We start from the raw sequence: 71,633 nt of genomic DNA, 5'->3' as shown, positions 1-71,633 counted from the left end.
AGGGGATAAGCCTCCATGCATCTATTGAAACAACGTGACCCAGGTTTTCAATGTTCCACCCACAGACACAGAGTTTGTTCTACAGCAAAATTGTGTAGTTTGATAATCCGGCCACAGCCACATCTGGACCATCTCTGTTTGTCATTTATGGACAGCTGATGCTAGCAATCAGCACTGGATTTACATGAAAAATGAAAGCCACACTGGGGTTGGTGGCCTCCCATGTGGTTACCACTTGACCTTTCTTTTCTCTTCTTTCTCCTGACTTTATTTTTTTTTCAGTAAAAGATTGGGACAATTTTTTTTTTTCACTTGAAACTTTTATTATATAAAACTCCTGCTTCTGCCCTCCCTAAATTGCCTTTGGAAAAATGGTGGCTGACCTCTGCACATTACTCACACAGCATTTACTGAACGCCATGTGCTGGGCGTCATGAGGCAAAATTACAGTGACCGTAGGAGGGGGATCCAACGTCAGGGGCCACTCCCCAGGGTCACACACTTGGCTTCACCTCCCCTTTCAAGAGTTAGTGGGAGAAAGATTCCGAGCGGGTCATTGCAGACCAGTTATGCTTTGTAGAGCAGCTAAGAGAAAGCAGAAATGTTTGATCTGAATGATGTTTTCAAAGACTCACAGATTTCCTTTTATTCCCTTCTGGCCTTGGATTCAAGTGCTCTGAAAAACCAACTCACTTGGCCATGAGTGCCACTACTAACTTTTTATTTTGGTGGGAGGATAGGGACTTTTTATTCCTCTTTTTAAAAAATTTATTTTAAAAAATGGTGGTAAAATACACATAAAGTATATATACCATTGTATCTATTTTGAAGTGCACAGTTCAGTGGCATTAAGTAAATTCATGTTACTGTGCGACCATCACCACCATCCATCTCTGGAACTTCTTTTCATCTTGTAAAACTGAAACTCTGTTCCCATTAAACACTAACTCCCCATCACTCCTCCCCAGTCCCTGTCACTAGAAATTCAGTGGCTCTAAGTTCTTCATATAAATAGAACCACGCAGTATTTTGTCTTTTTGTTATTGGTTTATTTCACTAGCAGAAAATCTTCACGTTAAATTCATCATGTGGCAGGTATCAGAATTTCTTTCCATTTTAAGGCAGAATAATACACCATGTCTAGATAGACCACATTTATTTATCCACTAATTCATCCATGCCCATTGAGTTTGCTTTCACATTTTGGCTACTGTGAACAGTGCTACGATGAACTTGGATGTGCAAATATTCCTTCAAGATCCTGCTTTCAATTATTTTGTGTGTTTTTTTCTTTTTTTATAGTAGCCGTTCTACTGGATGTGATTTGATATCTAATGGCTTTGATCTGCATTTCCTTAATGATTAGTGTTGTGAGGATTTTTACGGACTATTGATCATTATATTGAACACTGACATTTCTTTGAAGAAATGTCTGAGTTCTTTGCCATGTTTGGATATCTTTTGTTGTTGAGGTTAGGATTCTGTATATAATTTAAATATTAATCCTTTATCAGATGGAAGATTTGCAAGTATTTCTCTTATTATGTGTTGCTTTTTTACTCTGTTGATAGTGTCCTTTGATGCAAAAAGTTTTTGATTTTGATGAAATTCAAATTGTCTTTTTTCTTATGTTGCATGTGATTTTAATGTCATATCCAAGAAGTCATTGGCAAACTCATTGTCATGAAGCTTTCCCCTGCATTTTCTTGTAATAGTTTTATAACTTTAGCTCTTATGTTCAGGTTTTTGAACAATATTCAGTTAATTTTTGTATATCATGTTGTGTATGGGTCCAATTTTATTCCTTGGGCTCTCCAGTTTTCCCAGAAATATTTGTTGGAAGACTGTCTTTCCCCCACTGAATGGTCTAGGCACCCTCATTGAACACCATTTGCAGATATACGCAAGGTTTTGAGGGGGTTTGCTGTGAGTAACGTTTACTGTGTTTATGCATTGTTTGAATTTACCATGTTCTTAGAACACCTGTGTGACCTTAGTTCCTGTCTAGATGTTCCAGTAGGTTAAAAATTTTGTGAGAATGGTGTACAGATATTCTCATTATTTTGTTCTTGGTATTGCCTAGTGGCTTTCTTTTTTATTCATCGGGATTTACCTAATCAATGTACTTGGGTGCACCTATTGACCTAAGTGACCTGGTGAGGAGGTCTCCATCGATCTCTGTTTGAAACTTGCTTCTCTGGGCATGTCGTAGCAGACCATGGTGCTCGAGCAATTTTGTCTGGCAGCCTCCCCCTTTAGCCAGTGAGCCCTTGGTGCTTCCCCATCCATTGTTCTCTTCTCAAGAAGTATGTTGAGCAAATCGATGAGCTGGTAGATCAATGGCTGCTGGGAATATGAGAGTGACCACTGGTGTCTGGGTCTGTACCCCCATATTGTCAGTGGGGGGGCAGTGGCCTAGTGGGGTTCTCTTTTCAGATTCTATTTCTGGATCTTTTTCCTTTTTCCAGATCTAAACTATGGGTCATGCCAGGTTTCAGTCTCCAGATGTTTTCTCTCTTTGTAAAAAAAAAAAGTTTTTTAATTTGATTTAGAAAATGAACTCTAACAGGGTGACATTGATCAACGAGAGTACTTAGATTTCAGGTAGACTTATCTATAGCGTTTGAACTGTTGATTATGTTGTGTGCCCACCCAGATGTCTTCTCAAGTCACACTTACTTCCACAGGGAGTGTGTCTGCAGGGCTCCGTCTGCCGCCAACTCCCAGATTCAAACCTCCAGACCCAACCTCTCCTTTGTAAAACATGACCTTGGTTAAGTTGCTGAGCCTTTTTGAACCTTAGTTTCCTCATCTGTAAAACAGGGATGAAATGACCTTTCTTGTTGCCGTGTATGGTGGATACTTGTGTCATCATGTGGCTCCGTGCAGGTGCCCAGGAAGTGGTAAGATTTAGTTTTAGTTTCTCTTATTAAGGTTCAGCCACATAGAGAGCTTCCAAGATCACTTCTATTATGAGACATTCTTTAATAAAGTACATTGGGGAAGCAAACTGAAAGCAAGAATTAATATACAGTAGATTCCAGCATCTCCTGGCTCTTCTTGAAATCTGCATGCAGGTCAGGCAGCTCAGAGGCACCTCTAGTCATCTCAACATGTGAAGTGTGTGTACTGTTTGTACTGTTTCTTGTTAATCTGTTTTTTCTGAAGAGCTTTTATTTGTCATTGCCTTTTGTCTTCAACTGATTCAGAGTGGTGATTTCACAGATACAACAATTATTTCAAGCTGCAAATGTTTGTGGTGTTGAGAGATGGATGGCTTGCTGAGAGGTGGTGGGTAACCTCGCCCTTGCTTGGTGTCTGTCGGGTGGGCTGCCAGAGGTGGGCAGGGCAACACCACTGAGAACAGTGCCTCCAGCAGTGTGAAGAGAGGCAGGTGGGGGCCCCTCGATGGGTTATGGATGAGATCAGCTTCCAAGAATTACTCTTTTCTCTTTTTCACTTCCAAGACTTTGCCACGAGAAACATACTTTGAGTTTGAAGTAGAGATGAGGGTTGGAATAAGAGAAACTAGTTGAAGTCTAGAGGAAAAGTCTTTGGAATAGGATCTTCTAATTTTGGGAATCTGGAGGTTGCCCACCTTCTAGTTTAAGGTGCTGAAAGGGTACAAAGGCTTCTTTTCACTCAGACAGAACTTCATTATATGTTTCGAATCACTTCCATATCCATCCCCTTACCAAACTTCAGCCCAAATCCTAGAAGGCATTTTGAGGTTTTTTTCCAACACTTTTTTTTCTGCCTCCCAGATTCAATATGTTACAAAAGCTAGTTGGCTCTGCCCCCTAAAGTATTTTGTGAATCTGATATGACCATAATTCTTTATTCCTACCATAATGATCCCAGATTAAGCCACCACCATCTTCTGCTTGATGAATACAAACATCCCAACTGGTCTTCCTGTTTCTACCGTCTGTCCCTATAGTCTACATGTTGCTAGAGAACCCAGGGGGCAGAGCTGAGAGCCACAGAGAATTGTTCTTAGACCACAAATGCTAATGGAACTTATCCTGCTGGATGTTTAACTTGTTTGGGGGTCAGTGACCCCTTCATTTCTTACCATTTCTTCCTTTTGGAATTGCAATGTCTGTTCCATACCTGTCTCACATTGCATCCTGGAAGCAGATACCTTGTTTCCCAATGTACTGGTCCACAGATGGGCAGTAATTTTGCCCCAGGATGGATCATACCCAGCATCTCACCCATACCTGATTTAGACAATTTAGATGATGGGATTTAACACTTTCGAATGGGACAGGGGTCCCCAAACTTTTTACACAGGGGGCCAGTTCATTGTCCCTCAGACCGTTGGAGGGCCGGACTATAAAAAAAACTATGAACAAATCACTATGCACACTGCACATATCTTATTTTAAAGTAAAAAACAAAACGGGAACAAATATAATATTTAAAATAAAAAACAAGTAAATTTAAATCAAGAAACTGACCAGTATTTCAATGGGAACTATGGGCCTGCTTTTGGCTAATGAGATGGTCAATGTGCTCCTTTCATTAACCACCAATGAAAGAGGTGCCCCTTCCGGAAGTGCAGCGGGGGCCGGATAAATGGCCTCAGGGGGCCGCATGTGGCCCGCGGGCCGTAGTTTGGGGACCCCTGGAATGGAAGATACTTCGATGAGATTTGGGACATAGATTTGATGCTATAATGGGTTGAGATTTGGGGGGATTTGGGTTGGGGTGAGTGTGTTTTGCACGTGGAATAGACAAGAGTTTGGAAGAACCAGAGGCTAGACTATAGTGAGTTGAACTGTGACCCTTCCCAAAAGATATCTTCACATGAAACTTTGTGATCTTATTTAGAAAAAGGATTTTTGCAGATGTAATTAAATTAGGAGAATAATCATTCTGAATTCGGGTGGAACTTAAATCCAATGACAAGTGTCTTTATAAAAGAACAGGAGAGGACAGGGAGGAGAAGGCACTGAGACTAGAGTTATGTTCTTCCATCTATGGAGCCACCAGGAGCTGGAAGAAGCCAAGGATTCTCCCCTAGAGCTTTTGGAGCCAACACAGCCCCACTGACACCTTGACTTCAGACTTTTGTAACTCTGTTGCTTTATGCCGCCGACTTGGTGGTGTTATAGCAGACACAGAAACTAGGGCCCTATCTTTCAGCCGTCTTGCCCTTCCTCCCGTCTGACAAACGCCAAGCTCGACTCCACCCTGCTGGGTCTTCGCACCCACCGTTTTCTCTGCCTGGATCTCCCTTCCCCTGGGTGTATACATATCTGACTCCGGGTCAGCTCCTGGTGGAGACAGGCACACAGTTCCCCAAGGCTGGGGGACTCCAGCCTTTCCCCCTGGAGGTGGGGCTCTGCTCCTGTCTCCCTTTAGGGTAAAACCCGCAATACCAGAGCGCACCTTCAGGACAACCGTTTCTCATTTGCCTAGATGAAGTGCTACCAACACCCCTCCATTCCCATTGCCCAACGAACCTTGCTTCTCCCAGCAGCAGACCTGAGGCCAGGAGCTCAGATGAAGCTCATTTGTGGATGTCAGCTCCTACTCAGCAAACTCATTTCCTGAACATCAGCTGGGTGCCAACTCATGCCAGGCACTGCAAGATGCTCCGGATAATGAAGGTGACAATGACACAGCCCTCACACTCAAGGAGTTCTCCTTCCATCAGAGGAGACGTGCCAGGGCAAAGGGCCACAGAAGAGGGTGTGAGAATAATTAAAAGCCTGAATCTGCTGTCATAGTCACACAGACCTAAATTTGGGCCCCAGAGACTCCTTATTTATTTATTGTTTATTTATTTATTTATTTTTATGACTTATGATCAGTTACTTCATCTCTCCAGACCTCAGTTTCCCAGACAGTAAAGAAACTAACATAGAGATGAAATGATAGCAGATGTGGAAGAGCTCACTCAGAATGGTGTCTGGCACATGCAAGACCAGGAAATGCGTGGTGGCTTTCCATCATCATAAGTGCTTTGCACACAACGTGGAGAAACCCACCTCCAGGGTCTCCTATCTGGCCATGTGCAGGGTGAACAGCACCCACTCTTTGGCATTGCTCTGATGGAGAGCTACTCGGAGATGCCCCTGGGGAGCCAGAGTACAAGTCTTGTCTTTGAGATGACCTGTCTTCTGTAGTCACGGCGTGACTGCCTTCTGCAGGATCTCCTTCCAGCAGCCACGACATATCAGTTTTAAGCTTTGTACAGAATTCCTACAATTCACAAAAGGAGTGATTCCAGGCTTGCTTCAGAGCAGGTGTCTGAGAGCTCCTGGCCTCAGGTCTGCTGCTGGGAGAAGCAAGGTTCATTGGGCGGCAGGAATGGAGGAGTGTTGGCAGCACTTCACCTGGGCAATTGTAGGCACCACCCAGGCAGCCCTTTGGAATGAACACAGGGCGGGCCAGTCTGGCCACACCCTTACTGATGATCAACCAGCTCCCGCCAGGGTGAGGCCTGCGTGGCCTTGGCCTAGAGGGACACTGGGTGGAAATCCCCAGGACTGATGTTGAGACCTGCCACCGCCAGGTGCTTAGAGTTGCTCTCCCATTGGCTGCCCAGTTCCACTTATTTGCATGGCAGGGCTATTCCATTTACCGGGTCTCCTTTCTTAGCACTGAGGATCTCCTCAGGGGACCTTCCCCGATTCCCCAGACAAGGTTGCATTGCCTTGTTCTAACACCTTGGGCTCATCCTTACAGTCAATGTCGCAGTTGGTATTGTAAACAAAGCTCAAGTGAACTTTGGGCTACTCCACCCATGGTGGGCTGTGGGTCTCCAGTGTTATCATTATCGCCATTGCAATGAAAATAACAACAGATTATATTTGTTATTATGTGCCTGTGATTGCACAGAAGTCATCTCACTTAAAATTCTTTCAACAACACTGTGAGCCAGCCAGGTGTCATTATTGTCACCATTTCCCAAGGGGGACCCTGAGATTTGGAGAGCTAAACAGTATGCTTACAACTAGCACATTGAGTGGCCCTTGAACTTGAGGCATGGTGTGCGCACCCTAACCCACAGCTGCCCTGCGAGCATGCTCAAGTGGGGTGCAAGAGATGTGCAGGGATGTGACATCGACACTAGTTGCATAATGACAAGGCCACTCCCTAGTTCTGTTCCAATCTCGATAGCCTCCAGGACAGCTCTCTGCTAACAGCATATCTTGAACACCTCCCTAACGTTTGCTTACCTCCTTTTTGGCAAAGAGAAAGAGCCAGCCAAGAGCTGAGAGTCCGGTGCACATTGACATCTGTTTAGACATTTGATCATCATGTTTTTTGGCTGTCTTTATACTTAATTTTATAGTCATTTTTTTCTTTATGGTACACGAGATAGTGATTTCCATTTGTGTAACTGACATCAACTCTTTCTAAAGCAAAAAAAAAAAAATGAGGAAAAATGTTACGGGGTAAAAGAAAGATATTAAGTGAACAACGGTACGAAGGTACCCAGCTATGGTAAGAATCATGTGAAGAGTAGAATGTTTGTGACAAGGTTTGTGGACTTACGGCTGTCCAGAATTGTTCTTGCCCATCACCCATCCAGACCCCGGGACACCACTTAGACCTGATTTCATCTGTCTTGCATTGTGCTCTAATAATTCCCTACCTTTTCTTTATCTCCCTGGAAAATCACAGGCTTTTAAAGAGCAAAGGCTCTGTCACACTTTTGCATGCCACTTGGCACCAGCACAATGCTCCTGAGTTGCTGGTGATTGATGGATTCATCTCTTCTGGGCTTAACTGCCATCACATGACTGTACCTGACTTTAACATTTGAAACAGAATAATCGTTTATTCAGGTTATTGAAGAAAAGACAGACATGGCTCAGAATGTTCTTATCACAAGCCTCTCCAAGTTTCTTATTCCTCCTTGGACTATGGTGGCCACAGGAGGGAATGGAGATGGCTGGTCTACCCCTGGGGACTGAGCTGCTAACAAGGTTGGAGAACATGGTAAGAGCTGCAATCCATGATGGCCTTTCTAGGAAACTTAGTGTGCAATCAGCTCCAGTAAAATATATACATATTTATATCTTTCTTTCACAAAAGAATAGCCCCAGTAATGATGGTGATGACCATAGTAGTAAGTTAGATCCGTTAGAAAATATTGATATTGCAAATGAAAACCACAGACTCATACTGCTCCTGAGTATGTGCATGTTCCTTTGTATGCCTTAGGACATAGAAAGACTGGGCTTCCCAATGCAGATCTGAATCATGGGATGTTACTGTGGACCTGATTCTCCATCTCTCCATTCTGTCTTCCAACGTGTTGCCTTCCCCTTAGGGTCCACAGTGGGAAGACGGCTTCTCTTTCCCAGAAGTCCCAGCAATGTTGCCTGTGGCAAGCTATTGGTTCTCATTGGCTCTGATTGTGCCCATCCCTGAACCAATCACCTATCCAGAGGTGGGTGTGCTGGTTGGGCATTGGAGTCAAACAGGCTTGGATTAATTAAAATCATGACCATCTCCCCCATAGATGTGTGACCACTGGCAAATCACTACCTCTCTTTGTCTCCTCACCTGTGAAGTAGGGATAATGGCAGCACCCACTTGGCCAGGTTGTTGTGAGGATTAGAAGAGAGGAAACAAGAATGGCATGAAATGCGTTTGTGGAGCATCTCCTAAGAGTCAGGCCCTGGGGTAGGTACTAAAGGCACAATGGTGTACATGGAGACATGGCTTGTGCCTTCTGGCAGTGTTGTAGAGGAAAACAGATGCTCACCAGATCCGCAATGGAAACCAGTAGAAATAGGCATTTGGTCACAATTCTGAAGAACAATATAAAGGAGAATTGAGGTATTCGTAGTATCAATAATAATGGAGACTAACCATGCCTGCGAGGTCAAGGGAGTGAATTGCACTTGATCTGGGATCTGAAGGGAGATCAGAGAATGCTGTGAAGAGTAAATGATAGTCTGATCTTATCACTCTTCTTGAAAGATGCCAAATTCATTCTTGTCTCGCAGTTTCCTCCACTTGGGATGTTTTCTTTATATCTTTGTTTGGCTTGGTTTTGTCCTTCAGCTCTTTGGGTCTCTGCTCAAATGACATGTCTGTCTATTTCATTCAACATGGGGCCCCTCTGCCTGCCTGTTTTGTCACTCTATACTCCTCCCATTCATTCATCATTGCACTTGCCCAAACCAAAATCATATTAATTAATAATTTTTGTGTTCATTGTATATAGCTGGCATCATGGAGACATCTATCTTGTTCAAGGTCCTCACGTCAGCATCATCTAGAGTAGTGCTTGCTCCTGGTAGGTGCTCAAATAGTTGTTGAAGGAATAAAGGAGCAAACTTAAAACCCCTTTAAATGTATGTTCATTATGATACCAGTTGATATCTCTGGACACTAAGAGTTTAATCCTAAGGTAAAATAAAAGCACCATGCTATATCCATTCCCTCTCCTAATTCGTCACCATGTTTGACAAGAGAGCTCCATGCCTCTGAGAAGGCATCAGGTCAAACCCCGCCCTCTCTGGACTTCTGAAACTGAGTTACAGCTTTCAGACTCTCCGGCATTACTCTTGTGTTGAACGGGTATCCTGCTGAGGTGGCTTCTTTTGTCTTTCAGAAGGAAGTTATTTTCACATGACAAAATGTGGAGCTCATTAAAAACACGATTGTGAAACTTCTTTCAGAAGAAAATGCATCTGCGCCATAACTTGAGAAGTTCTATGGAATCCTTTCCTTGTTCTAACTGGCAAGTTCCAGAATCATTAGCTATCTATCCTGTATTTTCCCATCCCTGACATACTCTTCTCCTTCATCCCAGATATTTCCACGTCCTCTCACGCTCCATCTCTTTACTTCTCCTTGAAATCTGAAGGGTTCCGCAGGCGTGAGGGAGACCTAGATGAGGAGAAAAAGTGGGTGACATACAGTGGTGGGATTCAGCCAGTTCACACCGGTTCAGCAGAACCAATACCTAATTTTTTGTTGAGTTCAGCAAACCGGTTGTTAAAAGAACACCTGTAATCAGTTATCTCTCTAAGGTGGGCGCCTAGGCAGCCACCCAATGTGGAAATCACAAATTTACATTCCTTACTCTTTTTAATGTTCATCTGCGCAACAGCATATTCTAAGTGCCCGTGGTAACGTTCATTCTATCCATAGCTGAAAAAAATTTTCAGTGAGGACGCCAGTCAAGAAGCAATACAGAAATATCTTAAATAACAGTTTTATTGTTTTTTTGGTCAGATATTATTCAATATTTTTTCATTAATATTTTAAAATTCTTCTAACTTAATCTAGTTTTGTGTACCTCTTTTATTATTCTTGTTTAAGTATTAAATGCATGAAAAAATAAACTGCTTTTTAGTTTATTATTTTTTTATATACTTAAAACCATCATTAGGGCAGAGAACCGGTTGTTCAATTACTTGCATCCCACCATTGGTGACACACCAGGGAATTTAGTCAAATGCAATACATATATCTTTTATCTTTGACCCTGGGAATGAAAGTTTAAAGATTTCCAAAAGGAAAGACAACCAGCTGTTTGAGGGGAGAAAAACTCCACAAACCTCGGTAACAATGAATCACCTGGACTCCACAAATTCCTCTCTTTTTAATCTCTGATTCTGGTGTTTGGCAATTTAGGCTTGGAGCCCAAATTTACATTCAACTCAGCCAACATTTACAAGTTTCTCAGGATGAAAGTATCATTTTAGGCAGGTTGTGGTAAAATTGCAAATGAGCCTAATTCTTCCCACCTCCCTAACCACACCTTTTTGACCACATGACCTTGCTGTGCCCTCCTAAGTGACAAGGGCTTGACCATGAGAGTTGCTTTGGCTGATGGGATGTTCACAGACATGGCATCCACAGAAAACAGTCTGTGCACTGGTTTTCTCTCTTTGCATCCCCATCCACTGCCATGGGATGGACATGCCTGAGCTTGCCCACCAGAGGATGCACGAATCAGAGCTGAGTCATTTCTGCTGTCCCAGCCAAGGTCAACCTGCATCTCCCAGTAGCGAGCTGATCCCTGGATACATGAGTGAATCTAGCAAGATCACAGAGCTGTCTAGCCAATGAATGCTTCATTGACCATTGTTCCGGTTAGGGGAATGCTTGTTATATACACTATTGTGACAATAAAAGATGAACACACCACTCTCAGAGGTCTTCAATCTATCGGGAAAGAAAGTTTGTACATGACTATCATTCTTATAATTACTACCTCTGGTGGATAACATTTATAAAATGCTTACTCATTTTGTGCCAGACCCTCTAGTCAAAGTTTTACCTGCATTTTGTCATTTAATCCACAGAGAAACCCTGCTAGGCATTTACAACTACAGTGTGTCCGTAAGGTCATGGTGCACTTTTGACCGGTCACAGGAAAGCAACAAAAGATGATAGAAATGTGAAATCTGCACCAAATAAAAGGAAAACTCTCCCAGTTTCATACCTATTTAGTGCAGTTCAATGTGGGCTCATGCACAGATTTTTTTTAGGGCTCCTTAGGTAGCTATCCCGTATAGCCTCTACAGACTTGTCACTGACTGATGGCCTACCAGAACGGGGTTTCTCCACCAAACTGCCGGTTTCCTTCAACTGCTTATCCCACCGAGTAATGTTATTCCTATGTGGTGGTGCTTCGTTATAAACGTGCTGATATTCACGTTGCACTTTGGTCATGGATTCGAACTTAGCGAGCCACAGAACACACTAAACTTTTCTCTGTACTGTCCACATCTCGACTGGCATGGCCGTGGGCTGCTCCGCTGTATACACGGTGTTATGTTATCACCTGCACATATGCACATGCTGCCACATCATCTTACAGAAACTGGAAGGGTTTTCCTTTTATTTGGTGCAGATTTCACATTTCTATCATCTTTTGTTGCTTTCCTGTGACCGGTCAAAAGTGCACCATGACTTTACGGACACACTGTATTATCCCTATTTCAAAGATGAAAAAATGGAGACTCTAAAAGGTGAAGTGACATGGCCAAGGTCACACAGGTAGGCAAGGTAAGGAGGAGTCAGGATTTTAATCTAGGTCTGTTCCAGTCCAATGCCCACAAGTGTTACTATTATGCTTCACTGCAGGTCTGAAAGTTTTAGCAGCTATAAGAAGGTCAGAAATTATTCCCTTTAAACAAGCAAATCAGGTAGAACTTTCTAGAAAAGGCAGCTGTTGGGCTTTGAAGTGGCTCTGGCAGGATCCATGCAATGAGGTGAAGGAAAGAGAGAAGTGTTTTTGCGAATATTTTTACTCTGCAAACAGATCAAGGTATTCAACAGCTGCTGGCACCCAGTTTCCCAGACCCAGTGACCAGTTGCATCTGAGGGACACAGGAGATTTAGCAGGACGCCGTTGGTGAAACATTCCTCTGATAAAAGTCAAGGCTACTTCAAGGTGGGTGAAGCGGGCAGGTGTGCTTGTGGAATGTTGACTTAACTGGCTCAAAAGCATCTCTCCCATTACTCTGCCAGGATGCCTGGAATTCCCACCTTCGGGTGAGACTCTGACGGCGCCAATGAAAATGCACACGTGTCGTTGGAGATAAGTTGAGAGGCTGTGTGTGTGAGAGAGGGGTCTGGGTGGGGGCTCTTGGGTGGGAATGGAGAAGGCATGAGTTGAAGGCATTGCTGAGGAAAACAGGCTAAAAAACGTGGGACTAGCTCAGAAGAAATCAGCTTCTGCAACGGCTGACACTGTTGAAGATGCTCTCCTGGGCGCGCCCACCAGGAAGCAGTCTGTCTGTGTCTGTTCCTTGTGCCAGGCAACCACGAGCCTCTGAGTTGGCGTTGCATTGATGTTTGTACAACATGCTGCCTCAGAATTCAAATGGACCCCTCTACATTTTACTTCTGCTTTCTCTGCGTTGGCTCCATTTCTGAATAGGCTTTTCTCCTCCTGGTGATAAGATGGCTGCCAACACCTACAAGTTTTCATCTGACCTCAGCAACTCCATGGAAAACAGAAGAACGTCCCATTCAAATTCCTAGAGCTGGCTTGGAGAGAGCCAAATTTGGCTTATGTACCTGTCCCTGAACTAGTCACTGTATTCAAGCCAGTGCTCATTTCCTCTGGCTGCTGTAACAAGCGGTCACAAACTTTGCAGCTTAAAACAATACAAATACATTATTTTATGATTCTGAAGGTCTGCCTATCTCAAAGGGATGTGATGCTCTGATTGGTTAGCCCAGAGACACAAGCCTGGCCCTGGAGCCCCATCCAAACCACAGAGAGTATGGGGAGAGGGTGTTCTCCAAGGGATGCTGAAGCCAAAGTCCACAATGATAAACCATCGAAGTGCTTAAAAAGTTTTTGTTAGATGCATTGTCACGTTTCTTTTTGGAACTGGCTGATTTCTTTGAGCCCTTGAGCACGTATAACCAGCAGGGCTGAAGTGTGGGATGCACTATGATTACTTTATTTCATTTGGAACTTCATATACAGTGTATGTCACTTTTAAAGCAAAGATTTTGGATCCTGGACCCTTCTCCAGTGTGTCTCACAATGAACCACGCGATGGTGGGCCGGCGCCCAGCTGAGGCCTGAGCCACGTGGAAAAGCACTTAATGAGCTGGTTTCTGAGCAGGTTACAGGTTTCTGCTGGGTAGGGTAGGCAAGAGAAAGAAACTCCAGGATAATGGAAAACTACATACTGTATTACGTTACCCTCACTTAAATCCCCTAAATTTTAAGGAAAACAATCTTCAAAAGAGTCATAAAGCACATGAAGAGGCTACTTGAGGCAATGCTTATCTAGATAAGTCACAATATTCTTAAGGGCCCAGATTTGGAATCAAAGTTTAAATGAGAGGCACCAACTCAAAGATACAGCCACACATCTGCCAGCCTGGAAGAAGTTGATGAAAAATAAACAGAACAATCTAGCCTTGCACCTGGCTGAGGTCCATAATTGTCTTGATCTGTCACTTCTCTTAGGGGCTCAGTTGATGGCAGAGACAACAAAAGACCAAAAGTGTTGGTCAACTTTAGAGGAGAAGAAGACCATTTATTAGTGTCCTCTGCAGAAAAACATGTGGTCATCATCCCTCCATATGACCTTTCCTCAGAGATTATGCAACTAAGGAAACTAGACCAGTAGAGAGAAATGACTTGTCAATGATACACAGAAAAACAAGCAAACAAACAAACAAACCCCAGACATGACTATATACCCAAGGTAACAGCCAGAGAGTCAGTGCTGGCTAATGGTCATGAACTCTGCCCCTGGAATTGGACAGAACTGAATTTGAATCCTGACTTTGCCTCTTAAAAGCTGTTGACCATAGGCCAACCACCATAACCCTTTTGAATCTCAGTTTTCTCATTTATAAAAGGGGATAATGATCATTTAAATTTTGTTGAGTTGTCACAAGGGCAAAACAAAGATTAAGACCCTCACCATCAGCCTGCCCTCAAGTTATATGAATTGTATGTGTCCTTTGTATACTACTTAGTCTGGAGCCCAGGAGGACTGGTTGTGTTCCAGCTAGGAATTGTTCAGTTGCAAGTGACAGAATCCCAAATACACTCACACAAAAAAGAAATGATGAACTATTACAAACAAAAAGTATATGGATATTGTGGGTTTCAGCCCCAGCTGAACCCAGGGGCTCAGATTAGGAGATCCACTCTGTCTCTTGACTCTGTTTTCTGCTGTGCTGAGTCCCTGTTCAGGCAGGGTCGTGCTTCATGGTGGCACAGTGGCACGTTTTCTTTCTTTTCTACAATTCCTGTGAATAGAGGTCTGCTTTCCCAAGTGTTCTAGCAAAAGTCCCAAGGTTGACTCTAACCTCGTCTAACCTGGTTCTGCCCTGAAACAATCTTTGTGTCCAAGTGGATGGGATCTAGCAATTGGCCAGATCTTGGCCACATGCCTACTTTGGAGTCTTACCCACCTGATCACATGGACAAAGGGTGGGTGAATCCCCAAAGAAGAACCAAAGTGCTGTGACTGGAAGGCAGAGAATGAATACTGGGTGGGCAAAACTAACCAACATCTTTCACAATGGCCTCAAGATTAATGAATCTATCTATGCAACATTAAGTGAAACATGGGTACTGACAATATTGATTCCTAGCCCTCTCCTGATTCCCCCAAGTCCTCCTTCCTCCCACACCTAAACAGGTGGCTCTAATCATAACAGGACCAGGACCAGGCCCTTGGGTTCCAAGGCAGCACCAACGATGTGGAGAGATGCCCCCTGTCTGTGGACCCTTTTCACCATGTCAGTAAAAGTCATCAGAAATCAACACTGACTTGGGTATTTGAAATTCCCTTGTACCTTCAACCTGCCTAAATATATAGTATATGTATGTATTTTTATTAATTAGACTCTTTTTAAAAGCTCTTTTCAAGATCAATGAGATTGCCCCTTCACAATGCAAGGAAGAGTTCTCCGGTGCTGTCCACTGTCCTCTATCTTGGGGGCTTTGCAATCAAAATGCTCCACTCCTTGTCCTCCTTCCCCTGTCCTCCTGCTTTCTCCCTCCTCTCCCCTCCACTTCCCCCTCCTCCTTGTCTAGTTTCCATTACATCTGAGCTTCTAGATTTCAGTTGTAGCCAAACCAGCCTTGCGATTTTGCCAAGTCTCCAAACCATCTTTACAATAGCTGCTTCCTATTTCAATTCAGATTACTTTTGTTTTACTTAAATAAATCAATTTATTTTATTTAACACAGCATTATGACAGCATTGCTAGTCATAAATAAAAGATGAACATGAAAGTAAATGCAATAAAAATAAGCGATGTTATAAAATCCTAAGTGAACAATAAAACCCGACTCCATTCAACAATGGGCAAAGGGCTGAATAGACATTTTTTCCGAAGAAGATACACTGATAAAAAGATGCTAAGCATCACTGATCATCAGAGAAATGCAAGTCAGGAGTACAATGAGATACCGCCTCATACTCATTAGGATGACTATGACCAAAAAAAACCCCCTCAAAATAACAAGTGTTGGCGGAGATGTGGAGAAATTGAAACCTTTGTGCACTGTTTGGCAGGAATGTAAAATGGTGCAGCTGCTGTGGAAAACAGTATGGTGGTTCCTCAACAAATTAAACATAGAATTACCATATGATTCAGCAATTCTACTTCTGAGTATTTATCCAAAAGAATTGAAAGAAAGCTGTCGAAGAGATCCTTATACACTCATGTTTATAAACAACATTCACAATAGCTGAAAGGTGGAAGCAACTCAAGTACTTATCAATGGGTAAATAAGTTTGGTCTAACCATACAATGGAATATTATTCAGCTTTAAAAGGGAGGAACATTCTGACACCTGTTACAACATGGAAGACCTTTGAAGACAGTAGGCTTAGTGAAATAAACCAGTCACAAAAGGACAAATACTAGATCATTCCACTCATATGAGGTACTTAGAGTCGTCAACATCCTAGAGACAGATGCAAAGCAGAACGGTGGGTGCCAGGAACTGCAGAGAGGGGGAAACGAGAGTCATTGTTTAGTAACTGTTTACTTAGGTACGGAGTTTCACTTTTACAAAATAAAAATATATGGAAATGGATGGTGGCAATGGTTCTATGACATTATGAATGTATTTAAAACCACTGAACACTTAAAATGGTTAAGTTGTTAAATTTTATGTATTTTGCCACAATTTAAAAAAGGGGGGGGGGAGCCTGACTAGGCGGTGGCTCAGTGGATAGAGCATCGACTGGGAGGTGGAGGACCCAGGTTTGAAACCCCAAGGTCTCTGGCTTGAGTGCAGGCTCATCTGGTTTGAGCAAGGCTCACCAGCTTGAGCCAAGGTTGGTGGCTTGAGCAAGGGGTCACTCGCTCTGCTGGAGCCCCGCGGTCAAGGCACATTATGAGAAAGCAATCAACGAACAACTAAGGTGCCGCAATGAAGAATTGATGTTTCTCATCTTTCTCCCTTCCTGTCTGTCCCTATATGTCCCTTTCTCTGTCTCTCTCTGTCTCTGTCACACACGGACAAAAAAGAGGGGAGGGGAGAAGTTGAGCTAGATTCTGTGGCTAAACCTGTCATCTGTTCTCTCTTAGCACAAAAAGGGACATTGCTAGAGTTGTTAAAGACACACCCAGTCGAGGTATCTTCCTGGGCATAGTCAGAAGGATTGAAGAAGAGTACAAAAGGGAAGAACTTTGTCACTTGTGAGTGAATGTTTGCTACCTCCTATCACGGTGCTCAGGTTGCTGTGAGGACCAATTAAAATATTGCCTCCTCTGACCATGTTCTCGATCCCTGGACTTCCCACTCTCAACTAGATTAGAAGACTCGGAGGGCAAAGCCAGCACCATTCTGGTATTCTGCTGTCACAGATGCCTAACAGGCTCATCCAGGGTGTTTGTTTTAGTCCAAGCTGTGGAAGGCAGTGGACCTGGTGAGCGGTCTAGCAGCTTTAACATCTCATGGTCTGAACACACCAGGAAACCACCTTCTTCTATCCTTTTCCTTTTTTTAGCTGAACAATATGTTTTCTTTTTCCAGCCATCTTCTAATTTAACAATTTTTTATATTGTAGCTGATGGACATTTTAACTTCAAAGAAATAGATAATAGTGAAGTGATCCAAATCCTTGCCCAGTGAGAACAGAAGATAATCTTAGTATTAAATTTTCCTAATTTTCAAAACATGGATTTCACAAAAAAATAAAGCAGAAACCCCCTACAGAACATTGTTCTTATTGATGGCAAATGACCCTCAAAAATGGTGTCTTTCACACTCTACTCCTTGACTTGAACTCAAGGACTGGGCAGAATGAAAGGGAGCCTGCGGGTGGATTGAGCTGATGCTTGACTATTATTTTAGTTACAATGGCTCTGTAATAAATCACCCAAAATTGAGTGGTGTAAAATGACCATTTATTACGCCTATGGATTTTGTGTGTCAGTATTCAGACAGGGCACAGGGGGACAGCTAGTCTTCAGTTCGAAGTTTTGCAGGTTGGGGACTCCAGTCATTTGAGTCTCATTTATTCATATCAATGGTTGGCATTGGCTGTTGGCTGGGAGTCCTCAGTTTCTTTCCATGTAGGTCTCTCCGTGTGATCTCTCCACGGGAGGCTTCTTTCAGCTTCTTCCCAGCATGGTGGCTGTGTCCAAAGGACAGGTGTCCCAAGAGATACAGCCAGGTTGAAATTGTAGCACCTTCTATGACTTCTTCTCAGAAGTCATTCTCGTCACTTTTGCCGCACTGTTCTTTAGAAGTGGGTCATCCTGCTAAAGAGGATGGGGTGGCATTCAACTTCCTTTTATGAAAAGAGTGTCAAAGGACTTGTGAACATGTTTTAAGTTGACCACAAGTGCCCTGAGATATGAAGAACAACTCCAAGGCCTCAGACCTGTTTCCATGTGGCCTGTGACTCCCTGCCAGCACTTAGTACCCAGGGAAGGCCACCTCCAATCCAGTCCATGTTGATGGGGGAGGCAGTGGCCAACAGAGAACTGCTGGATGATTTTTGGAGCTCTGCCTCTCTTTATTATCCTTTCTTCTTTGGATGTGAGGGCGATCTGGCTGCGACATCTGTCACCCCATTGATTGCCAGGGTTGATTCGGCTGATCTGGATGGCTAGGCGGGTGTCCCCTTCCTCCCTCACCGCTCCATGTGCGTCCCTCCCCGAAGCTGCGCGCTCGGTCGAGGAGGACGACCTTCCCCGCTGGAGGGGAGGACCGTTCTTCGGTCAGGGGTATACAAGTGGCTGCGCTCCCCTGCTAGAACCTCCAGGCAAGTCTCAAGCTCATCCTTTCTTCTGGTCAGGGAACTCAAGTAAGGAAGGGGATACAGGTTTTGTGTGTGTGTGTGTCCTCGGAGGTCAGCAGTCCAGGGCCTAGTCCTTGGGAAGCATTCATTCATTCATTCATTTACTCACAAATCTTTCTTGACTACTTTCTATGTGCCCAGGGACAGCACTCAGCACAGATGATCTTGGTAAGCAACGAAACAGACCAGCACTCCTCTTCTAGGCATGCGCCATGCAGAAGACAAGTCCCAGGTAAGCTGGGAAAGCCACCAGCACGTGAACTCCCAAGACCATGAAAAAGCATGCTGGGAGGGAGAGCAACCTGCCTCTCGGCCGCAGGGGGCTGTAAGAAAGTCCGAACACCACAGGACCGCTAACCCTGCTTCTTGGTTGACTGAGCTGGGCCAGTGCCCACACCTACTGGCTCCGAGCACCTGGGAGAGGCAGGGAGACAAGCCAGCACCCTGAGTCACAAGTGTAAAGTACGCCCAGAGCCCTTGGCAGGCAGGCCTTGTGCAAGGGTAAGGTGTCATTAGGTGAACATTGAGAAATGTTGCTTCCCTTTAGCCCCTGAGATGAAAGATAGCAGCCTCTCTGCGCAGCCTTTTATCTTTCTTATTGCTCTGGGGTGGGGGGTGCAGGTCCTGGGGCAGCAAGCAGCCGGCGGGGTGTGAGTGCGAGTGCGCGCGTGTCTCTGTGTGTGTGCGTGTGCGTGTGTGTGTTCCCGTGGCCTCTCGGCAGCTGTCCCGGCCCCCACCCCACCCCACTGCCCCCAGCCCAGCGCGCCGCCCCCGCCCCTGCTGTGCTGGGCGCACTGCGGGCCACTCTCTCAGGCCAGCTCCCCCGCGCCTAGGAGACGACCCCCAGTACGCCCCGGGTTCAAAGGCCCCGCGCGGCAGCTCCAGCCCCTCCGGGGGGCGGGGTGGCGAGGGGGTGGTGCGGGAGCCAGAAAAGCCTGAGCCCACAGTCGGCCAGCCCTGCGTAGGGATGGGCAGTGCGTTCTGAAGTTTGTGACCGCCGCAGCCAACTCCTGGCGGGTGCCGGGACCAAACGAGCCAGCTGCCGGCCTCGAAACCCCACAGCTGGTGGACGAGGCCCGCTGTGCCCGGTCCGAGAGCCCTTCTGGGGTCACAGGAGTTCGTCCTCCAGCCCCGGTGCTCCCGCGCCTGACCGGGGTTCATGGAGCCGGGGCTGTGGCTCCTTTTCGGGCTCACAGTGACCTCCGCCGCAGGTAAGCGGGCGGGGCGGGGCGCCTCTTCTGGCGCGAGCGCACACAAAAGGACCCTGGAATGGGGGGGCGCGGGGAAGGGTGCATTGTGGGGAGCAACCTCTTGCCTGGGCTCGCCATCCCTGGAGGCGCCCGGAGGAGGGCTGGGCACAGGAGCGGGGCGCAAGAACTACCCCAAGGGCTCTGAAGGTTGCATGCAGCCCATGCACAGACTGGAGACCTGAGGCCCGGGTTGACTTGGTCAGTTTTTCATGAAGTTGGGAACTTTTCAAAAAGTTTGCAAACTCTTCAGAAACTGCAAAATGAATGCAAAGTTTTGAGCAAGCGTGCAAAATGCTTGCAAAATGCTTGCAAATTTCCAAAGGCTGCAAATAGCTTGCAGGTTTTGCAGAAAATGAAAATAGCTCGCAAGTTTTCCACTGAGTACCCACATATCTTGGGAACTTTTCAGAAACTGGACACATAGCTTTGCAAACTTTTCAGAACATTTAGCATAGCTTGGAGACTTTATAGAAAGTGCAACTGGCTTGTAAACTTTGCAGAAAATTTGGTGGTCCCCCACCCCCAGGATTTGGGGGGTGATGGGTGTTGGGGCCCTGCACACTCAGGAGCTTAGGAGCCCCTCAATCTGCCTTCTGCAGGATTGGTGCCTCGCCCCCAACCTGGGGACGCTGGCAGGAGCGGCGTTCCCCAGGACCCTTCTGCATCTAGACTGGAGGGGTACATTGACGAGACCGTGGCCACAACGGCAAGGAAGGGTCCAAGTCCTGGGAGCCCTGGGCAGGAGCAGGGACCAGGCTGGTTCCAGGAGCAGGCAGCCAAGGGGGGCCCTGTGCACCACCGAGCCAGACGCTGCACGTGTTTCACCTACAAGGACAAGGAGTGTGTCTACTATTGCCACCTGGACATCATCTGGATCAACACCCCTGAGTGAGTGAGCCCTGGGGGGGGGGGGGGGATGTGCCCTAGAGGGCGGGGCTTCTAGTGCCAGGCCACGTCGTCACATTCCCAGAGGACCTGGTCCCACCCTGGTCAACCCAGAGCCTGCCCTGACCCAGAGTTCAGCTCCTGCTAGGTCTCCTGCTGGCTGAGGTCCATCTGCAGGTCAGGGTGTGACCCCCCTATCCTCTTGGAGGGCCTGCCCAGCAGAAACTCAATCCCAGAGTTTCTGATCCAGTGGAAAGGGGAGCCCTCCCTCCAGTAGTGAAATGAGCCAGCTAGGGGGATTAGATACCTGAGAAGTTCCTCTGAGATGGAGGAAGCCCCGAAAGTTCTCTCTTGCCCCAGGGGCTGAAGGGACAAGCCCCCCTCCAGACCCTGTCAGGCTCCAAGGAGTTGTGTTTCAAGTCCCTTGAAAGTAGCCTGCTTGCCAGGAAACAGGGAACATGGGGCAGGCTTGGGATGACCTGGTGGAACCCACCCGTCAGGGTGAGATTCCATGGATGCCAGGCTCCTTTTCTGCCAGGGCTCAGAGGTAGAGGGAGGGCTGATGGGTCCTCCCAGGGGCTGACTCCTGTCACCCACCGTCAATCACTGCCATAGACAGCCTCCCTTTCTCCTCTCCCATCCCTAAGGGCTCTCTCCAGACTGAGACAGTGCTGCCTGAGTTGTCCTGGGTCTGCCTTGTTGTAAAGTCAACCCTCTTCCTTAAGCCATGGACAGTGCTCTGCTGTGGGAGGGGTTGCCGGTTGCCTACTTGACTCCCTCAATTCAGGAACCCCTTCTGCAGAAGCATCATCCTGCAGCAAAAAGGTCTTGATTTCTGGTTATCAGCCTTGTGGGCTTTGCCCTCCCCATCTCTAAAATCTGGGAGTTGGACCAGATGCTTCCACCTTTTATAAACTGGGTGTTTGTGGGATCTTTGGCATTGCTAGGTATTCTTATCAAGAAGCTGGTATGAATGGGAACCCTGGAAAGGCAACTTTGTCACTGTATTAGGAACCACGTGATCCATGTCCCTCATAGCTTCTTCCATCCCCAAGCCGACTAACCTCTGAGCATGCTAGGTGACACCTTTGATGGGCTTACTTCCCACCTTGTTCCATTGACACCTGGAGAAAGAAGTGCAAAACAGTTTAAACCAAGGGGTTGGATGTTTTTCAAGTCAAATGTCAAGACCTCGAATGACATCAGAGGTAGATCTGGAAAGTCATCCATTATGCCAGAATGACAAGGCTTCACCAGCAACCTGGACACAGACACAGGGCCCCAGGCACAAAAGAATACACCCTTGGTTGGATGCTCTGTTGTCACCATCTTGAAATTCTTAACACTTTCAAAAACAGAGGGTCCATGTTTGCATTTTATCCTGGGCCCCGCAGATTCCATAGCCAATCCTGATGCAGAATTGGCTTGCTCGGTTGTGTATGGTCAGGTTCCTACACACAGTCAGTCCACAGTCGGGAAGATGGCAGCCCGCCCTGTTATCTTCCCTTCAGTGGGAAGATGCAGTGATACGTAGTCAGAACAGGCTTCTAAGCAAGGCTGCCATCAATTGCCTTTTGTCCTCGGACAGTGCTCAAGGTCACCTGTTCTTATAGCCCTCATCACCATGACACTTGTCATGATTCTTATCCTCCTGGGATTGTGATCTGACCAAATTAGCTTCACAGGACTCAGCACTCAGGGCAGTCATTCATGAGGCTGAGTCTTGCCTTGGCAAGAATCCCAAGCTGTGGATCAATCTAGAAGGAGAAAGAAAGAAGCCAACCGAGTGAGGGGTAGGGGCCCTGGGGCAGAGGGGAGCAGGAAGGGCAGAGGAGAGAATTTGAAGACCACCTCTGTTCTCAGCCCATTCCTGACTCCCCAGCACAGGGCGGGGGTCTGATTACTTGAAATGTATCCAAGAGGCTAAGAAAACACCCTGAGATCTGTCTGGAATCTTGTGTCATAATTTTGAGTTGTCTTGTGTGCCCGAGATGAAGCCATGGATCTTTGACTTTTTCCAGGACAGCCAACTTGCTAACTTTTCCCTTACAGTTTGATTTACATCTTCCTCTCTTCCCTGACCTGAGCTCATTTTAAACACTAGGAAAGAAAGATTAAATATGGTGTTTGGGACTCCCATGAGCTACTCAGGAAACAAAAATGACAATAGCCAGACTTGAGCGTTTTTGAAATTAGATAAGCAAAATAATTTTTATAAGGAAGATTTTCATGGATGGTGTTTTTTCTCCCCCTTTTTCTTTTTTTCCTCTCCTCCCTGCCTCTCTTCCCCCTTTCTACCCTTGCTTCCTTCCTTCCTTTCTTCCTAAAGTTCTCCACTGGTATGTAGACTGGTCCATTTATTACCTTTAAGACATCTTGGACAAGATTGCATTGGGAGAACATGGGCTGTAGGGACAGGGAACACGGGCCTTTGGAGGAATGAAAAGAATCTGAAAAATTACTGAATTGCACTAAAGAAGCAATGGTCGGCCGGCATACATAGGTCTTCTCCAGGTCTGTCTGCCAGTCTCCCTGTCACAACCACACCTCCTGAGTGTTTCCTTCTCTCTCTTCCCTGTCATCCCCTCTCCTTTATCAGACTGTTCTGGTCTCTTGAAACTTCTCCAGGGTGTGATATCCTCCCTGTTCCTGTCACTGGCTGCTCTGAGAACACAGAGGATCTTGACCCTCGTACCTAAATCAAGAGTCTGGAACTTTGGGTAATTTTCAGCTTTTGGTGTCTTTTTTTCTACTGCCCATTCAGTGGCCCAGAGACAGACTCAACCATCTATTTTATTTTGAAAGAACATTTGCAAGGTTGCAGGCTTTCTGTGAGTACAGTTATTTATGCCACAATTAAAGGACCTGAAAAACTGCAGGAGTAATATTTTGGGGGTTTCTTCTGAGATCTGTTCTGTATCCCGTGTGGAGAGTTAACATCTGGTTTGGGCGCCAGAGACCAGCTACTCCCCGAAGTATTTTCTGGGTGTAAGATCTGAGGTTCTCTGGTTCTCCCATGTCTTTCTGCATGCTTAATTTTTCTGGACCTGAGCTTGGTCAGCCGTTTCCGTCAGCACGTAGCTCATGGTAGAGCTCAGGCTAAGTCTTGCTGCCTGGTGATGGTTCCCTGGCTTTGTTGTCACTGAGGTTCTTGTGTGCAAGGCTTTCTCCCTCATAGGAGGCTTCTTGTTCCAGGGGCTTGGATCCTCTCCACAGGCCCACATATCCCTGCAGACAGGTGTGGGAGTGGGGATTTTCCCAGTGATGTTGCCCATAACTTCCTCTTCCATCGTATCCTCCAGAAGGTCTGTCTCCCCCAAAGAGGACCCCAATGTGTCCTGGGCATCTGTCCTTCTCGTCCTTGTGGAGGCAGCTGAGTTTGCAGCTTGTTCATGGGATAGTATGATTTTCGTGACTTTCCTTGGCCATGCTAGGAAGCTTCCACCCCTCAATCTTCCTCCAGACAACCCACCACTGCCAATAAAAACAAAAACAAAACCCCAAATCAGAGAAAAACACCCCACCTCATGGTCATGAGAAATTGGCCAAGAACAAGATAACAAGGAGAGTGGTAATGAACAAGCAACCCATGGGCTTCCATACTTGTCCATGTGGGGCTGTTCTCTATGAGTGTGCTTATAAAACAGAACTGTCCTACAATGCACTGGGGGATTGTATTTTTCAGGATCTCCAGAGAGACAGGACCAATGGGACCTGCATGTCTATGTGTGGAGATATATATATATATATATTTTTCTATCTTCTTTTTTTTATCTTATTTTTATTAATTTTAATGCAGTGACATTGATAAATCAGGGTACCTATGTTCCGAGAAAACATCTCCAGATTATTTTGACATTTGATTATGCTGCATACCCCTCACCCAAAGTCAAATTGTCTTCTGTCACCTTCTATTAGGTTTTCTTTGTGCCCTTCCCCTCCCCTCACTCCCTCTCTCTCCTTCCTCACCCCCCCTCGTTACCATCACATTCCTGTCCATGTCTCTGAGTCTCATTTTTATGTCCCATCTATGCATGGGTTCATATAGTTTTTAGTTTTTTCTGGTTTACTTATTTCACTCCATATAATGTTATCAAGGTCTATCCATGTTATTGTAAATGATCCAATGTCATAATTTCTTATGACTGAGTAGTATTCCATAGTATATATGTACCAAAGCTTTTTAATCCACTTGTCCTCTGATGGACACTTGGGCTGTTTCCAGATCTTTGCTATTGTGAACAATGCTGCCATAAACATGGGGTTGCATTTCTCCTCTGGAACAGTTCTATGGTGTTTTGGGGTATATTTCTAAAAGTGGGATAGCTGGGTCAAAGGCAGTTTGATTTTTAATTTTTTGAGGAATCTTGGAGATATATATATATATATATATATAATCTTGGAGATATATATATATATATATATATATATATATATATATATACACACACACACACACACACAGAGTAGTTGATGTTGCAGTCTTGAATCCAAAGGTATTCTGGAGGCAGAATTCCTTTCTTTTTAGGGCACCCCAGTCTTTTCTGTTAATGCTTTCTACTGATTATATGAGGCTCAGCATATTATAGAGGGTAAACTGTTTTATTCAAAGTCTGTTGATTTAAATATACATTACATCTAAAACAAACCTTCCCAGATACATCTAGACTGTTGTTTGACCAAGTACCTAAATACCATGGCCCAGCCAAGTGGACACACAGAAAATTAACCACACAGGACTATCAGTTCTAACTGTGCCTTCCTGTGGGCCAGCCCCTCTGTACCTGCCGTTGTGTAAGTGGCAGGAGAGTGGAGCCAGTCCATCAAGTGGCAGATAGGAATGCAGGACACCCAGCAAGGAACTCCTCCCCACTTTGTTCCCATGAATTGAAGGAACCTGCCATCTGTTAATCCCTCCAAGGACATCACGAGGGAGGCATCATGATGCTGTAATAGTGACTGTGTTTTCAAAGATCTGAGCCACATGGGCTGACCAGTAGGAATGTATTTATGAAAAGGGCAGTGCAGGGTGTTTGTAGTCATGACTGTCCTGGAAAATCTGGGATCTATAACCCTACTCATTAGGAGACTCCAGACCCAGGAGCTCTGAGTTGCCATGTGCCCTGGGATTGATGCCATCCTCTCTCTGTGCCCCATATAAAATGCAAACATCAGTTTGACTCTAGGATAGTGACCCATGCGGCCGCCTCAACTGCTCTGAGGCATGCCATGCTGACTCAGTCCAGCAGAAATGATATTTCTTTTGGGTTCTTTTTCTTCCCAAAAGAGTAGAGTAAAAACAATAATCATAATAACTAACAAAACATTACACTTGTATTTTAATATATTCTACCACAGAAAGGCAGCACTTCAACAGATTCACCTTTGCCCCCTGTGTTGTTTAAGAAAAGCATGTCAGCGTGTTTCCAAGAAGGGCCCTTCTGAATTGTAGGACAGCCCCATAGAATAGATGGATCTAGAACCCCAGCCTTCTGCTGACATGGGTCAGCTGTCCACCCGCTGTGTGATTTCAGGGATCCCAGGAACAGTCACCAGACTCATGAGCCAGGACGGGGGGTATTGTTGATGGAGTTGGAGATGCAGATATGAAAGCAGAGGGACAGTCTTTTTGGCCATCATGATAATCATGGCAATGCAGATGGTAATGGTGGCGGCATTGACGTTGACTGTGATGCCTACGAGTAAAGAGGTGTGGTGATGACGTGAGAAAGTACCTGGGACATGCCAGACAGTGCCTGGGATCTAGTAAGCACTCAGCACCTCAAAGATATGACCATAAAGATGAAAGATAACTGTGCAACCTCTGTGCTGGGCTGGTGCTCCTGCCTCTGTATCCCGTTCTGTGGTTGGAGGACACCAGGGAGTAGACATTGCTTTTCTCAAGTATTGCTGGGGTTGGCCTTCTTAGATCATCCATCCGTGGTCTTGAGCCTGGAGGGCTTGGTGGAAGTCCTACAGCATCCGATGGGCAGAAGGTTTACAGACCTTGCGAAAGGTGTGCCAGGCTGCTGCAGCTGATAAGCAGCTTGATAAGGATGATGGTGGCCAAAGGTTGGTCCAGGCTTGCTGAGATTTGGTCCCACCCTGTGTGTCTCGCCTTCCTTGTTTTCTATTGCTTCCTGCTTACCTGGGGACACACAGGAATGTTTGGGGAAGGGGGCCTGATGTTCTCTGAACCACTGGCCTGTGTTCCCTCTGCTAATGGGGATGCAAGGACAGTGACCAGGGTCTGGCATTTCAGGGTAATTTGAATGATCTGTTTAGCACCTCATTGTTAAAGGCCTCACAATGAAAGTCTGGTAAGGGGTTTGTCTGCATTCGTATATTCATAGCTGGCTAGTTCAGCACAGTAAACATGATGCATTGTGATTTGCAGACTGAGGACCTCATGAGTCTCTCGTTTCCAATGTCACCCAGCACTGCCCAGGACCTGAAGTGTGGGTCACCAGGAAGCAGTCCCAGGAAGTACTATATGGACATCTGGTTATGAAAAAATAATAAATAAATGAGGACAAATAAGAGAAGATGATGCCAGCAAGAATGACAGTTATCTTGAACTCAGGGCCTGGCTGATGGTGGTTTTACTTTATGAGTATTTTTCCTCCCCTTCCTCCATTTCTGTTTCCTCCTTGGAAATCTACTACGTGTTTAGATCCCAGTTTTGAGTTTGAGTAGCCTATGTCTTAGATCATTTCATGACAAGACCTATCTTTAAAATTTGAGGGCCTTTGGGCTAAATTTCAGAGTTTGTTGCAAAGACCTGCTCTCACAAGGTCACCTCTCTGGGGGGGGGGGGTCCCTCAGCCCGAAAGTCCCCTTTTCTGCCCCAGAGGATTCTGAGTAGGTGAAGGGATGTCCAGGTGCAAAGCCCAGGCTTAATTGAAAAACAGCTGATCTTGACTTGCTGAGAAAAAGAGAAACTGGAGGCTGTTTAATTTGCAGCCAGAAAACTTGGTCCATAGAGGTCATGACTCTGAGTGACCCTGGAGGGAGATTTTGGATTTCTTCTGGATGAAAGGGACGTCGCCGCTCAGAACTTGGCCTTAAATCTGAAGGCAGATAAAGGCTATGACATCCCGAGTGCAGTTTATTCCTGCAAGAATTTAAAACAAAGGAAGCAGGGAGGCCAACAGCGGTTTCTTTAAGGAGGCCTCACGGCCATGCTGGAACTCCGCACAACTTTCTCTCTCCAACCTGCGCTCCATCCACAGCATCCCAGTGTGTCCGATGGCTCCTGGAGAGGGGTCCCCTTCCTCCCTCCAGGTAGCCCTGGGGAGCCACCACTCAGCTTTTGAGCACATGAGGCTGTTTCCTATGAGAAAGTGACCTGCTACCCTGTATCATGTTTCAGATGGAAATAGAGAGTTCCTTAAAACGGCACATACACACAGATGTGCACACACACTTCCTCACTATTTGGAATAGGAACCAACTTTACTTAGAAAATAAATCCAGAGAGTGGCCACAATACGGATGAGCTGCTTGTCTAGATATAATTTGGGGTGCTTCTAGCTCCTGCTCCTCTATTAAGTGCCCTAAGAGCAGGCAAGCAGGATGGGATGTCAAGCTGACTTCCTCATTGACCCTTACTTGAGGGTCTTAGGAGCCACGAACTTTTGGAGAAGTTGCCCGTTTTCAAAGGCCGGGAGGCACAGGCCTTCTGGGCTTTTATGGCCTCAAGGCCGACATAGCATAAGGCTTTAATAAACAGTAATTCTAGCCCGGGGCAGCCAGGGAGCCCTGTGCCCTGGCCCAGTAATTTTAAAAGCAGAACCAGATTTATTTCATGAGAACACACAGGAGGCTGATATGGCCACGGCATGCAGTTCCTTCTCAGCGACGGCACAAATGGCCCACAGTGGACAGTTTAGCCTCCGACTTGGGGAGTGTCAGTAGCTTTGTGGAAGTCAGAAACAAGTCAGTGAGAAGGAGGGGTGTGTGTGTATGTGTGTGTCTCTTCTGGACTTTTATGACTCGGATTTCTTGCTGGTTTGAGAACAGGGTGAGGGGAGTGACGCTGTACCTCAGCAGCAAACTTTAAGGAGATGCCGAAAAGTCAGCTGCAAAGATAAATACAACTTACGGAATCATTAAAAAAATATATATATATATCAAAATGAGTGCAAAAGTTTCATAATCGACAAAATATCAACATTTTTGGTATGGCCCGGATCTGACCTGTGCTTTCCCAACTTCCCTTACCTGACCCACCCTAATTCTGGGCCTGGTTCTTGTCTGGGGGTAGAGTCTGTATCTCTAGAGAGACTTAAGTATTCTTAGTTAGAGGGAAGTGATCCATGGATCACATCTACCAAAAGGACATGCCACAAGACCACTCACAATTCAATTACTAGGAAGAAGAGAGTTGTCTGTAGTATCTTTGCGATGGGGAGTGTTCAGGAGGATTTTCTGTCCCTCAAGTGACACCTGTAAATTAGCAAAGACATTTTCTCTCACTTCCTATGGATTATTTAAAGCAGTGGTAGTCAACCTGGTCCCTACTGCCCACTAGTGGGTGTTCCAGCTTTCATGGTTGGTGGTAGCGGAGCAACCAAAGTATAAATAAAAAGATAAATTTAACTATAGTTAGTTTGTTTTATAAAGATTTATTCTGCCAAATTTAGCGAAAATCCGACATGAAGTACTTGGTAAGTAATTATTATTATATGCTTTAACTTGCTGTAACTCTGCTTTATAAATTTTATAAAGTAAAGTTACTTCCCTACTTTATAAATCACCATTACTGTGGAACCGGTGGGCGGTTAGAAAATTTTACTACTAACAGAGATACAAAAGTGGGCAGTAGGTATAAAAAGGTTGACTACCCCTGATTTGAAGGGATGCGTGATGGTTTCTGAGTTTTTAAAAAATTCCCTCTACGAATACCCTTGTCTTGAAAATAATACCTGCTCCTTCTTTGACCCCTTCTGTTTGCATGGCTGGGAAGTATTTTGGGCCCCATCTGTCTGCAGTTTTGCATAAAGTTATAATGAGGCTGTGCCAGACAGGCGTGGACTTCTCATGCCTACATGCAACCTGGAATTCGTCAGGGTCACTAGGGGTTGGGGAGAGAAACTCTAGCCCGACTCTTGGGGACATACTTGGGTTTCACCAGCGGGCGGGGAAGCCAGCCAATCTGGAGGGGGAGTCCCATGGACGGTGTCATTTCCCACATATCAGAGCAGTTTGTTGCTCTTAATTTTTTCTTATGAACTTTAACTCTTCAAAATCCTATGCCACACAACAAACACAGAAGGCTTCTTCTCTTTTGACCTCTAGCTTCTGCTAAATATCCCTCTTTGTGTGTGCCCCGTGTTCGGAAGGACTGTGTCTGTGTCCCAGTGAGCTGACGGGATGCTATAGTCTTTGAATTTCAGGCTATTTTTCAGTTTAGTTATATGGTTATAGGACATGGAAGCTTTTGAAATACTATAGTTGCAAGGATCCTGGGAACCTCTTACTTTGAGATGGACAGATACCCCACATTTGCTTGTAGCTTTATTGTTGGAAGAAGGGGTTACGGCCTTCTCAAGTGATTATGCTGTTGTGGAGATGCTTAAGTGACAGGGAGGGTGTTTGAAAATTTGGAGCTCGACGTACCTCTCCAGGGATCTAGCGCTTTCGATTTCTCAAGCCCAGAGGGAAGACGCTCACCCAGGGACTCACAAGGAGGTAGTCTTTCCTGTGGACCAGAAACCTGGGGTGCCGGCCTTGTGCAGTCTCTGGTTTCTCCTCTGATGCCTCACGCATCTGTGCAACTCGGTTTCTCCATCATGGTGCTGATGCGGCCTGCAGGAGTTATTATTAAGACGTGGTTCTTCTGCTTCACATAATCTGGAGACCATATTCTCTCTAGGAAAACCCTCAAAGACAGGCCAATCGAGGACAACAATAGTAGAACGCCAATAACTCAGCCTGAAATTCTGTACACCTGGGAGATTGGGTATGGTCTGGAAGTCAAGACCTTCCTTCCTCCCTTCCTTCCTTCCTTCCTTTCTTCCTTCCTTCCTTCCTTCCTTCCTTCCTTCCTTCCTTCCTTCCTTCCTTCCTTCCTTCCTTCCTTCCCTCCCTCCCTCCCTCCTTCCCTCCTTCCCTCCCTCCCTCCCTTCAACAAATATTTATCACTGAGATGTTGAAGTCTTATTGAGCACCCACCCTGAGCCAGGTGCTGCATTGGCTGCCCTGGGTGCAGAGGTGAACAAGGCAGAGACGGTCAGTGCTTCTGGGTGGACAAAGTCCAGCTGTTGTCAATCCTGGAGACAAGAAGGAGTCATCCTTGTAGGATAGGTGAAGAAATGATCCCTGTTGTTGGATCTGATTGATGGGGGTCAATGCTCAATGATCTCTGAACGTGGATATGATTCCGGCAAAATTCCTAAACAGTTAAAGTCCAGGATAATCCCAAAAGTTGTTCGTGTTTTTACTTTGGGTGGGAGGGATCCTTATAAAAAAGTTCACCACTAATCCAATGCACATTGCTCACTCTTTTGATATTTTCAGCTCTCTCAAGGGCTGTGGGCATAGGGCTTTCCACATGGGTGGGGGTTGGGTGAAATCTGCCTTGGAGTCCAACAACCTAGAGAGCCTAGAATTTTCTGCAGTGGAAGTAAAGCTACAAATTGCCAGTTCACTCCACGTTGTCTGTGAGCAGAAAGTTTGGGTAATTTTCTTTAGAACCAGAAAAAGTCTTGTGCGTGTTTTCTGCTTATATAATGAGGTCACCGAGGAGCTGTCTTCCCTTGCCTGTTTTCTTTCCTGGTGGCTGGAAGGACCCCCTGTGACTGTCTGGCCTGAGGCCGGGCCCACAGCAGACTTTCACAGCACTCAATGAGTGGACAAGGAGTAAGATCATTAGAGATTAAGACTTCTGAGTGGTCAACCAAGTGTGGGAGGCTGGGCTCTCACATCTGGAAGTATGCTCACTTCCACCTGTGTACAGGGCAGCCTGGTCCAAACCAAACATTTCACAGTGGGCACACCTGGGAAGAAAGGACTCCAGCCAGCTGAGTTTGCTGAGTTTTGTTCCGACTCTGCACGTACTCTTGTTTTGTGTGTTTTGTTGCAATGAAGAAAATCTCTACTTGTCTCCGGCAGCTGAGGGGACTCTGGATTTTTCTACATATTAAACCCAGAAGATGCTTGCTGCGTCCATCTCAAGAAAGGGAGTCAGGTCAGCTAGAGGTCACTGGTGACAAGCAGCAGAAACCTAGTCCAGCAAACACAGCATAAAAGGAGTATTGGAGAGACACAGGGCAGCCCACAGACAGGCAGAGAAGCAGCCTCAGGCTCAGAAAGTAGAGGTACCAGGACAGGCCTAGGGGCCCAGGGGCACACTCAGACAGGCAGGCAGGATGGGGCCACCTGGCAAATAGCAGCACTGAGTCCTTTCTGATCTTGAGCTGCTCTCTACTCCCTTGTCTTGGGAGAGAAAAGGTCCAATTGCCCAGCTTAGGTCACCTGAGGAGTCTTGAAGCAGGGGAGGTTTAGACACATTGATTGACAGTCTCACCAAGACCTCACACAAGGATGGAGGGGCAATTCCTGATGTCAAAGAGAAGAGATTGGATTTCCAGAGATAAAAACAACCAAAGTTGGCCCAGTCTCTGGAGAATTCCGGGCTTTTAAGTCCTTCAAGAGGGGCACTCTTCTCTCCCAGCTTGTGTTGCCCGGGTCTCCCGGCCTTTGTGTACAGCTGGGCCCACTGGCTGTTGATTAAAGTGAATGGATGCTTTTAAAGGCTTCTGAATATTTTAGCCACTTCTGATAGTGACTCCATCTTGTCTTACTTTAGAACAAAATTCTTAGCTAGCTGCTCTTTCTGCTGAAGGTTACAAAGATAGTAAACAAAGGTGATCTATACTGCCTTGCCCAAGAAGCTATTGCTAAGCTCAAAGAGCAGGTGAGCAGTACTTGCTAAGGACGGAATTTAATAAAATCTGAAATCGAGCTGTTGTTAGAAAGCGTGTTGGAGTCTGGAAGTTGTTACTCTGGGGATTGGTGGGAAGCGGTATCTAATGACCACTGGTGCCCGGAGCTGGGCCTGCCTCCTGTCTGTCTGCTACTGGGAAACAAGCCACCAGACCCATGAGCACAGTCGGGTTTTTTGCACAATATGTCCCCTGGGCCCAAGGGAAATACTGCCTTTGTTTCCCCGTCTCAGGAGGAAAAGTAACTGAAGAAGGTAGATGGTCAACTTGACATTCTGACTGTGATATGAAAATGTTCTCTTTGTTGGGGAGATAGTCAGTCAGAACTTGGGCTTTTTACAATTGAAAACCATTCTATTCCTAAAAATAGTACCAAGTGTTAATTTTGTCACTGTGTCATATGACCTGTCTGACTTTGCTTTATGGAATAAGCCACTAGACCAGGGATTGTAAACCCAGATGTCCATGAGGGCCAGATAGGTGACAAAAGTGAGCCAAGAAGGGCAGATGTAAAGCTAGTGGGAGTGGTGGGGACTGGGGCAAAATGGAGTGATAATTTGCAATGATTTTATGAGTTTCAGACAATAGACAAGTGTTGGAGTGTGGAGTTGGTGTTAGAATAACTTCCAGTTATTCAAGAGAAGCTGGGATTTTGAAACAATTTTTATTTATTGATTTTAAAGAGAGAGGAAGGGACAGAGAAAGAGTGAGAGAAGTAAACATTTATTTGTTGTTCCGCTCATTTATGCATTCATTGGCTGATTCTTATATGTTCCCTGACCAGGGATCAAACCTGGAACCTTGGCGTATTAGGATGATGCTTTAACCAACTGAGTTACCTGGCCAGGACCTGAAAGTTGGGGTATTTATGTAAAATTTTTAGATTAAAATACCCTCTGCTGATTGATTGAAGTCCATGAAATACCAATTTGCTGACCTCTGTACTAAATTAGAACTGTGTGTGTACAAGGTCACTTGTTGGTCTTATTCATGGATGTTCACCCAGAGTCTAATCCAGGGCCTGCTCATCAAAAAACACTCATTAGATATATGTGGAATGCTGTTCAATGCATAAGAGAGAGAGAATTGGGTTTTTTGTTTGTTTGGTTGGTTGGTTGGGTTTTTTTTATTATTCATTTTTAGAGAAAGCGAAAGAGTGGAGAAGAGCAGGAAGCATCAACTCCCATATGTGTCCCAACCAGGCAAACCCAGGGCTTTGAACTGGCGACCTCAGCATTCGAGGTCGACGCTTCATCCACTGCGCTACCACAGGCCAGACGAGAATTGGGTTTTTGAGGGAATGACAGTTTGATAAACTTTGCTGAGACTTTTTTTTTTATTCAATGAGAGGAAGGGAGGCAGAGAGACAGACCCCAGACATGTGCCCCAACCGGGATCCACCCAGCAAGTCCACTATGGGTGATGCTCTGCCCATTTGTGTCCATTGCTCAGTTGCTCAGCAACCAAGTTCTTCTTAGCACCTAAGTCAGAGGCCATGAAACCATCCTCAGCACCTGGAATCCAACTTGCTCCAATAGTGCCATCATGGCTGCAGGAGGGGGCAGGAAGGGAAAAGAGTAAGAAAGAGAGAGAGAGAGAGAGAGAGAGAGAGAAGCGGGAGGGGGAGGCTGGAGAAGCCAATGGGCGCTTCTCCTGTGTGCTCTGACGGGGAATTGAACTCAGGACATCCACACCCCGGGCCGACACTCTATGACTGAGTCAACCAGCCAGTGCTTTCTGGGACTTTAGAATTTGGCCATCTTGCTGCCTTTATGAATATCTGTATCTCTCCTTTAAAATTCAGGAGTAGAAAAAAGTTTCCTGATCTGAAAGATGCAGATCATTAACTCACATATGAAAAGTCAACACTGAATTTAAAAACAGAACCTTTGAAAAAGTCAGCTTTCCTTATTAAAAAAAAAACTTCTTGCAGAAATAAAATGCTTTCAGTATGATGCTGCAGATGAAGAATGAATATGGGAGATTTGGAAGTTATTATTTAATAACGTTTAGATGTGACATTTGGGGGAAAGTGGCAAATAAGGAACACAGTGATAAATAAGATTCTCACATCACCCTCAATGAGCAAATAATGAATGTTCTGACTATGCATGTTGAGGGGCAATTTATCACACAAACACAAAACACTAGACACTGCATCTGTAGGGATGCTGGAGGGGTGTTTTGTTTTGTCTGAGAGCATCTGGATTGATCTCCTCTGCTTGTCTTCTGTATGGAGCTCTGAGTTATGACTGAAACATTAACAGATTGAAGAGCTGCCTACCTTGATTAAGAATCACATTCTCCAAACCTTATAGGCTGAAACAATTGGGCAGAGAATGTGTTAGTCAAAGGTTCCCAACTGATTTAACTGAATTTTCATGATTCCACCACTAGGTCTTTCCAATTCACCATTCAAAAAGCAGCAGGTGCCCAGGGGCACCCAGACAACTGAAGTACACAAGTGCTTATTAGACAGGCTATGTTGAATGATGGACTAGCCAAAAGGAAGCATGGCAAAAAAATTGGCATTATTGTGCCAAATGGCACTCCAGTTCTTTATTAACCTTACCTCTCTTTATTGCTTAGTCACATATCTCAAATGCAGGCAAAGTAGAGGCCTGATACAACTGACTTGAATTCCCAGACCAAATAAGCAACAAGAGTAGCTACTATTACCTTACTGCTAACTCTTGGTGAGTATTTTCCATGCAGTGTGTCATGTCTCATCTAATCTGTCTGACAACCCTTTTGTAAATCAGGAAACTGTTGAGAGGGTGGAGTGACCATAATGTAAGTGCTTTACAACATAATGATGGAGTTACTAGATAACCCTTCTCTGCACTCTGTGTACCTTGCACATATCTGTATATATTGGCTTATAATGTTTCCTTTACCTGCTTTCATCCCCCATAGCATGTGAACTCTTAATGGCTCAAACATGTATATGCCTTTTTGTGTCTCAATAGTACTTAGAATAATACTAAGTATTATATCTGTGTGTGTGTGGGGGGGGGGGGGGAGTGAATGCTTGGCTAATGTTGGAGTTCTTTGTAATGGAAATTTTGTGGTCATTAAACATTTTAGGTTTGAATAAATCCACAGAGTTATTGGACTACATTATCTCACACTTAACTACTTGCCACTCAATCAGTGGTCTCCATTTGTCCAACCTTGTGCTAAGTTTATGGCGGTACAAAGAAGAAGAAGACCTATATCCTACTTTTGAGGAGCTGATGATCCATTCTTAGAGATGGTCAAGAAAGACTCCTTCCCTGGGCTCCACGGGCTAGAGGGCTGACTCTGCCTCTCCTCTGGCCATGTCTGCAACCCCACTTCAGGGAGTCTGTGGGACTGAAAGCCACATATTGTCCCTTTTAGATCATGCTCCATATTCAGGATCTTGGACTCTCCTATCCAAATATTCCTGGGTCCACTTCCAGAGTCTGACAGCCAGGAGCAGACCAGAGCTCCCAGTACATACGTATCCAGAGGCCTACAGGGTGGCCAAGGGATGCCTGCTTGCAGGATGAGGGGTAGCTAGGGCCACATCTACATAGGAGTGGATGAGCCCCACCGCCCTAGGAGTGTGATGAAAGAGAAGGCACTGAATCCCCTTGGCCTGTTTCAACATGGAACTCCAAGGACGCTCCAAATTCTACATTCAGCTGACCTTCCAAGGTGTTTTGAAGCTGTATTTGTTCAGGTACAAGGATAGCACTGTCCTATTTAAGAGCTTAGCAGATTGACTTACCACCTGCTACCTGTGGAAGGCGGGCTCCTTTGGAACCGAAACTCTTGTTCGGGATGGACCCAGGTCAGCCAGCAGAGTGCACGCATCAAACATCTGGGCTGGGAGTACGGTTCCCTGCCCCGGCACTGTGAGAAAGACAGGGGCCCTACCCTTCTGTAAACATTCTTGAGAATCACCAAGTCTTGTTTGCATACTAGCTCCTTGCACTTGGCTGCCAGTAGAGTGCTTAGCATTTCTCTATTAACAAATACTGAGTTATTAACAAGTACCTTGCTTCCTTACTTAAAACACTTCGGAGTCTTGCTCAGAGATTAAATAGTTCTTCGTACAGAAATGCAGTCAGTGGATAGCAATTCCAGAAGGGCACGTCTTGCTGCTGATGGCAAAATAGGAGCGTTATTCCTTTTGTATGGTTTTCACCAAGAAATGGGGGACTGGGCTTAATGTCAACACTTAGAGATTTAATGTGGCCCTATTACTGGAATAATATACCTTTATCCAAATCCTGTCTCACAACAATGTCTGTATTGTTTGGCTGTCCTCACTACCCCCATTTCTCATTCCTGAGGAAAAAAAAATTTATTTTGGTTTGTTTTTTATTTTATTTTATATTTTTAGTAAAGGTAATGCTCAGAACAGGCCTAGACCCTACTTCTTTCTCCCGTTGGCAAGCACAGACTGCTCCACCCTAGGCCTGCCTCGGTCCGAAGGGAATGCCACCGGTATGGTGACATATAATATACAGTGACATTCCTCAGCTCCGACCCAGCAGGGAAGAAGTTTGGTCCAGGCATCAGGTGACAAAGGGACATTTTTCCCTTCCCCAACTTTGCTCTCACCACCCCAACAAGGCTTCATGGTGTGTATTTCAGATTAAAGCAAATTCAGTTTGATTTTATTTTGACAATTCAGCAAGGATGTCACGACCCCCTTTGCGGTGGACAATTGGTGATACTCCATGGGGCTCACAGAAACCAAGATGGTTCATTTGGGGGGCTGACAGGAAAACCAAGACGTATTGGAGAAGTGACTTAGGGCCACATGAGTTTCTCGTACTTGTTAGCAGTTTGTCCCCCAAGGTCAGTAGCACTAGTGAGTCAAGCACGTGCCTTTACCTTTCCCCCACTGCAGTGCCTGGCGGCCCTCCCCCTGCCCCGGAGAGCTAGTTTGGACGCACTCAAGCCTAAAAAATGATTTAAACGTTTATTGTTCTGAATGACACCCTCCTCCTAGTTCCAACTAGAAATGAAATCGCTAAACATGTTCTGTCCGCAGCCACCCTCACGGGGTGCAGAAGGGCCTCTGGAGCTTGTGTCTTCGAGAAAGCGACGTTCGAGGCCAGGATACGTCCGCCTCGATAGCCTTACTGACACTGTCACCGTCAGATCAGTGCTGACTACAAGGCTGATGTGGGCACCGAAGGAATTCCAGGACAGGCAGGGTGGGTGCCGGGAAGGCCTCAGGCTGCCGGGTTAGGAAGGTGTCATGCTGGTATTGATGACCAGGCCCGGGAGTTGGCTCAAGAACAAAGACTGGGACTGGCGTACGGGTCAATGGGAAGAACGTCTGGATCAGGGGCTCTGGTACAGGAAGAACAGCAGACCTGCCCGGCAAGGACTATGATTCAGTGTTGGAAAGACTGAAGGGTCCATGTGCGCATACCAGGTGTCTGCTGCCTGCCCCTCGACCCCCCAGGAGACTGGCTGCTGGGAGGATGCAGAGACATCCTCCTCCAGCTCCCCAAGGTCCCCCCAATATTTCCATCCTCAGGGCCCCAGCATACTTTCTGGGGCTGGCAGTGAAACAGAGAATGAAGAGTTCCCTCCAGAAGCTTCCTCAGACCCAAAGCGCAGGGAGAGGGTGTGGACACCAGGTCCTGGGGCATGGCTGCCCCTCGCGGCTCATTCCTGTGCGCGTCCCACTGTGGCCCTGACCCTGCTCTGTGCTTTGCAGACGGACTGTGCCATATGGACTGTCCAACTACAGAGGGAGGTTCCGTGGCAGGAGGTCCGCGAGGCCGTTCCCGCAGAGCCCACAGCCCTCAAAGTGGACACTGCGCTGTGCCTGTGCGACGAGCCACGACCCAGCCTGCGTGCACTTCTGCACCCAAACCCTGGCTGCCGGCAGGTACGACACCCTGTCTAGTTTATTCAGGTATCTGTTGTCTAGGGGCAGGCAAGGCTGGGGATGTCTGACTGTGTGGTGCAGGGGTGGCTGTGCCCTTACCATGGTGCATCTGTGTCCAGAGAGGACTTGGGCCCTCAGGGCTAGGAGGGCATCCCGGTCCCCTCCCTGCCTTGCAGAACAGAGTCCACAACATGGCCATGGCTGTGTCTGGCCTCCAGACGTATTTCCTCTGGACTGAACAGCACCTTCCCAAAATCTCAATAAGTTGCTGATATTTGAAAATTGAATAGTTACCAGCCCCCCTCTGTCCCACGTGCATATTTTCAGCTTTTTCAAAAACAACAAATGGGATCATCTGGTCTCACTGACCTCATATTCCTCCCTGGCCAGCATAGGCTAGGACAGTGTGGAGACCACTCATATTTGAGGGGGGACCACTCATGCTTGGGGGAATACAGTATTCATTCACTTGCATTACCCGTCATCTTGCTTCAAGGTCCCTGGAGCCCCCTGCAGTTTACTCTGGCTCTTTTTTTTTTATTTTTAATTTTTTTTAAATTATTAAAGTTTATTATTAATTTTAATGGGCTGACATTGGTAAATCAGGATACATATGTTCAGAGAAAACATCTCCAGGTTATTTTGACATTTGATTGTGTTGCATTCCCATCACCCAATGCTCTGGCTCTCGAGAGGAGTTTATGAGTTAGCGTGGACTTGAATGAATGAGTGGATGAGTGGTTTAGATTTGACGGGGAGGCTGGGGAGTGTGTTTAAGTTGATTTTCAGTTAACGAGTATTCTTGTTAATGCTCCTCACTCTCCTCTGTCCTTACTTTGGGCCAAGACTCATCAACCCACAGGCAGGGACACCCCGGAAAACCCCTCCCGAGGCAGCAGTGGAGGGATGGGACTCGTAGGCGCTGCCTGTCTAGCACCCACAGGCACGGAGGGTGTGCTCCTATGCCACAGGTGCCGTGAGGGTCAGGGACTCAAAATCTGTTGTCTGCAAACCCCAGTGCCAACCGTATTTTCTTCCTGGTTCTTTCCCATGCCGCAAATAGGGGAGCAGTGAGTAGAAACCCACCCACCACGTGCTCAGCCTTCAGGAAAAGTGCCCGAGACATGGTCCTTGGGGAGTGTGCCCCTGGGGAAGAGGAAGTCATCGTTTGAATCTGAAAAGCCAGCCACAAGGACATGCAGGTTGTCTCATTAAACCAGCTCTCTCCCCACAGGAACTCAAGGACAGCAGAAAAACTGGACCGAGAGGAGGCAGTGCCGGCCAGTGCGGTGGACAGAGGCCTGCATCCAAGGAGGTGACCTGCTTTCCAGGGCGTCGTACCTTTGGGGGCTTGAGTGGGGGTTGCATCTGGCCTGAGAGGTGGCCAGGGGAAACCCCACTGTGTATGGGGTGCCACATAACAACGGGCAGCGGTGCCTTTGGTAAGTCATCTCTGGGGACACAGCAGGCTGAGGCTGTGCACAGCTGCTGTCATTGCCCTGCACCGGCCAGCCTGCCCTGTGCATTGGGACCTGACCCTTGTCATCCCTGTGGCATTAGCATGGTAATGTCCAGCCCTGGAGTTCATGGGCCTGGACAAAGTGAGCTGACCGCCGCTACTCGGAGCTCCTGCAGGCAGACCCTCTACCCGGGCCCCCATTTCACTTCTGCTCCTTCAGCAACATGTGGCTTTTACAGAAAAAAAAGAAGACAAGACATTTTTTCCTTTTCAGCTGCTATCTCTGCACAGAGGTGAAGTGTAGCAGCTTCCTAAATTCGCTTTATTATTATTATTATTCTTTTTTTACCTGCTTACCTTTTTCCATATGAGATCCTCCGGGTTTCCTGCAGCCCAACTGGATGTATTTGTCATTCTGTCAATCAGGACTCATTATTAATGACCCGCCTACACAGCTGCAATGGGATGGTAATTTATGTTCATAAGAATAGCCCGGAGGTGGCTTTGGGTTCCTACAGGGACTGATCAAGGGGAGATTAAACCATGCTCAGTATACAGGAGGCTTTCCAAATTGGTGGCAGATCGCTCCTAGTCACCGGGAGAGGGATCTGTCAGCATTCATAATAAAAACGGAGAGGAAGGAGGAGGGCCGAGGCGGCAGAGAGCGATCCCGGGGGACCATGAGTCAGGCCCCAGCTGGTCCTGCTTTGCCTCTTGATTCTTTTTCCTCTTTCTCTCTTCCTCACCCCAGACCCAAACTCCTCTCAGTGAGGGAGGCGTTGATTAAAACCATCCATCCATTGCATCATTTATTCATTTTTGTTCTGCAAAGATTCATCAAGCACCTGCGACACACTGGGAGCTATTCTTGATGTTGGGGTCATGGCAGGGAACACATCAAAAAGTCTGCTTTCATGGAACTTAAATAGTGGGAGAAGCAAACAACAAACAAATACATAAAATATTGAGACGTGTGTGGAAGAGCAGGGAAGCAGGACAGGGAGAGGACATGTTAGGGGCCGTTGCAATTTGGGGTTCGGTGGACAGGGCATTAGCATGAAGACTTGAAGGAAGGGGTGGTGAGCCAGAGGGATGAGAGAAAGAAGGAGATTTCAGGGTGGCAAATAATACAAGCAAAGGTCCTGGGGTAGGAATGTGTGGATGTGTTCAAGGACACAAGAGGACCTCCGCATAGAAAAAGCATGAACTTGCCTTTGCTATTTTGATTACTGTTATTCTGTCAAAAGCTCCTATAAGAAGATGTACTTGGGCAGAAAAAGTCTTTTCTTATGAGCCACGGCCCCTACCTTATTGCAAGACGCGAGTTAGTAATCCCCAGATTCATATGTCAGAGTGGAAGCTGCTGCTGTCCTGAGCTTGTGGTAATCAAAGGTGGGATGTTAGGCTGCAGGAGAGCCCCTGGCAGCCACATCTACTCATGTTGTGGTCACGTCTTCCCAGGCACTGAAACTGCCGAGAAGCACCAGCATGAGATTGGTTCAAAGTGAGGAACGGGCTAGACATGGGGTGGGGTGAAGCTGCCCCTTACAGCCTGTAAAGAGATTTTCTGTAACAATTCTCCTTTTTCTTTTGCCCCTTTCTCCAAGATAGGTTGAAGTCAAGGACAGAGAGAGAGAGTCATCTTTAGACCTCCGCAGTCAAGGGCTTGCCCAGCAGTGGACCCCGCCTCTGCCCGTCCACTCCACCCACTGTCTCAGGAGGCCTTGGGAAATGGGGCCTGCTGTGTCCTGTTTTAGGAAGGCCTCTGTTTCTACCCCTACACGGTTCACATCTCCACCTCTTGGAGGACAAAATCTGAGTCCTGCCTGGGGGAGAAAACCCACCCAATGGGTCCTCGCCTAACAATACCCTCCGACCCCAAGAATGCCCCAATCCAAAGAGCTTCAGTCTCCCTAACGGGAGCAGTGATCCCAGCTGTGCCGTGGGGCCTGACCCCCTTGGCACGGCTTTCCTGTAGAAAATTGGTTTTGGAGAGGTATGGAAAGCTACTTGCTGGCTTTTGTGTTGACTCCTCTTGGAGTGTCAGTGGACTCCAAGCTAACTCTGGGCAGGTGTAAGCATATATCCACCTTGTAGTTGCCAGAGCGCCCTGGGTCCTCAGGTATGGTAGGACAGTGGGCTCTGTAGGCTCCAGACAGCAGCGACTAGAGACACGATCCTAGCTGGACAGGATTTGATAAGATGGAGGCTTATAGGATTTAGACAGAAATGTTCAGCTGTGCTTGATACCTACCAAAAGAATGTATCTCTGGAAAAAAAAAAAAAAAAAAAAAAAGAACCCTTGATGTTTGTGACAAGGAGAGAATGAAGAGTTTCAGGGTTTGAACTCTGGGATGAGGAGCGTCGTGTACCTTGGGCTTGTTTGCAGGAGGCCACGGGAGAGACCGCCGGGCTCAGGGCCATCAGGGTGAATGCCGTATTTGCTTTCACGAATAAATATGGCTCTTGGGGGGAATAACTTCAGACTAAGCCATGAACGAAAACTCTTTGTACATTATGTAAATTCTTATTTATCTATGTAATTGGGAACAACTGGGAACTGTGACACCCGGACGGTTCATCGCCTCCTTCAGCTGTGTTCCTCCAGCCATGCTGAGATTGCTGTGTCTGAGCATGTGCTGTGGGTACGAGGTCATCACGGGGGACAGGCCACCTGCCTCTCCCCCTTGCCCCCCACAAGACGGCAGAGTTGAGAACCGGCGTGGGGAGGCGGGCTGAGGTCTTGTGGGGAAATTTAAGGTGGTGAATGACACAGCATTGGCCTTGCCCAAATGCTAAGTTCTCTATGAGTGTCTCATAAGTTATTACAGGTAGAAAAGTGAATGTCCAGCCCAAGGAAATGGAAGGGACTGGTGTGTTGGCAGGCTCGTGTATAGTTTAGAGAAGCAATTATTTATTGTGAAACTGTTCTCTCCTCCTCCGGCTGCTTTTGTGGCTCTGTTAAAAAGTAAAGCTGCTCTATGTAGAGAGATTTTAAATTGTGTTATGAATCCAAGCTCATATTCTTTAGAGTTGGAATTACATTTTTAAAATGCATATTCACCGTTTGGCTCTATGGCAAGAAGCTATCTTGGCGAGAAGTCCATGCATTGTGCTAACACTCACAAAATACTGTCAAATGCATAATAATAAAAAAAAAATCTCAACATTTGCTCTGATTTGTAGTTTCTTTTTTTCCTCACTGGTATTACAGGCCTGGTTACATATCAACTTTTCATAGCCCTCTGGAGAGGATGAAGAGTGTTATAGTTCGGGAAGCAGACTTCATCTAAAGTCAATTTTGGAGCCAGATGAGCTAGGGACTGCTTGAATATTAAGGAAGGAGAGGGATTTAGGGACCATCCGAGGGAGGGAAAGCATTCAGGGCAGTTGAGAGGAGAGGGTGGGGAGACAGTTGGCGGCTTCCCTGGCCCCATCCGGTTCACCTCCGTTCACCTCCGTAGGCTGCAGAGGGTTCTATTCTGGCTGTGTGAGCCGTGGAGGTTCAGGAACAGGGTTCCAGGGAAGGAACAGTCAGAGACAGCAACCAGAGGCTGACCTCATCAGCTTTTGATGGGCACTGTATTCCACTTTGCTTCTCACAGTTCTTGAGAATTAGTGGTCAGGAGTGATGACATTTTGTTTGATATTCTCTACCAAGTGCAGTGTTCTTAAGCCGTTGAGACTTAGAAGACATCTCTGAAAGTTGGGAGTGTCAGGAAGGGAGTGGGTTTTCTTCATTCTGTCTGTCCCTCCCTTCCTACATTCCTTCTTTTCTCTCTCTCCTTTCTTTTGAGTCAAGAACTAGAGACCATCAGAGGCATGGAATTGGACAAAGAACTGACTAAGGAGCAAAGAGGAATCCAGTATTCTGAATGGGTTTCATCACACTAAATCTGAGAAAACCCAAGAGCCTCTTGTTTTAATTAAACTCATTTGAGAAGATTTTGACCTTGATAAAATGACAGAGTTGGGTACTAATTTATTTTTCTGGATGTGAAGCCACGTGGGAGGAGCTGCCAGTGCTCACAGGAGGCTATCAGGCCTGGAAACCTGCAGCCCTTCAAACCCCACAGACCTGAAGACAGAGGGGGAAAGCTGAGGGATTCCAGGAGTCGAATCCCAGATATGGTGGGGTTTCTGGGGTCTGGGCGGAGTCCCAAAGGAGTCCATGGAGTCGTGAGCAGGACCAGCTACAGGGTTTGCAGGGCTCTGAGCAAAAGCAAATGCAGGGCTCCTGGTTCAAAAGTATTGAGAATTTCAAGGTGGGGACAGCACTGCATTAAAACCAAACACGGGCTGTGTGGAGCATAAGGCCCCTCACCTGCCCCAGTTGCACACCTGTGAGGCTCAGCAGAGGGACTGTTGAGTCTGGAGACCTGGCTTTACCACCCAGTCCCTGAGATGGATCAGCCTTAAACTGAGCCTCAGTTTTTTCATTTATAAAATGGTGTAATAATACCGGCCCTGCCTACCTCATAGGTCTACTGACAGGGTCAAATGGAAGGAGATGATGGTATACAGCAAACATTTTTTAATCCTGAACTCTCTCAAGGCATAAAATACAGTTTTCAAGTCTTCAAAGTTTGCCATGACCTAGTCACCAGTTTTTAGTCAAAACTATTCTTACTAAAAGTTTCTTATGGAAGCACATCTTTGAACTTAGAATGTTCCTCCAAGTAATAGAATTTGATTTATAGAAATTGTCAGGATAATTACTCCCCCCCACACCCAAGACATGTATTCTCTAAATCCTAAAATTCTTTTATATGAATCTTAAGTATCTCAACGCTTAAGTGAAATCAAGTTACCTGTTATTCAGACCATTATAAACCCGCGGGGGGTCCTCCAGTCACTGCATATGCGATTTCCTTTCTTTTTTGCTGGCAGATATGCTCAGAATTGTCGAGATGTGAGTGGTTTTTAGTGCAGGGAACGTGAGAAAAGGAGCAACTGTCAGGGACCAGAATGAATGAAGGCAGCCGCCCTCTGCCAGGCATGTCTCATTCATCCTTCCAGAACAATGCAGTACTGAACAAGTGACAAGAGGTGGGGGGATAAATGGGAGAGGCAGAGGCATTAAAATATCATGTCAGAGAGAAAGCATCTCATGGGACAGAGGAGGTGTCTAATGAACATGAACTTGCCGCCTCCACACTCTTCCTTCCTCTTTCCCTTTTCCTTTCCTCTCCTTCCGCCTTTCCTCCTCCGTCCCCACTGGGAAGCTAGTTTATGTCGATGCTTATTGATTTACGTGATGCTCGAGAACCACCGGGGCCAAGTCTGGCTGGCTCCTGGTATTGACTGGCCGGGGGCTTGCGCCCTTTGTAGGAACGTCAAACCCTCCGCATGGGCTTCTGTTCTGCTCATCTCCCGAGAGGCACTCAGCTCAGCACATTTCCACTTCTTCCTCCTCTGTGACTGTTGTGACAGATGTCCCCTTTGGTGAGCCTGGAATTGGATGTAGACCAGCGCCAGAAAGAAGATGGAAGTGATACTCTTATATGATTCAAAAATTAAAACTACCAGAAAACTATATATACATAGGCAAGCCTTGCCCCCCTCCCTGCCCCTGCCTACCGTGCTCTAGGTCATCATTCTCATTGTTTTCCAGTCTACCCTTTCACTGGGAAAATATGGGCAAACATAAACACATAGCCCTGCTTCTCTCTGCTTACACAGAAGTTAGCATATAACACTAGGTGACTTTCTTCTGATACCGCTTTTACACCAAATGTGTACTCTTTTTTTTCTGACACCAAATGGGTCATTTTCCTATACCAGTTCTCCAATTCTATGACACCAGCTGGGTGCCCAACAATTTAATTCAGTTTTGACACTCTATCTGGGGTGAGCATCAGATCCCATCAGTTCAGGGCTCAGGCCCACAAGACGGCCCCCACTGCAGGCACCAGTGAGAGAGGGGTCCCCGGGACACCCACACATATGCACAGTTGACCACAAATTTAGCAGTTCCCACAACCCTTGCCCCCCATTAGGTTTGATAGCTTGCTAGAATAACTCACAGACCTCAGGACAGTTCTCTACTTAGAATTAAAGCTTTATCTAAAGGACACACCTCAGGACCAGCCAAATGGAGCAGATGCAGAAGACAGGTTATTGGGGGAGGGGGTGTCAAGGTGGCACAGACCGCTCCAAGCCCACCACCTTCTCAGCACATCAATGCATTCACCAATCTAGAAATTTCCAAACCTCGTTAAGGGTTTTTATTAAGGTTCCATTACAGAGGCAGAATTTATTAAACCACTGACTACTGGTGCCTGAACTCTAGCCCCTCTCCCTTCCTTGAAGAAGAGGGATGGTCTTGAAATTTCCAACCCTTTAATAATGACTTGGTCTTTCTGACATCAGCCCCCATCCTGAAGATACCTAGGGGCCCCAGCCTGAGTCATCAGCCTACAAAAGACAATAAATTCTAGAGGTTTTCGGTACTCTGTGACAGGAACTGGGGACAAAGATCCAATATTTATTTTTTATTATACCATAAACCCACACTTTTGTGTCTTGGTTTTTTTTTTTTGTTTTTTTTTTTTTGCTTAATAGATCTAGGATATGAGTATAGCATGGCTTATTCAACTGGTATTCATTGATGGCCAGTTAGACTGTTTTCAATATATCGTTATGACAAAAAATACAATAAATAGCCTTCCAATTGTCTTTTCATATGTGTGTGTGGGTCTATCTGTGGGATAGACTCCTAATGAGAGTGCTGTGTTAAAGGGTAAATACTTCCGTATATTTGGTAGATGGTGTCAGATTTGAGGAATGTATTCTTATTATCCCCACCTCTAGATAAGTAACCTATTTGAGGCGCAAAACAAGAAGTAATCTTCCCAAAGTGACACAGCGAATAAAGAGATAAAAATGGTCACAACTTATTTAGGAGATAGGAGGAGTGATGGACTAGAACGGAAAATGCTGACTCGGTAAAGTGAGGTAAGGAAGCACTATGAGTAGGGACATTATAACAAACAGCAGGGGCATGAGGACTGGTGTGGAAGGAGCCGGGAGCCATTAAGGCTGCTGAGCATCTCCCCCTGCCCCACGGTGTTCCCAGAGGGGACTGACTCCTTATTGGGATTGTGTTAACACAGGGAAGGGCGGAGCCTTTAAAGCCAGCTCACTTCTTGCTCACTGCTGAGTGAGTCCCCTTATAGGGACTTCTGTCAGAGCCGACTGATGTGCTTGTCAAGAGCAGTGCTCCGTGCATCTCATAAAAAGAGCCTTTGCATCTTTTCACCAAAACGAGAATCTTTTCCTCATTGCGAATGCAAAAGACGAGGTCTATATCCATGTGTGGCAGACTTTTTGGGGTCATTCTTTGAAAACTTAGCCCTCCATGGTAGATCTCTGTGGCATAGTTTATACCACAGGACCCCACTGCTCTGGTCAAATCTGACCGGCCCAGGGCCAGACGCTGGGCCAGCTGTCTCCAGGAGTTAGAAGTGGATGGTGTGAGTGAGTTGGCCAGAGAGTGAGGTGAGGGAGCAAGGTGACATAGCAGCTCAGGTTGGGGGACAGGCTTTTCTGACTTGTCCACAGAGCACTGAAGAAAGCAGCCTTGAACAGAGGGACAAAGAAGCCACACCCAAGATAGCATGCAGCCTTGTTCTCCGTGACGTTTTATTTCTGGTTTATCTTCTGAGGACTGGCTTGTTTTATCCTTGGATTTCATGCAATAATGCATTTTCCTCTCCAATAACGCCAAATCCCCCCGGTTCCTGGAGCTCATGTAATGGGGTAAAAATTCTCATGTGAACACACTCCTCTAACTTACCAAAGAGCATGCAGTCATCACCAGCTTGTATTGTTTCAAGTCCAAAGAGAAAGAGAGCTTTGTCCTCAGCTGCTCCTGTACAAGTCCTGGCTCTATTGTAACTGGGCCAACCTGGGTCACATGTTCATCCTCAAACTAATCACTGGGCCAGGAGGACATAGTGCAAAGAGGGGCCTGGGCTCTGATGTTCACCCAGCTCTTGGGCCAAAAGAAGTTTCCATGATTTTTCCAGAAGACGGAAAAATGGGTGATGGGCACTAAATCCATGAGGGCCTAGGGCGGGTGCCTAGTAACTCAAAAGTCTTAATTAAGACATCATGCCTGACCTGTGGAAGCACAGTGGGATAAAGCGTCGACCTGGAACGTTGAGGTCACCTGTTCGATACCCTGGGCTTGCCTGGTCAAGGCACATATGGGAGTTGATGCTTCCTGCTCCTCCTCTTTCTCTCTCTCTCTCTCTCCTCTCTGAAAATTGAATAAATAAAATCTAAAAAAACAAACAAACAAAAAAAACCTAAGAATTGTTTATTTAGGCCTGACCTGTGGTGGCGCAGTGGATAAAGCGTTGACCTGGAAATGCTGAGGTCGCCGGTTCGAAACCCTGGGTTTGCCTGGTCAAGGCACATGTGGGAGTTGATGCTTCCTGCTCCTCCCCCTTCTCTCTCTCTGTCTCTCTCTTCTCTCCCTCTCTCTCTCCTTTCTAAAAAAATGAATAAATAAAATTAAAAAAAATTCTTTAAAAAAAAAAAAAGACATCATAACTTTTCTTGAATGAAGTGACTTAAGTGCTCCTTCCAAGAGAAACCACAGTTTTCATCCATTTCCAGCCTGTCAATCTGAAATGCATCTTGACAAGGTTATTCAGAGACCTCTTGTCAAGCATGTGTCTCCCCAGCATTGGTCATAGAAATGACCTGGTGACATCTTCTTCATGTCTCTCCAGGTCTCATGGCCCATGAAACAGTCTAACATTAAAAGTCAGGGAAAATACACATTTTACAAAAAAAAATAAATGTGTTTGTGAAGACTGCCTCTTAAATTGCAATGGAACTCTGAGGCCAGTGAATGTGTGTGAAACATCGATACAGGGACCCCAGGAAACCGTCATCCACCATCAGACAGGGTCAGAGGGTCTGAAGTTTCGAAGTTGAACCTTCAACATCTTAAGTCTCTGTGCATTTAGTTGCTCGGATCAAGAACTAGGGGAAACATCTTTGTAGTTATTAATTGATTTACCTTGGGATCAAGGAGCCCTCTAGATTAGCAATAAGGAAGCGTCAATAAAAGTTAGAATTGCTGTTGAATCTTCTCCAGAAGTATTTCATAACAGAGGTGCTTCCTACTGGCTTAGGCGGTTTAAATACGATTCCACTTAGAACTCAGGTAGCAAAGGGAGACAAGAGTATTGGAGAGGTTCCAAGCTCTTTTTGCACAGGCCTGGATGAGGGGCTAGGCAGGAGCCCCTCTTCTGATGGACAGTCGTTCCTGGCAGACAGATGGGTATAATTGCTGCCCGAGGTCGGGGGCACTGGTGGGAGAGGATTAAAGTGTTCTCAGGGAAAGAAGGGGCTGTGAGCAGATCCCCTACAGGCGGCGGTGACATTTGAAACGAGACACTGGCTCACAAGGAAGTTTCTGGGCCTGAGAATTCCTGAGCCCAGATGGTGGGAAAATCCTCGGAAAACTCTGAGATTTGGGTCGCCGCAGCTGGGCAACAGCTGTGGGCCTGGAATTGGAGCCAACCACAGGTGGCACCACCTGGTGCAGTTCCCACATTTTCTCAACCTTGGCAGGGAGGCCCCACCGTCTCTCACTTCAGTCTTGGAGATCATGGACAATGATGGAAGAGATCCTTTGTTGGAAGGATTAGGGAGCTGGGCCTCCAGCCCGGAAGCCTCCCAAAGGCGCAGGGTGAATTACTAAAAAGGCCTGGGACAGCAGGATTTGTGCTGTTGTCAGTGACCCCTCAATTAAATCAGCCTCTGACATCACATTTTCTGCACCTGCAGAGTCGCGTGGTCAATACTTGGTAATGTGGACTCCGTAAATTTAGGGTGCATAATTGTTCCAACAGGGCATGGTTGGATCTTCTCTTAGAATTATCTATGAAAAAGCAAATTAAGAGCGTAACCCTGATTGCATGGGACATGCCTGACCTATTTACGAGAACAAATCCGGGGCCTGCAGAACATCTGTTACGAAGTCATAAAGTAATAAGGTAATTCCCGACAATTCTTTTCCTGGTCTACCAGACATTCCCTGAGTTGTTTGTTATGCCTGAAGTCATATGTTAGGTCACACACAGCAGCATTCAAAGTAACTAATTACAACTGTCCCTTGTTTGATGGGTATACATCTTCTCTCAGAAGAAAGTGAGGAATAAAGGGCTCGGGTCTGGAGTTAGGCAGCCTGGGTCCCAGCCCAAGCTCTGCCACTTGCTGCCCTGGTTGTTTCCTTAATCTCTCTGAGTCTCCATTTTTCTACCTGTAAAATGAGGATGTTAATAGTACCCATGGCCTTCTGCTAACACTCAGCACCCGTGTACCAGGCATGTGCATGGATACCCTGGAGGTGGGTCCCCAGCCTCCTGCAAACCCTTCAAGGATGGCAGGTTCAGGAAGGACTCTAAGCAAGCACCACCATGCTAGCCAGCTCCTGAATTCTCTTTTTTTTTTTTTTTTCTGAAGCCGGAAACGGGGAGAGACAGACAGACTCCCGCATGCGCCCGACCGGGATCCACCCGGCACGCCCACCAGGGGCGACGCTCTGCCCACCAGGGGGCGATGCTCTGCCCCTCCAGGGCGTCGCTCTGCCGCGACCAGAGCCACTCTAGCGCCTGGGGCAGAGGCCAAGGAGCCATCCCCAGCGCCCGGGCCATCTTTGCTCCAATGGAGCCTTGGCTGCGGGAGGGGAAGAGAGAGACAGAGAGGAAGGGGGGGGGGGTGGAGAAGCAAATGGGCGCTTCTCCTATGTGCCCTGGCCGGTGAATTCTTGACTCACAGCAACTTTTAAGATAATAAGTGTTTATTGCGGTCAGTAAAACAATACCACTAATAACAGCATTGACCTCTAGGGTCATTCTGAGGATGAAATCAACAGATGCAGAGAAAATGCTTAGTATAGTCTTGCGCCCTGCAAGTGCCCATGGACAGTGGAGGTTGTGAAGTTTGGGCTGACCTGCCTGCAGAAGGAAAGTACATGAACTATAAACACTGACAAAGGGCTGCCCCACCGAGCAAGTAACATACAGAAAGCCCAGTTCTGTTTGTATTATCAGATAAGCAGCAAATAAAATGTTGGTTATTAGTGTATTCCATGCAATATAGTTCAGACATATTATCCTGGAAAATGATTCGTTGTTTATCTGAAAATCAAATTTCACTGCCGGTCCTGTGTTTTATCTGGCAACCCTATAGAGAGGGGATTTGGTTCTTCAAATTCCAACAGATGTCTCTCTCTGATGCGGTTCATCCTTTATTCTCTAATTGGAAGAAAACAAAAACTCATTTTAGCAATTACCGAACCTGCAGCAGCACAGAGGGACTGCCATTCTCGTCCATCCTGGTAAAGGCGTAGGTTGATGTGAGTCTCATATAAACAGTTTGTCAAAATGATTAAAGGACCTGAAAATGTTTCCTGAGCCTTGGAGAGTAGCAGGAACAAGAGGGGACAGGAGATTGACTATGCACAGCCACGAAGGACAAGATAGGGGCTTTCTTTCTCCACAGGTCTCGGAGAGCCATGGCTGGTCTTAAAGCAATGGGGGGGGGGGGGGTGACAGTTAGATTCTCACTTCAGAGAGAGCACTTCGGTTCCCTACTGGTGGCATAGGAGGGGTAGACAGGGCCCTGGAGACCTTGGGACACTGGACTAGGCCAGTCAAGCAGGAGGTGACAGAGGCTGGTGTTGTTGCCACCCAGTGGGCCCCTCAGCGCCGTCTGCACACTCGCAAGAAAAACTCTGCTCAGAAAAGATTTACAGCTGGTGACATCTCTGTCCATTTCTTTCCTTTGTGGGGGAAGCTTGGCTGCTGAACTTGGGTGTACATGGAATTTGGATTCTCTCCCAGAAGCTCTGGAGCTTCTCGGCTGAGCTGAACTGCTGGGCAGCACCCCCAGTTCCTTTGTCACGGGAAGTGTCACAAGACAGCCATGATGAGAGAAAGCTGTTATCTGACAGAGTGTCTGGGCTTCCCTACAGATGGCCTGAAGCCTTGTCCTCTAGCGCCCTGTCATCTGGACCTGGGCACGCCCTGGCAGATGGGTGCGCCGTGAAGAAAAATTAGAACTAGGCGCTTTGGGGACCCCACAGGGCTGCGGCAGTGGTGCATCTGCTTTGTGTTGGGCCCGGTTGTCACTTGGCCAGCCGTGAGCCACTCAGACACTTGGGTATCCTACTTGGAGACAGCTCTTGGTGATGAAGGTCATGTCATGTACCCAAGCACTGTGACAGGCTCGGGCTAAGATCTTAGCTGTTGGTCTCATTAGTTCTTACTATACTCCTGTGGGGACTGTCCTTAGCTACATCCTGAAGAAGAGGAAATTGAGGAAAGGAGAGGCATTCAGGAGGAAGGGGTGGAGGCTAAACTTGAACTTTGCACCTTTTAGCTCAACAGTATTAGCCTTGTCACGGTTTCTTTACACTAGGGTCTCCAGCCTGGGCACCACTGATACTCTGTGCTGCATCATTCTTTGTTGGGAGGGCTGCCTTGTATGTTATAAGATATTTAGCAGCCCCTAAAGGTGTCTCTGGACATTGCCAGATGTGCCCTGAGGTACAAAATTGATCCTGGGCTATCCAAACTACCGCTTTAGGGAGAAGTTAAAAATAACTGCAAAATGCTTCCGGCCATGGCTTTCCCTCCAACCCAAACCCAGCACCACACCTGTCTGTTGGTCTAAGCTGCTGATATTGTCACCTGGCTGAGGTCCTGTTTATCAGATTTTTCTACTGTGAAGTTACTCTTTCTTTTTCTCTCTCTCTTTCTTTAAGTCTTTATTTTTTTTTAAGTCTTTTTTTTTTTATTTTTTTTATTACAGAGACAGAGAGTGAGTCAGAGCGAGGGATAGACAGGGACAGACAGACAGGAACGGAGAGAGATGAGAAGCATCAATCATTAGTTTTTCATTGCGCTTGCAACACCTTAGTTGTTCATTGATTGCTTTCTCATATGTGCCTTGACCGCGGGCCCTCGGCAGACCGAGTAACCCCTTGTTGGACCCAGCGACCTTGGGTTCAAGCTGGTAGACCCTTGCTCAAACCAGATGAGCCCACACTCAAGGAGGCGACCTCGGGGTCTCGAACCTGGGTCCTCTGCATCCCAGTCCGACACTCTATCCACTGTGCCACCGCCTCCATCCTGTCCTCTTTGAAAGGACATAGCATGCCCAGCCCACACTTAAGGGCTGGGGTTGTGTCCCCATTCTTTGAGGCCAGAGAACATGCAAACCATTTGGAATTCTTCATGGGAGATTTGTTTCTTCTCCCGAATTTATTTATTTATTCAATCATTTACTTAACCAGTTGGTCTCATGAATATTTATGTTTAGTTTGGGTTATAATCCAATACTATGTTATTTATTTTGTTCTCAAGTTATTTCAGCTTTGACCATTGAAAGTCTTTAGTTAGGTCCCTTTTTTTTTTTTATCTGCTTTGACATAACCCCATTATTGCAACTGATTGTTATTATTGTTATTGTTATTGTTATTATGAAGCATTACCTTCTTTCTGGCACTATAAGATGGCCCAAGTTCTTGAACATTCCTGTCCAGAACAAAGGCCTTTCACTGGAGAAAAGATTAGATCCCAGACCTGGGTGCTGGGGGTGCTCATTAATACTGGATATAATGAGAGTGTTTGTCATTCTCAGCCAACAGATGAAAGAGATGGATGTGTGTATTCTAACCTAGAGGTTTTGAACCTTTTTACACTTGAGGACCAGTGAAAATAAGGGAGTTATTTCAGGGACCGCTAAGGCAGAAATGAAAACCATTATTAGAATTTTGTGCATTATCTTTTAATTATAATACTATAAAATGAAAATTCTCTAAACTAACTGGAAGGACAGTAAAAAATATTTTTTAATAGACTACAACTGAAATTTCTAGAGAGCAATTTTTTTTAAGATTTTATTTATTCATTTTAGAGAAGAGGGGGAGAGAGAGAGAGAAGAGGAGAAGAGCTGGAAGTATCAACTCCCATATGTGCCTTGACCAGGCAAGCCCAGGGTTTTGAACCGGCAACCTCAGCATTTCCAGGTTGACGCTTTATCTACTGTGCCACCACAGTCCGGCTAGAGAGCAATATTTAACTCAAGTAAAGCTAGTGCAAAATTTGCTGCTGCTTCTTTGTAAGAACCTTGATAACTGAGGCTGCTGTTTTGTTCCCAACAGGCAAAGCGCTGCATGGACATCCATTCGGTTTCTCTGTTTGGTTTTTATTCATGATAGGGCCGAAAAAGTCTTCTCAGACAGGTAGGTAGTAGAAAATAGGATTACAAATTTAATAGCTTTGTAACTAAGGAATGAATATTCTTCTTCGAGTGATATCCAAAATTCAAAATTGTGACAATGATTGCATTGTGTTTGGACATCAGAAGATAAATTTGTCACTTTTTCTTTTTCACAATGCTTAAAGGAGCAAGAGTTGATATCTTCCATGAATGGGTTATTGATCCAGAGGTTACCTTTACAGGGGTTTTCACTTTCAGGATAATAATAGTGAAAGTTTTGAACTAATGCTCTTAAATGTTGATTAATTATGTAAAATATGAATTTCCAGTTGATGTCTGCAGCAAACAAAAAATTTGGAAAAGTGGGAACACTTCTACATCTTTTATGTAGCATTGAACACTACATAAGTGTGTCTGAATGGTTATTGTCTATTGTGCATGATTTGTAAATGCTCTGCACGGTACAAAAGTTTGTTGGAACAAGCCTACAAGTCCCAAAGATATCTAAGACAAGCTCAACAACATTTTTTCATCGATGATACAGGCTGATTAGTGGCTATCACCCTGAGCATAAACGAATACAACTAAGATCACTGGGTCTATACTCTTCATACAACATCAGGGTGGTTAACTCTTTTGCAGATCAGCATGAAATTTCTGGCAGACTCGCAGTTGAAAACCAGTCTAAATAAATATGCCAGGAGCAAAAAACAGACATGAAAATTGAATGGATGTGTCTGAGGCCCTGGGCTGTTTGTTAATCACTGTCCCTGTCTTTTTCTCTCCTCCTTCAAAGGTCTTAGGACAAACAGGCTCCTTTAACACGGGAGCCATTTAACAGATCAGGAAAGCTTTGGGCTTATGGTTCAGCGGGCCGCCTGTGAGACAACTCAACTCTTAAAGATGTCAGCTAAGGGCCTGACCTGTGGTGGCACAGTGGGATATAGCGTCAACCTGGAAGTGCTGAGGTCGCCGGTTCGAAACCCTGGGCTTGCCTGGTCAAGGCACATATGGGAGTTGATGCTTCCAGCTCCTCTCTCCTCTCTCTCTCTCTCTGTCTCTCCCTCTCCTCTCTAAAATGAATAAATAAATAATAAAAAAAAAAGAAAGAAAAAAATATGTCAGCTAAGGCAGAAGCTCAAAGAAGGGCAATTTCAGAGCTGCCTTCAGTTATTTCACAGGAATTCCTCACCACAAGCTGCCCTTTCCAGGGATGGTACTTTTGACAAGTTTGCTGGACTGGATGAGGTCACTAATTTACAGCTATCTGAGTAACCCTAAGCCAACCAAAACCAATAATCATCATGAAAGTAGAATCCTGAACCTCTTCATTCCCCTCACCGCCCAGATCAAGTCCCTCTTGAACCCTTTCATCGCCTGCTGCCCTGCTCCTCACACCCTTGCCCAGGACTAGTTAGAAAACAAATGAGCTGTGTGTTTGGGACTTTGGAGCTCATCTCCCCCGCCCCCCAGTCTTGAGCACCTTGGGACAGGGACAGCATCTGTCTCATCACCATGTACATGGCTGAGCATATAAACTCTAAGGCTAGGTCACCAGAGGGCAGCCTCTGTGAGAACTTGGGTTATTTTTTACTTCACTTTTCTAAGCCTTCGCATCTGTAGAGTGGAGAGAATGATGGCCCCCAACTCAGAGGTATGATAATTATATTCATTTTAGAGATAAAGAGTCTGCACACTAAATTATGATAGGCACTGCTTTAATTATTGGCAAGTCATCTATCTTTCCCTCCTTCCCTCTCCCTCCATCATCTATCCATCCACCCATCTGTCATTCATTCATCTATCCATTCTTCCATCCATCCTTCCATCCATCCATCCATCCATCCACCCACCCACCCACCCACCCACCCACCCATCCATCCATCCATCCACCCATCCATCCATCCATCCATCCATCCACCCATCCATCCATCCATCCTTCCATCCAATCATCCAACAATCACTGAATACTTCCATGATGTGAAGCCCTTAGGAATACAACAATGATCCTTCTGGAAGTCCTTAGTTAATCATGGTGGGAAAAGTTAATCAAAGAAATACCTACATTTCAACCCAGTCAGATTAAGGATAGTATCAGAAGCAATGAGGGCCCAGGGGATTGAGGTCCATTCTCCTGCTGTGGGTCGGGGTGGGGGCAGAGAGCATTGGGTTAGAGCTGCACATTGGAGTGGCACTTATGTGCCAGCTGCCAACTTATTGAGTCTGAAGGAAACTCCAGTGTAGACCTTACCAACTAAAGCTAAGATCTAAGAGTGAAAAAGAAACAGACAAAAAAATGACTTCATCTCCTTCTGCAACTGCAGCATTTCAGAGTCCTGAGGGCTTAGAGTAGTCCAAGCTTGCTTACCTGATGGAGCATGGCCGTGACATTGCCACACTTTCCTGGAAATCTTTCATCTGAATGGAGGCAGACGCTGGGCCTTCTTCTCCGGCCAGGAGCTGTTCATCCACCTGACCTGCATTATCGGCATTGGATTGGGCTGGTTGAACTGCGCTTACCTGGATAATTAATCATTTGTTCCCAGGGGAAGATGGCGGGGCTCATAGAATCTCCAGGATGGTGAGATTTCTCCATCCCTCTCCGAGAGCACACTTCCTTCTGCACCTCCCACTGGCCCACTGGATTCTGATAGTTCTACTTTTTGTTCAATGATGGTTTTGCGATTCTGGGGTCTCCTCGGGCACCCTTATCTTTTGCTCCTTGCAGGGGTTGGCCACCCTTGATAGAGTAGCTGTCACTTCTTTAGTCCCTTGAGCTGGTTTTCTCTCTTTGTTGTTCTCCCACCACCCCCACCCCCATTTCTGGCAGGTTGCTGGGCCCATCTGCGTCCCTTACCTCCTGGCAGGTACGTGTTAACATGTAACCCAGGTGAAGACACTTGCTGGAGCCTCTCCTCCTTTGTAAAACCAAACCTGTTATGAACTGACCACATGGAACTCACAGGTTTCACACAAAATGCGGGATCCTGACTTCTCTTGAAGAACCATGTAGTCTGGGCATCCTTGTTTGTCAGCAGTGGCCTGTGGGCCAGCTGCTGCCTTCTGTGGGGTATGATCTGCCTGCTGCATGAAGGATAAAGACCTCCTCCTGTACCCATCATGTCCCAGGCCTCCCATGTTACTGACAGGGAGGCAGAGGCAAGCAGACTGCAATGATCTCATCACCCTGACCCTGACTGCGGACTTGTGCTGAACTAAAGCTGGTGTCCTGGAAGAGTTAGAGAGGGCGGGTGGGGCAACTTGGTGGCGATAAGGGGCGACAGAGAATGTAGATGGGCATTCAGTCCTCACTCAGGGGCCAGATGAGTCAGAGGACGGAGGTCGAGAGCTCATGGAGGTCACCAGCCTGATCTCGTCAGCTGGGGCCATGGGCTCCTTTCTGATGGTTGACCCAGCCAGAGGGATCTTTCTTAGCCTGGAACCTGTGCAGAGCTCAGGGAGCCCCACAGTGCCCTTCAGTTGGCAGAAGAGGCGTGTGGCAGTGAGTTTTGGGGACTGCGAGAGTAAGGAACAAGGCTATTTCTTGCCCCTGTGAGTTGTGGCCTGAGATTCTCACGGGCCGCATGGGCCCTGAGAGCTTCAGGGAGCAGAAGGGTAATTTCTCCTGCTCTGTGTGGCCCTCGGGCTCTGGCGCATGTCTGCCTGGGCTGGCAACCACTGCCCGATTTATTGAGGGGGGTGGGAGCAGTTTTCTTGTGTCACCAACCCCTTCCCCTGATGAAGACACCAGGTCTCAGAGGCTTGCCCCAGGTCAGGAGGGCTGGCACTTGGACTCCAGGGTGGGCTAGGCTGGAGCTCACCTGCCTCGATGGCAGCTGTGACGGTGCACCTGTTCCGCCGTGGGTGCACGGGGCAGAGACTAGAGAGACCTGGGTCCTGTCCAGGCGGGCGAGTGGAGCCGCCCTCCTCGGCCTGCAGCGCCCCTCCCCACTCTCTGCCCTGGCCTGCTCCTTCCTGTCTCAGCCTAGACATCCCCCCCCCCCCCCCAGGCTTTTTGTTTTGCTTTTTAAATGAATGGAATTTTTTAAATTAAAAAGCAAACTCAGATCTATGCCTTTTGTGATAAAAGCCATTTCCCCCTCAATTAAGTATAATTACACAGAGGCATTGTAGTTCCTGATAAGGCTGAGACAGTCTGGGTTTTGGCTTCCACAACTTCCTCGCACCCGGCCCTTTAGGGGCCTGGGGTTCCTGTTTTAGGTAAGTCCCCTGGAGTCTGGAAGGTGGGCCTTTCTGACCACCCTGCCTAAGAGTAAGAGGTTGAATCGTCTGCCACATGTTTCTAGTTCCCCGTCCCACGTGCTCACGCATCTGCTGCGGTCACCCAGAGCGCTGAGATGTCCCCAACATTCTTTGCGCCTGGAGAAACCGAATGAATCAAACAAATGAAACAGGTGAGAGAACCCCGCACGAGTACGAGTCGTGGGCTTCCCTGCTGTGGCGCCCTAGCTCTGCTGCCCCTGACTGCACGACCTTGGGCAGCGGGCCACTGAGCTCCTGGAGTCTCAGGTCTTTAGTCTGAAAAATGGATGGGACCGCAGTGCCTCTACCACAGGGCAGACGTGAGCATTCAGTGGGATAACGGCCATGCCCGAGGCATGGCAAGAGCTCAGGAAGTAACTATTTTTACTATCCTCAGTGTTATTATTATTCCTAGTGCATGTGGGGAAGAAGGAAGAAAGCCTCGGGGGACCCCCATTGTCACAGGTTTATCTCCACGCAGCAGGACCTGGGGGATGGCCCCTAGAGAACCACAGGGACATCTGCCAAGTGGCTCCTGAGATCCAGGAAAGCAGAAGGGAAATGCTGCCGTGGGCTTTTTGACCTCTGCCGGCCTCCCCCACCCCACTTGGCTACCATGGAAGTGGGGGGGGGGGGACAGCTGCAGACTCCAGGTCACACTTCCTCTGCTCAGCTGCCCATTGTCTTTGGGACGGATGCAACTCTCTCCCTCTCTCTGATTCTCTCTCCCCTCTGTCCTCCTCTGTCTTCGCTTGCTCACAGGGGCCAAGGCCCACCCTCTAAAAAACAAAAGGCTCTGATGAAATACCGGCAATTATCTCCACACGGTGAGGACGACCTCAGCATCCTCCTGGGAGGGTCCTGCTGTGGGTTTGCAGCTGCTCTAGGAAAATCCAGGGCACCCGGTGTCTGGGGTGACAATATGGCATAGCTTCGGAACTCCAGGGGAGACCCCCTTCAGGGCACTCCCCCAAGGCCACATCCTGGATATGGCTGAAGCTGGGGTGAGGTCATCAGTGGTGTATTTCATGCTGACTGGACGAGGGCAGGCATGTCCCCCGGCCGGACCTCAGAGGGAAGGAAGGAAACGGTAACTGAGCCTGGCCGTGCCAAGCCCTGGCCGTCACACGCGGCTGCCCAGCACATCCTCATCACCGCCCGTCCTGAGAGGAAGCAGGGTGGTCAAGGGCACGGGTGTTCAAGTAGCACATGGTTGCAATCAAATCCCACCACATTTGAATCTTTGCAGCTGTGGGGCTTTGCCCGTTTCTTGACCCCCTCTGCATCTTAATTCCCTCTTCAGAGTTGTGGGGGACAACCTGGAACCTGTACCTTGCTGAGATGACCACCAGGCATAAACCCAGACAGGGCTTCAGAGACAGCCTGGCCGCAGCGACACTCAGAAGTGGGAGCTATTCCGTTCCCACTGTAGAAATAAAATAGAGGCCCAGGAGTTGGCGGAGAAAGAAGGCCTGGGCCAGGGAAAGGCGCTACCCGAGAGGAGCTCGCTGCGCGTTCACAGAGGGACCCTGGGAACAGTGACAGGGACACTGCACTGAGCTCCATGTTCCGTGCTCCAGCCCCAATAGGCTGGTAAAAATTGGCGGGCTCCTCAGCAGTCCTCCCTGGCCTTCACCTCCCCCTGTTCGCGCGTTCTGGTGCCATTGTGTGTCCAACACTATCCTTGATCGACTGCCTGCCCTTTGCCTGCCAATGGGCAATGGGGTAGTGGCTCTTGGGGAGAGTCCTGTGTGACAAGTTCATTGCCACTTCATCCCCCAAACCCAGCATTCAGTAGGAGCTCATATCAGTTGATTAATAAATGAATGAATAAATGAATAAATGGAGGTCACATATGAAGGCCACTCTGCCCTTCCCTACAGGGTGTGAGCTTCATGTAAACCAGGGGTCCCCCAAATTTTTACACAGGGGGCCAGTTCACGGTCCCTCAGACCATTGGAGGGCCGGATTATAAAAAAAACTATGAACAAATCCCTATGTACACTGCACATATCTTATTTTAAAGTAAAAAAAAAAGGGAACAAATATTGTACAATATTTAAAATAAAGAACAAGTAAATTTAAATCAACAAACTGACCAGTATTTCAATGGGAACTATGCTCCTCTCACTGACCACCAATGAAAGAGGTGCCCCTTCTGGAAGTGCGGCGGGGCCGGATAAATGGCCTCAGGGGGCCGTAGTTTGGGGACCCCTGATGTAAACAAAAGAAATAGTTCACCTAGTGAGCTTTGGTTGAGGGGACAGAAAGGGACTGGAAGGGCACCCAGGTGGCTAGAACAGGCTGACGGGATGGGGGGTAAAGGATGTGAGAGAGTGAGGGGAGAAAGCAGCCCAGAAGCTTGGCAAAGTCTGGACATTTCCTAAGTACACTGGGATGTTCCTATTGGAGCCTCACACATTTCGGCACAAGTGGGGGTATCTCCTTGCAGTTAGAAAGTCACCTGCACCTTCCTGCTCCTCAGCCAGCGGGTTGGGGCAGGGGGACCTTCGTTAGAATGGCAGGACCCATGAGGATGTCTTCACCCTACCTCCAGCCAATACCTGAGAGAGGGATGTTCTCTTCCCTCGCTGAAGCTCCAGTTTTAAAAAGGGGTTAAACGTTAATGAGCAAAATCTTGGACTCTCAGCTTAGCAGCAGAAAGGTACACGCAGGTGCATTTTGTCATGGTGACAGATTCAGTGGGCGTTCGTTTCTTACGGGGTGAACATCATTTGAACGATGACAGCAGCCATCAGTTAAATAAACAGTCGAGCGGTTTCCAGGGCCGGCCAGGCCCGGAATGCGGCTCCCTTGTTGGCCTCTGAACCTGGATACGTGCGGTTCTCTCGGAGCCCAGGGACGGGGAGCTGTTGTTCCAGGGGTGAGGGAACTTCATCTCATCCGCTCCTCTCAGAACTGGCCGTGGAAGTTTGAAAATTCATCTTCTTTATAATTATAAAATAATGTATGTTTATGATAGTGCAAAAAACTCCTCCTCAAAACAAAAAAAAAACCCAAATGAATCATGATGGATGGAAATGCAGTGAAAGGAAAATGTGGTCCCGCCATTTAATCTGCTGCTATCTTTCCTGGAAGTTTTCCACATGTAGTCACACGAGTATGGACATCTCATTTTGTAACGACCACAGTGGATCTCACGTGCTGGTCTGCACCAGCTTCTCCATGACTCCTCACGGGTATTTCCGCACTAGCTCCTACTGCCTCAGTACCTGGCCCTCTGCCGCCCCCGGGGAAAATGGTTACATTGAATGAAGGAATATAGTCAGGCTCCCTGCTCACCTGCTTTTGGAGTTCTCACAGTGTGGCACCCTCCATTTATTTTAGGGTCTCATGGAGCTGGGTGTGTGTGGCTGTAACAACCCTGCTGCTAAACATCTTTCATCTCAGACGTGTGGTCACTTGGGAGGGTACATTCCTAGAAGGGCAGTCCCTGAGTCAAAGGGTATGTGTCGTTCCCGCAGATTGATGTCAAATTGCTGACCTATCTGGGCAGAGAGCTGGCTGGTCTTTGACTCTTGGCAGGGTTTTGGTTTTCTCCCCAAAGTCTTATGCATTCTTTCTATCCAGCCCTCTCAGGCCCCGGAGGCACAGCGTGTGGTAAAGATGGAAGCCTCCGGAGCCGCCTGGCCAGGTAGACTGGAGCTGCCCTTCTAGGGGCCGCTGGCTACGCCTCTGGTTCTGCGTCTGGTGAATGGGGACCGGCAGTATTGACTTCAAGGACTGACAGGCCAAGAGTGCCTGGAATGAGCCAGCATGTGGGACTTAGCTGGTCCCGGGTCCCAGGCTCTCTGGGGGCTGTGCTGAGCTCGAGGGGCACCTGTCTGCAACTTCAAGGAGACGCAGGCGAGAGCAAAACCCCTGGGGTCAAAAGTAAAAATTCATCCAAGTAGCACATACGTCCCAGCATCAGGATGCCCGAGTGCCCACTGGAGCGAGGACTTCTGAGGGCTCTTCATTCCTGGAAGGTGAAAGGAGGTGAGTTGCCATCTTGTAGTGTGAGTTGATTGGCCTCTGGAGGCCTGGAGGTCATGTTCGGACTGGCACTCCCCCAGATTCGCTGAGGAGTGCTGGGGCGGGTCTGCCGCTGAGCAGGGCCACCCTTCCCGGCGATTCCTCCCCTTTGAAGCAATTTCAGGTCCTAGGGATGAGGTGGTCTGTTCAAAGACAGACAGGCCTATGGGGCCCAGAGAGGCGAAGTGACTCGCCCAAGGTCAGACAGCTTGTCGCAGTCCCAGAGGGGGCTTCACCACTGTGCTTTTGGCTTTAAGAACAAAAACTTGTTTCAGTTGACATAAGAACCTCGTTGTGGCTCCAGACCCCTACTGTCTGGGTTTGACTCCTCACCTGCTGATCACTGATTTTAGGTGAGTCGTGTCACCTGTGTATGCCTGCAGAGCTCAAAGGCAGGGCTCTGATGGGATTGGCTACTCTTAGTGCGCATGAAAGAGGAGAGGCTACCAGGGTGGCAATGGCCGAGGGCTGACAAATGAGGGCCGAGCAGGGTCAGCACCATGTACAGCCACCAGCCAATGCACAGGCGGAAAGAGAGCCGACCCTCCACCTCCGCTGACGCTATAGGTAAATCCCGGCCCCAACGATGCCCTTATAGCAAAGGTGCCTGAGTTGAGCAATGGCATCATCTTCTTGTAACTCATCCACTATGTCTGACCTTTGGATTCGAAAAATAATTAATGGGGCACTTTGGACGGTGCTTGGAGTGTCAAGCTTTTAATTAATACACCGGACTGAATATATTTAGCTGGACCACTCTGCCCGGTCCATCCAATTACCCAAACTCATTATGCAGCTTGATTGCGTTTTCCATTACACAGTGACTTTGCTAAATGGACGGCCATGCTGCAGACAGGCAGCCTCGCGCCAATATTGATTAGAGGACGCAGTTTATTACTGAGTGGAAGTGATGCTTGGGGCTGTAAATCTCACGCTGGACACGGCTTTCCCGCAGCCTCCAGGTGGGGGATAGAATTGTGTTTGGATGAAGCATTTCAGCCATCGACCCTCCTTCCAAACTTCCCCAGTGTTCTGCCTTTTGTTAAATTGAATTGCCTTTTCTGTAGCCAAGTCTCTCCTGAAAGTATAAGGTCTACCGGAAAGTTCTGTCCGTTTTTGGAATAAAACAAAATACAAATTTTTCTTACCGTCAATAAACTTTATTAAATAATATAATTGCCATTATTATTAATGATTTCTTGCCAGCGTGAGGGCAATTTGTATATCCCATTTTTGAAAAAGGTTTTATCTTTTGATGCGAAAAATTGAACCAGTGCTTGTTTGATATCTTCTTCATTTTTGAATTTTTTTAACCTTCAAAAAATTTTGTAAGGACAAAAACATGTGATAGTCGGAGGGTGCTAAGTCCGGGGAATATGGTGGATGCGACAGACATGCTTCTGTAGCATTTCTTCCTTGTTGAAATTTGTAAAAATTACAGTGGCGTAAATGAACTCTATCAGTAGCCATGGGTACACTATGGCTTCCCACATAAGACTAACGTGAATCAACTTTGTTTTAGTTAATTTGCTACATCAGTATGTATACATTAAGTGATAAAAATTGAGAGGCACACATGCGCCAAATAAACATGTGCTTACGTGTCAAAACTTGTTGTGATAGAAACGAACAGAACTTTCCGGTAGACCTTATATAATCAGGACTTTCTCCTGCTCTAATGGTGGAAATGGAGGTAAGGTATTTGTCACCTTCCCCGGATTCCGGAATGATGCAGTGTTGAGCCTGCTAGGGAGCATCTGGGTGATCAGCCAGAGGAAGACACTGAGCCTCCTTTTATTCTCGTGACCTCAGGATGAGGCCTGTGCACTCCCACCAGCTCTTGCCTTGCATGGCCCAGAGGAAGAGGCGGCCTTGAACCCTTGGTGTGACTTAGAAACAGCTGGAAGTGTAGCCCACAGTCCCAGGAACTTGTTTTAAAGGCTGGGATTGTACTTCAAGAGGAGAACCGCTGCCCCAAACTGTGATACCAAGAGTAGTCTTTTATACAACACGATCACCTTCTTCAATTTTCATCACTCCTCGCAGCTGGATGAATTTGTTTCCCTAATAGTGTGTGTGTGTGGGGGGGAGACAGAATAGAGAAAGGTGAAGATATGGTTGGGGTGTTTCCTTCATCTACGTAAGAGCCAGGGAACACCAAGTACATGCCAGGCATGTCACATCTGTCATCTCCAGTCCTCAGACAACCAGACAACCCAGGAAGTGTTTCTGTTCGATTTCTTACTTTTTAGTTTTAGACAATCTCAGATTTACAGAGGAGTTACAAAAATAGTAGAGGGGGCTCCTGGAGAGCGCTCACCAAGCCTCCTCTGCATAAACATTGATATAAGTGTTTCTAATCCCCAATCTATCGAAGAGAAAGCTGAGGCCCAGAGAGGTTAAGAAACCTGCACAAGGTCACAGAACAATGGTAGGACTTTAATCTGGATCTGGGCATAGCTTTGCCTGTGACAACCCAGTTGCCTGTAAGCATGAACATCTACCAAAGAACTTCAAAAGAAGGAGCGGGTTCTTGTCACACAGACACAAAGTTCAGAAGCAGAGCTCAACTTCTCTGCAAAAGGTGATATATGATACTTAAGAATGGAAATGAAGCCTAAACTTCAATCATGTCCAAGACAGGCTTGGCTTTGCAGAGGCACAGAGGAGACATGGCTCTGCAGGGATACAAGGGAAAATCAGATGACTCTGAGTACCAGGATGACCGGCAGCCACAGCCCCCCTCCTTTATTTAGACTTCACTAGCCTTGTTCCCTGGACCCCAAACTGGCCACAGTCTGCATCCAGGACACCTTGCTGGAGCCAACCAGCACATTTAACTGAGCTTGTGCGGACATTTCTGTTGGCCACCCAATGGTGCAATTAGCAACAATTAACCCGAGAAATAAATGAACCATCACAAAAGAGGAAGTTTTGCTTTTACCAAGTTCGACAGATACCCTTTCACCAGACACCATTCTGATTTTCTGGATGCTCTAATGAGAACAGGAGCCATTGAGGGTTTAAATAAACAGGTAAAGAATAAGTCCTATTTATTAAACACACACACCTGACGCCAGGCTCGGTGGTAAGTGCTCCACCTGGACTTAAATCTCTGAATCCTTTCCAAAATCTGGTGAAATAGGTACTGTTAAAAAAAACAAACCAACTTTTTAATTTTGAAATAACTACGGGTTCAAGAATTGCAAAAATAGCACAGAGAGGTCCCACATACCCTTCGCCCAGCTTCCACCTAAGAGTGGCATGTTACGTCACCGTAGCTCAGATCAACCATGTGAACTGGTTCAGTCTGCAACTTCATTCAGATAGCACTGGTTTTTTGTGTACTGTTTGTGTCCCTACAAAAACACTACACAGCTATTGTCCAGCTGGTGGTAAAAATGTCTTCTTGTCAAGTTATCTCCTCTAATAATGATATACAAAGGTCAGAGCTGGCAAAAAAAAAAAAAAAGTATGGCACAAAGTAGCGTTCTGTCTCTACATGGCCTTGATTTGACAGGACAGGTGGGGAGTCACTAAATAGGGACTGTTTTATACCTGTCTGTAGTCTGGCCTTGTGGACAGAAGCGCATGGTAGCTTGATTTGGGAAATCCAATTCCCCACAATACAGTGGCCTCACACACTCCATAGAGAAGGTGGCTGTTCACATCCAAGGGCTTCAAATTAATAACAAATTGCAAAAACTAATGCACGTTCCTGGAGCAGTGAGGAATTTGAAAGGTCGTGAGCTATTATAAATAACGGGGGGGAATGTGCCTGTTTTGTGCTTGGGAGGTGAGGAGAGGTGGGTGGGCAGTGTTTTAGCAGCTCTGAGGTGCAGGTTTGAAAGCATCCCCTTCTCTCCTCCCCTCTGGGTGGCAGAGAGGGTGAAAACTTACTGCAAGTTAAATTAAAAATAAAATCAATAGCATTTCAGGTGGTTGTGAATTAGGGGTTATTTGCTGATGCTTAAGGGGGATTAAGGTTAAAGCCTAAAGATGATCAATGGGCAATTACTGCTGGAGCTGGAGGGTGGGGGAGCAGGAAGGGAGAAGGCAGCCCTCCCGACATCAGAAGTATGCAGCATCGAGCCCTGGAAGCATAGCTCAAATGCATTAGGGAAGCCATGTGTGAGGGAGGCCACCTGCCCCTGGAAGACCAAGCCCTTTGCCCTCCCTCCCTACCTCCCTGAAGCCGCCCCCACCCACCAGGGAGGAAATGAGAACAGCTCCGATTCAGACCTCAGCAGACAAAGACAGAGGTGTGACCCGAGGCCGCCTCCACGCCAATCAATCCTGGGGCTGTAATAACTACAATTTTCTGATTTGAAGGCAAAACCAAATAACCCAGAGGAGTAATTCAGGCCACATGCAGCCCTCTTCCTGAAAAGGAGCATAAATTGATTTTTCTTTTATAAGCCCAATTTTATGCAGCTCATCGACCCCCTCCATCCCTTCTGAGCTCTTCTTTCTTCCTTTCTACTTGAGGCACTATTAGCCGAAGCTCAGAAAGTTTCTTCCTTCAGTTTCTCGCCGCAGTTGGCACAGTTTCACTTGGGCGCTGAGGACACACTGAGAAGTCAGCGGCCCCCAACTGGCCTTGGGAAAGTTGCTGATCTTTCACGGTCTCGGTTTCCCCGTCATCACCGCAGAGGCTGGAGGCAGCAGAGGGCTCCATTTTGCCTGAGCACTAAACTCTACAGAAATATCACCAGCCTGGTGACTGACTCAGAATCACTGGAGGACTCCACATCTGCTCTTGACCAAAGTGGACTTTAAAGTATAAGCCCCAGCTCAGAATTCCCAGGGGCTTCCACTTCATTCTATCCAAAACTAGAGTTGGGGGCTATGGCCACAGAGTCCTCCCTCCTGTTTCTGCCTGTGTACCCATGTCACTCTTTCTCTCCTTACCCTGCTCGGCCACTCTGGCTTCCTCTGGTTAGTGGTACTCTTTAAGTTGGTTCATACCCCAGGGCCTTTGCCCGTGCTGTTTCTCTGCCTGGCGTGCTCCAATCTGCTCATGGCCAACCCCACCCACACCATATTTTTCCATCCTCAGCTCAGCTGTCACAGCCCCAAGTTGTGCCATCTGAAATACTAGTCTCCTTCCTAAAGCATCGCCCAACTTTCCTTGCTTCAGCCTTATTATGGTCTAGAATTTTGTCCTTTCGTTGTTGTTGTTGTTCTCTGCTTTTGATGCCCCTGCCCCACTAGGACAGGTTTTTACATCCAAGCCCCTTTTCTGGCTTGTAGTAGGTGATTAAATATGTCAGCCGAGTGAATGAATGAATGTGTTCTGTGATCAGATGAGTTTCGGAGGCACCGGAGTACAGCCAGACATTCATTAAGGGTCTTTTTCAGCTGTGACTCTGTATGAGTCCAGTTCATCTCTCTCAAGCTCCTCATTTTACACAAAAGGAAGCAGAGGCCAGGTGGGGTTGATCCTGCTGGGAGGGGTCCTCCCACAGGGGAACCCAGTGGGGTCCTCAGGCTGTTCCCTCTCCACTCCTGTGGCACCTTCAGGCAACTTTGGATTTGAAAAGAAAGTACCTGGTGCCAAGTGGCCTCTGAGTCCAGCCAAAGGGCCCTCCAGGGCAGATGGAACCCCTGTCGGTGACCAGAGGTGGGACAGGGTGTGTGGGTGGGGGGTTTTGGACCAAGAAGTGAGCAGTTGAAACTGGCTCTGGGAGCTCCAGTCTTGCAATCCCCAAGAGAGGAAAGGTCAAAGACATAGCAGTTATTCGGGGGCCATGGAAATCGGCCTGGCACCTCCCAGGCTCTTAACTGTCCCCCTTCATCCTTCACTAAGAACTGCCCGTCAGCTCATCCCTACACATTTAAAATAGCCTAGAATCACTTCTCTCTGATGAGAGCTGCACTCAGGAGACTGAAACTAAGCCCCCTCCTCCAGGGCCGGCCTCCCGGTTTAAGACCCCGACCACCACTGCCACCCACCGCCGCTGGAGCTGTTTACTTCAGGTCAGAACCAGAGCTATTCCCTTTTAACACACAACAGCCACTTGACGCATCTGTAGGGGTCCTGGGAACCCCTCCCCAACCAACTGACCACCCATCAGGGCCTGAACTAAGCCCCTCCACCTGTCCTCTCCTCCAGGAGAGAATATGCTAGCCGTGGATGCTGACACTTTGATTTATGTGTTTGTCGGTTTTTGTTTTTGGTTTTTGTGTGCCGCAAACTTTTCCCTTTGTTTGGCTGCAGAGGTGACTATGGGCCAGGTGTTCCTGCTCTTGGGTCCTGGAGCAGGAACATTCTGTAAATTTCCATCCAGCCACGAGTTCCACCCCCCACCAAGTGGGGACAGGCTCATGTCAGAGGGTGGTCGGAACAAAGCCCCCCCCCCCCCCAGGCCCTGCCTCTTGGGCACAGAGAACGGTGCTTCTAACCCCACCCCCACCTGCTTGCAGGAACCGGCAGTCATCCGGGCCCGCTGATGTGAATCAGAGAGCACGCTGTGCCCAGCTCAGGGCGGAAGCATGCTGGCCACCCATTAGTTGTTATGGAAACTCATTACCCCAGGAGGTCATTCAGCTGAAAATATAAACATTTTCCCAAAAGGTTTTAGCAAAATTCATGGGTAACAGCCATAATGGTATTATTAAGAGAGGGTAGGACATGCCATTCCCAAAGCCCTGGGTCCAGGCCTGCCTCCGGTCAGGTGGGGACCTGCTCGCCCACATGTTTCTGCAGCCACTCCACCCAGTAGCACGAGGCCTGGCCCATGGCAGTCCCCCCCCCCCAGAACGCGTGAGTCCTCGTGAGTCGGGGGGCCACTCCACTCCTCTCAGACGTGGTTCTGTAGAAATGGAGATGTCAGGGGACGGTGTGCCTTTGCTTGGCTTGCTGAGCAAATTCCTGCGAACAAGCTGGGCACAGAAAATCATCCCGTGGAATGAATGATGGTCAAGTCTGACAGTAATAATAGCTATGTGCTAATACATCATCGGGCATTCATTATTATTATTGCATTGTATTATTTAATTATATTATTAATGATCAGTTGTTATGAACCTTAATCATTAACAGTCACATAGGGTCCCATTAAGTGCCAGGCCACTGGTGCGTGAGAGCTGAATTTCTAACCACAGCCCTGTGGGGCAGGCACTGTTATCATCCCCATTTTACAGATGGGGAAATTGCTGTGCCTTCTATTACCCCTTTGTTCTATTAAAAATGTGACTGGGGCCTGATCTGTGGTGGCACAGTGGATGAAGCGTAGACCTGGAATGCTGGAAGGCTGAGGTCGCCGGTTCAAAACCCTGGGCTTGCCTGGTCACGGCACATATGGGAGTTGATGTATCCTGCTCCTCTCCCCTTCTCTCTCCCTCTCTTTCTCTCTCTGTGTCTTCTCTCTAAAATAATAAAGTCTTAAGAAAAAGTTTTTAAAAATGTGACTGGGACCCTGTGCCAACCAGGACAATTAAATTCCCCCAAATCACCATCCGTCTCTCATTTTCATCCAACATTCATTCAACAAGTACTTACTGAGCTTCTACTGTGTGCTACATATTGTTCTAGACAATGGAGAGGCAGGCACACCTGTGCTTGGACTATGTGTTTTAATTCAGCTCACTCCCACTCAACCTCCAGAACAATTACATATCATTTTTTCCAAGAAGCCTTTTCTGAACTTGCCAGCCAGAGCCAGGGGCCTTCTTAGTGCTTCCATCCCAACACTTAGAGGTCCAGCCTGACCAGGCGGTGACGCAGTGGATGGAGCGTCGGACTGGGATGCGGAGGACCCAGGTTTGAGACCCCGAGGTCGCCAGCTTGAGCCCAAGTTCTCTGGCTTGAGCAGGGGATTACTGGGTCTGCTGAAGTCCCGCGGTCAAGGCACATATGAGAAAGCAATCAATGAACAACTAAGGTGTCACAACCAACGCTTAGAGGTCCTGACAACGGCTTGTCTTGCATCTATCTTTCCCTCCAGAGCTGAGACTATATCTTTCTCTTTGTGTTTCCAAGATTGGGCAAAAAAGAGATAGCCACTAGATATTTGTTGGATTTTATCATTTGGAAATAAGCTCCAGAACGGCTGGGTTTGCATTGTTTACCACTGCATCCCCCAGAACAATGTGCAGGTGTAGTAGGTGTGAAACACATGTTTGTAGAAAGGATGGGTGGGTGGATGGATGAATGAGTTTGTGGATGGGTAGGTGGGTGGTAGATGGATGTGTGGATGGGTAGATGAATGGATAGTTATATGTTTGAATGGAGAGTTGGATGTTAGATGAATAGAAGGATGGAGGAAAGGCAAACAAACAAATGGGTGGATAGAGGGTCAGGTAGATAATTAAATAGATGAATGTCTGGATAGTTGAATAAATGGATAAACAAAATGTTAGTTATTAGAATAGAGGGTTGAACAAATGAATGGTTGGTTAAAAATCTAAGCATTGGTGAACAAAACGCTTCCCAGTGGCTTGTTTTTTTGACAGAAAGATAAAGAGAGATGGAGTGAGTGGAGGAAAGGAAAGAACCCACCTCCCCACACACAGCTCCAGTTTGTTCTCACTGACCTTTCTCACGCTCATTTCCAGTCCCAATGTTGAAAACCCAAACCATGGAGAAAGTCGTGTCTCCTGGCGCCGGTCCCAGGGCGTGGAGCTCTTCCCTCCTGTGTGTGCAGACAGCTGAACAATCACATTTTGACTCCTGCCTGGATTTCCTCAGCTCGCTGGAGATGAACTTGTTCCTGGAGCTATGAAACTTGACATACATTATCATGACACTTTCAACTCCCAAGTTTGCTTGGCCAAAGCAAACCACCTGTGTTTAATCTGCGGGGCTCTCTCCCATGGGGAGGCTGCTGCATCTGCGGCCATTTCTAGAGGCCCCTGCGTCATGGGGCTTCCTCCCAGCACCACCACTGCCTCTTCTAGCCCCAGGAGGGTGTATATTCTCCT

At 46.9% G+C, this 71,633-nt stretch overlaps 1 protein-coding gene across 2 annotated transcripts; it reads left to right on the top strand.

Moving 5' to 3' along the window:
* Nucleotides 1-19,435: 19,435 nt before the first annotated feature.
* Nucleotides 19,436-43,332, top strand: EDN3 (endothelin 3). Of its 2 annotated transcripts, none has more exons than XM_066387337.1 (5): nt 19,436-19,948; nt 20,587-20,875; nt 38,528-38,701; nt 39,936-40,016; nt 41,768-43,332. In XM_066387337.1, exons 1-5 carry the CDS (start codon nt 19,897-19,899, stop codon nt 41,769-41,771), a joined length of 600 nt encoding a protein of 199 aa, XP_066243434.1. In that variant the 5' UTR covers nt 19,436-19,896; the 3' UTR covers nt 41,772-43,332. The 2 variants fall into 2 exon arrangements, with proteins under 2 accessions (XP_066243434.1, XP_066243433.1); XM_066387336.1 differs by having other exon boundaries at nt 19,437-19,948; nt 41,772-43,332.
* Nucleotides 43,333-71,633: the final 28,301 nt, after the last annotated feature.

This window comes from Saccopteryx leptura, chromosome 5 (genome assembly GCF_036850995.1).
Source record: "Saccopteryx leptura isolate mSacLep1 chromosome 5, mSacLep1_pri_phased_curated, whole genome shotgun sequence".
Taxonomy (NCBI): Eukaryota; Metazoa; Chordata; class Mammalia; order Chiroptera; family Emballonuridae; genus Saccopteryx; species Saccopteryx leptura.
This window is presented reverse-complemented; position numbering and strand designations above follow the sequence as displayed.

Excerpts from the sequence above, each read along its gene's own strand:
- EDN3 (XM_066387336.1), top strand. The coding sequence starts at position 19,897 with ATGGAGCCGGGGCTGTGGCTCCTTTTCGGGCTCACAGTGACCTCCGCC. Across the intron at positions 38,702-39,935 it reads CAAACCCTGGCTGCCGGCAG|GAACTCAAGGACAGCAGAAA; the intron begins GTACGACACCCT and ends CTCTCCCCACAG. Across the intron at positions 40,017-41,771 it reads AGAGGCCTGCATCCAAGGAG|GTTGAAGTCAAGGACAGAGA; the intron begins GTGACCTGCTTT and ends TCTCCAAGATAG.